This window comes from Bacillus rossius, chromosome 15 (genome assembly GCF_032445375.1).
Source record: "Bacillus rossius redtenbacheri isolate Brsri chromosome 15, Brsri_v3, whole genome shotgun sequence".
Lineage (NCBI taxonomy): Eukaryota > Metazoa > Arthropoda > Insecta > Phasmatodea > Bacillidae > Bacillus > Bacillus rossius.
This window is the reverse complement of record NC_086342.1, coordinates 47,153,634-47,225,722: the sequence shown is the minus strand read 5'-3', so window position 1 is coordinate 47,225,722 and position 72,089 is coordinate 47,153,634. Positions and strand designations below refer to the sequence as shown.

The 72,089-nt window shown below is 37.8% G+C and overlaps 1 protein-coding gene across 1 annotated transcript; it reads left to right on the top strand.

Annotated features, from left to right (window-relative positions):
• Window positions 1–21,933: 21,933 nt before the first annotated feature.
• Window positions 21,934–44,658, top strand: LOC134539586 (uncharacterized). The gene is made up of 5 exons (XM_063381752.1): window positions 21,934–22,074; window positions 35,823–36,767; window positions 37,433–37,714; window positions 40,846–41,090; window positions 44,203–44,658. The coding sequence occupies exons 2-5, from the start codon at window positions 35,823–35,825 to the stop codon at window positions 44,330–44,332; spliced, it is 1,602 nt and encodes a 533-aa protein (XP_063237822.1). The 5' UTR covers window positions 21,934–22,074; the 3' UTR covers window positions 44,333–44,658.
• The last annotated feature ends 27,431 nt before the right edge of the window (window positions 44,659–72,089 follow it).

Genomic DNA, 72,089 nt, shown 5'->3' with positions numbered 1-72,089 from the left:
CTCGGGCATTGGCTACCGACTCGGGACACCTGTTTACTGCGATTCTTATGATTCGATACTTCTTTTGTTGAGTGTTTGCCATTGGCTCAGAGTCCTTCAGGTAAATTGCGGTCCAATCACTGACGCAGCATTCAGCTAAACGAGTTTGGATTCCAGCCTGTCTCGAAAGGAATCCGCGAATTTTTCCGGTCTCTAAGTGATTTGGTAGTCCCCCCTTTCCGATTCGTGTCGATCGCTTCATAACCAATCACAGTAATTCAGTGCGTCCTGAGTGGCTCGGTCAAACACGGCAACGACTTCTCTCGCAGACGGCCGCCAATCGCAAGGAAGAAACCGCTGGCGCGGGTAGCTACACCTTTTTGCAGTCTATCAGGCGTTCGGATTTTTTTCGCGAAAAATGCCTGCTCCTAGACATAATCTACCATTCCCACCGACAAAAGGAGAGCATTTAAAATCAAACAGCTGATAAAGTTGATCTACCACCTCCCCCCTTTTCGGCCCAATTAGATGCTTCGTACGCTCAATAACAATGCATGGTACAAGACGGCATACTTTCAATTTAGTTTCACGATATCAACCTGAACGTCTCAATTTGGTAAACATTACTTTCTTCAATTATTTAATTTTTTTGTGTATATTTTCTTTCTGATCTGTTTTATTTTTCGTTCAAATGTAATATTATTTTTAACTAAAAAAAATACCTCTATTTTTTTTTGTTGATTTGAAACAAAAACCAGGTTTCAAACGCATTTTTCCGTACACAGGCTTCACAAGTTTAACTGGCAGGAATACAGGATAAACCGTGGTTGTCTTGAGCCCAAAATAAAGCTTGGGTGAACTCAGCTCAAGGCTGCCTCTAGAAGGTCTACGCCATAAACACAATTCGTACAGTAAAACTGTTTTAATATTCGTTCTTTGGATGATTCTTGTATTGGGAAAGAGCGATTAGGTAGTATGTTTTATTTTTCAGACATACGGCATTGCAGCAATGGTGTGTGTGTGTGTGTATATATATATATGTGTGTATATATATATATATATATATATATATAATGCTTTAAAAGTAATTATTTCAACACCATATGTACAACACATAAAAAACATGAAAAATTGTCTCGAATGTATTGCTATACGGCCGCGAGAGACCAGACCGCGACGCCTGGTTCGGAGCTGGCTGGTGGCCCCGCATGCCCGCTGACGTCACGTGCCATCCACTGACGCGAGGCATGCCACACGTCCCTGGTCGGATTACAATGGTCCTAGCTAACCCCCTCCCCCTACACTCTCTAAGCAATATCACCTTTAGTAGCCTGGGAATTCCGGGCTTACAGATACCGCCGCGTGGAGTGGCGCGAATAAGCGTCGCCATCCACGATGTTTCGGGCATCTGGTCGGCCCGGGGCGACGCGACACGTCACGGCCGCTCTCGTCGGTTCGAGAAGGGCGCCACAGGTATATAAGCAGCGACGCCGGCCTCCGCGACAGTTCCGAGTGAGTTACGTTGAGTTCGGAGAGTTCCGCGAGCGAAGGGAGGCGCTACATCGGAGAAGCGGGTGGCAAGACCCCCTAGGGGCGAACCACCTGTCGAGCCTAGCTCCAGTGAGGAGTGCGAACTGCGGAACGTGACAGTGATGGGTAATCGGACATTTTTAATTACAAATATTTTATAGTAATGTAAATATTAGTAATTACTAAAACTGTAATAAAACTTAATTAGGCTATCCCTCACGAACCCAGTTCTCCCCACATCGGTCGTAACAATAGAAAGTAGTTAATTTAACATGATCGGGCTCGGAATTCCACTTCACCAGTACATGGATAAAAAAAAGTTATTTTCTACACTGGGATATAGGTATATCTTAGCTCTGTAGACACCTATACTTAGGGGCAGGGATTTTTCGCGAATAAATCAGAACGCCTGTTAGACTTCAACAAAGTATATCCGCACCGACGGTTTCTTCCTTGTGATTGGCGGCCGTCGGCGAGAGAAGTCGTTGCCTCATTTGGCCGAGCCACTCAGGACGTGTTTGCTTACGCCCGGAACAGCTGCGATTGGTAGTTTAACAATCGACATGCACCTGAAAGAAACTCATCCAATCATGACATACAAACGATGATACATTGTTTTAACTTTCAGCTAGTCTCAGAATCTTTTCGCGAAATATGCATGCTCCTACATATACTTTCTAACACGCCAACTAGAGCCAAGATTATTTTTCGGTTTCACGGGAAGCTGAGCAGACTCGAAGCAGAGATGGGAAAATGAGCTTGACGTTGATGGAGCACGGCTATCGACCAATGAGCACTCGCAAAGGCTCCAGTGGCGACGCAGGCCCCAGGGAGGCGACGGGTAGACATCGTCGCTGGCGCCCGTCCAGGCTTGTCTAACTAACGATCTACTCCCGGGACGTGGCATAGAGTGGAGTGGAGGAGGGGTACGTAGAGTCCCCGAGGGAACTACCGAGTCAGGAAGACGCCAATGAGATACCGCTCCTCGCAGACATCTCTGCAGTCGCGCGAGGTCAGTACACACGTCACTGGTTAGCACCGCGCACGGTGTCCCACTCTCAGGGTGACACAGTTCTGTCGCATGGCTCATCTACACTGGACAATTAGTTTTCCAACAACATCGTAAATTATATCAAGTTTTAACTTTTATTATTTTTTAGATCTTTTTTTTTTTAAGACTTTCACTTTATATGATTTTGATGAAGTACACCCATGATAATCATTATTTCCCAAATTCTCATTTAAAATTAATCTTTACAGCATAGGTTTGTTTTCACCAATATTTCATTACTTTTACAAAAATTAATAGTTGTGAAACATTACAAAGTTGTGTGTATAACATCTGTACTCTATGGCCTATATCTGGCAACAGTGCACGCCTAAAAAAGGTCAGCGCTAGAGGCAGAATAAGTGTATTGGCAAGAGGGGGTGAATGTCGTTTAACATGGCACGCTGTAAATTATAATGATACCCGCTATTTTACGACCACAGTGTAGCAAAACAGTATAGACCACAGAATATATTAATTAAATTTAATTTCATTTTTGACGTGATAACGTCTCATAAATCGATGAACGCCGGCTGCACGCAAAAAAAAAAGCATGACTCGTTGTCACGTTCCTCCTGAGCCGAGCGTGCAAGAACCGGCCAACCACCGTGCGAGAAAATCATCTATAATATCAAACAGGTTAAGGCGGGCTTTTTAAAAGCAGCCATTTAAAAAGTTTGATTTTTTTTGTCCAATTTCGTCATTTCAAATTAAAAATTTATTTACATTGATTTGATTTCAGTTTATTATTATAACTAATTGTTCGTGATTATATTAAAACAAATTATTTAAATTAAATTTGCAAAAACTGTAAATATTTGAAACTTAAAAAGTATGCAATTTTTCATCATTGTTTTCTTATGACGTTATCACGTAAAATTATAGTGCGTAAACCGACTTTACAGACAACCCCCTTTTATTTAATTTTTATCCCGTAACCATTTTTTTCTTATAAATTTACTATTTACGTAGGAGGGTTAGGAAGAAGAAACTAAAGACACTACACTGGTTTAACAGTTTTCAGCCATAAAAATTATTTATATCTTTCACTAACACATTATCTCTTGACTCTTCTTATTAGATGAGGTCACTATAAAAATTTAATTCAATACTAAACGGCAGCAAATTTTTATGGTTAAGTTATTAGTATCAAGCAATCATATTTAACTTCAGACATTCCACTATTTTATAGACTTTGCTTAAACAGAATCAGATTTTGTAGAGTGGACGACAGAAAAATTGTATGGGCCAAAAAGCTCAATTATAAAAATTAAAAAAGCATAAAAAAATACCTTCAATAAAACTTTAAACGTCAAATTTTAAAGATAAGTCTTTATGGTTTAGGCATGTGTGGAGCTATAATTCACGTTCGGGACACAGCAACATTATTTTATGATCACGTTTATCCAGTGTCTGTTAGTAACCGCTGTCTGCAAGGCAATTGGCGGCTAGAACACCATGTCTCACCGGCCAATCACGAGCAGGCTCTTCACGGCTACTTCAGGTACAATCAACCCAAACGAAAAATAATAAAATATTAAAAAGGCGCACACAATAAACAGTGAATTATCTCGCCGTTCCCCATTTATTCCCAAACAAAAAAATTGCACCGCTGGGTACAACCATCAACTGCAGAGAGAGAAAGAGAGAGAGAAAAAAATTTTAATTGTGTTATTTGTTTGTATTTTTACCGAATTGACGAACACACAAATAGGGAAGCGAATAAACAGTTCCAAATTTATTTTTATTTTCCCCTTCCTTCTCTCTGTAAATAAAAATCAGATTGTCCGGCGTACTAATTCGTGAATATCCACGAATTGAGAAAGGAAAAAAAAAGTTGGTTCCAATTTTTTTTTGTGCTCCGTTCCGATTGGTCGATCCGATTAGCAACTCTGACGCATCGCTCACCCACACGGCGCTCCGAGAGGATCGCCTACACTGGACGCCGCTACCGCAAGAGCGAGTACGGAAGGGACATAGAGTCGATAGAGTAGGCCAAGGAAGGGCGCAGTTATTGCTAGGGAGCGGAAAAATTCGCGGGTTCCATGACCTCTAGGATGAACTTTATAGTTCTACGTACACTCAGTCAAATGCCACCCTCTCATTGGCTGCTGTATTGTTAAGGTGTCCCAACGTAGCGGCCTGTGATTCGATACAGCTACGGTTGAGTGTTTCTCACTGGCCCAGAGTCAACCAGGTGAGTTGTGAGCCAATAGCAGAGGCAGCACTTAGGTATAACTATTTGAATTTCAGGCTGTCGTGAAATGAATCCGCGAATTTTTCCGGTTTCTACTTATTGCGCATTCTTCGTGGCGAAAAGTTAGTGCGGCTCCCACTAGACTGTGTTTTATTTTTCAAGGAGATAAAAGTTCATTTCATATGTCTGATTGTCACAAACTGAAAGAATTTTTTTTGGCAAATCCAATCAACTGACAATCTTTAAGAACATTTCAATCCTTCAGAGTATGTTTACGGCATTCCTGTTGATAGAGATTACAAAAGAAAAAAAATTGTGCTTAGTTTTTGCATCTCATCAAAGACTATCGTAATTCTGTTGAAGTTAAATAATAACTCGACAGACAAACATCAGCCGACAAACATCAGCTCTCCGGAAAAATTCGCGGATTCAATGACCTCTAGGATAGCCTCCATTATCCTCTGCATTTCTCAAGTAAACACGCGTGTTCATTGGGTACTAAATTGTGAGGCGTCTCCACTGGGTAGCTTGTGATTCGACGCTTCTTTGGTCGATAGTCTCTCATTCGCCCAGAGAGTTCCAGTTAAACTGCGAGTCAATAGCAGAACCAGCAGAATTGTACACATGTTTGAATTTCAGCCTATCACGAAATGAATCCGCGAATTTTTCCTGTCTCTACTTATAAGGCGTAAAAACCGGTCACTAAAGTTTATGTGAAATTAGGGTGTTTCACAGTCGAGCGTGAACAGAGCTAGCAGTAGTCAGTGCACTGTAAAAAAAACCAGTAAAAATACACGTACAAAAGTCAGGTAATTTTACATTTCCTGTGAGTAACTTGTAAATACATGTACATTGTGCGTGTAATTTTACAGAAATGTACCTATTTATAAATATTATAGTTCATTAACAAGATAAAAAAACACAAATATACTGGAAAATTTACTTGAAAAATATGTGAAAATACATATTTATATGTACATGTAAAATCCACCAGGAATTACTATTATTACACGAATTTATGTGATTTTACAGTCACATTGTCATTATATTATAACACGTACATCAGTGTAAAACTACCCATTATTTTTTTCACTAAATTGTAGTACATTCTTTGTGTAAAATAACACAAGAAGTACTACTAAATAGCCATAAAATGTGTGTAAAAATACAATATAGAAAGTACGGGTAAAAAACTATAACAATAAGTATTATTACATGAATGTATGTAATTTTACAACTACAACAGTCACTGTATTAAAACACGTACATCAGTGTAAAACTACCCATTATTCTGTTACACTTAAAAAGTGGTATATTCGTAGTGTAAAATAACACCAGAAGTACTACTAAATAACCATAAAAAGGGTGTAAAAATACAAAATATTAGTACGGGTAAAAATACCCTAACAATGAGTAATATTACACAAATTTATGTAATTTTGCAACCACAACAGTCATTGTGTTAAAACACGTACATCAGTGTAAAACTACCCATTATTCTGTTACACTTAAAAAGTTGTATATTCGTAGTGTAAAATAACACAAGAAGTACTGGTATTTAACCATATAGTGGATGTAAAAATACAAAATCGAAAGTACGGGTAAAAATACCCAACAATAAGTAATATTACACAAATTTATGTAATTTTACAACCACAACAGTCATTGTGTTAAAACACGTACATCAGCGTAAAACTACCCATTATTCTGTTACACTTAAAAAGTGGTACATTCGTAGTGTAAAATAACACAAGAATTGTGGTATTTAGCCATAAAATGGTGTAAAAATACAAAATCGAAAGTACTAGTAAAAATAACCTAACAATAAGTAATATTACACAAATTTATGTAATTTTACAACCACAACAGTATTTGTTAAAACACGTACATCAGTTTAAAACTACCCATAATTCTGTTACACTTAAAAAGTGGTACATTCGTAGTGAAATATAACACAAGAAGTACTGGTATTTAACCATATAGTGGATGTAAAAATACAAAATCGAAAGTACGGGTAAAAATACCCTAACAATAAGTAATATTACACAAATTTATGTAATTTTACAACTACAACAGTCATTGTGTTAAAACACGTACATCAGCGTAAAACTACCTATTATTCTGTTACACTTAAAAATTAGTACATATAGTGTAAAATAACACAATAAGTACTGGTATTTAACCATAAAAAGGGTGGAAAAATTAAATATATAAAGTATGGGTAAAAATTTCCTAACAATAAGTATTTTTACACAAATGTATGTAATTATGTAACCATAACAGTCATTGTATTACAACGCGTACATCGGAAGAGTGTGATACGGTGTCAAGCTAATAGCTTTGTCGAAATAACCAAAATAGGAACAATGCAAGACGCGCTGCAAAGATAATGTCGTGGGGCTTTTTTTGTCACCACAGCTTGTCAAACTACTGCACACACTGTTCCAAAACTAATTATTATTGTGTAGTGCTGCTATGCAGCTAGACCCGTGACTCTTACGAGCTATTAGGCTATATGGCAGAGTTTATTTCCGGCTCACCCCAGCGCATCGGGCATATGCTCGCGTGTGTTTCAGTTATATGGAAATGATGGTGCCGCGGCGGTCGAGGGGTCAGACCTCTCGCCACCGACCAAGGCGATTAAGGTTCGATTCCCGGCGGGGCATTACCCCTGATTTTCGCATGTGGGATTCGTGCCAGACGTGAGTCGCGGTCAAGGACACCCGCGGATGTTGTGTGTCGAGTAGTCGGTGGTGGGTATTTCGATGACAGCGAAGAGGCCTTATCGCGGTGCTACTTGTACGTACGAGGGTCTACCATCTGTGAGTTTAGAGATACACTTTATGAACCTCGTTCCTTAGAAGACAGACTTGTATGATTCTGACTGTAGAACTCGTGTAAATAGTAGTTATTTATTTTATTTTCAGTGAATATCTAACTATAATAAAGATTTTTGTGGAGACAATATATTTAGTTATGACTGATAGTTGTAGTATTCGGACATTTTGGATGTACATAACGGTAGTTAATTTTGCATTTATTTTAAATATTTTTTATTTATTTCATCACAGACCTCAATTCAATTCGTACATTGTCAAACTTGAAACAATCGTCTCTATTTGAACGGTGCTTGTAAATTTGAATCATAACTTGGGTGGCGTTCAAGTTATATTCGCTTCAGAGGAATGAATAATAACTAATAGAATGAACATGTTATAGGATAGTAACTATTACTAACATCAGTTTCAATTGTTTTCTGAATTTGCTATGAAATCAAGTGTTTATTTTTAATTCACTTCGTCTTTCATCTTGGCCAGCATGAGTTTTGTAAATATTACTAAAATAAACTATACACTTGCCAACACCATTAAAGTTTTCAGTTAAACAATTAACATGCAAGAGAATACATTCTGGCGATAGAATACAGCTTAGTTCGTAATAAGAGAATAAGATAACATCATGGTAGCAAACATTAGACACCAAGTTTGTACAACCGGCCCGAAATCGAGAAAGGTGGAGGAGAGCCAAGAGTGCTGGTTGTACGAATGGCAACCCTGTAAGGGCCGGGCCGTCTCGTCTCCGTCGCGCCTGTCTGTCTGCCTTACGGCTCGTGAGTCCGCGCAGCTCGATAATTTTTACTTTTAATTTCTGTGTACATAGTATGCAAGTTACATATACGCCCTCGCGGAATTGTGTAATCAGTGGCGAGGCGTGAGGTTTACATGAGGGGAAGCAACAACTCCGTTCACCCCTAAACATGAATCTGGGGGGGGGGGTCAGGGGGCCCTCCCCCAGGAAAATATGGATTTCAAGGTACAAAAGGGTGCTATTTAAGTAGTTTTCTTAACTGAACATTGTCTATTCCACAGGTAGAAAAAATGACTTTTTTTTTAATTATAAATTATTTTTGAAAAATAATAAATTTTGACTTACATTATTCTGATAATAAAATACCTACTCTGCATTATTTATATACTAAGCGGGAGTGTAGTAGCATCGATATCTGGTACAAAATATATAAACAGACAACACATGGCAAAGTAAGTATGTACTTAAAATAAAGAGAAGAACCTCATAAAAATGTACTAGAATAGTAAAAATTAAATCTTGGTATTTATCGTACCAACACAAAAGAAATTATCTTCATACGTGATCAGAAACTCTGTTAACTGGTATGTGTACCAAGAAACTGGCACGTCAATCATTCCTGAAACGCCACGATTTTTTTTTTTTTTTTCCTAACCTAACTAAAACTAAGTGTATTTTGGAGGGGTCCGGGTTAGGGAGGGACCTAGGTGCGTCTCAGGCCGAAGCCTATACGCCTAGTCATGCTGGGGTCAGCCATGCAGGGAGAGGGTCGCATGCATCATGTGCTAGGAGGGGATTGGCCAGCCATGGCAGCGATTGGCGCCATGACTAACTCCCCTCACTCTTAAATCTAGACTATAACTAGAGATAGGTTGGGCCCAGGTAAAACCTGCATAGACACAGGGAAAACCCTGGGCACATTCATGCGGGATGCAAATTGGCATGCATTACGTGTAGGAATTTACAGGAGACAGAGGACTTAGATGGGTGAAACGCCACCTCGCCACCTGCCGTGCCGAAATGTAGCGGACATAGCCGAAGCAGTCGGCGGAAGAATTCTACCGTCTGCTTCGGTCATCTTCGCTTCAGTTCGGCAAGAAAGCGTTACCTTCGTAGCTTCTACCACGTATTTTTGCAGCCAATCCCCTCCTCGAACCTTTGTACCATGCCACCCCCCTTCCGAAAGGAAACTACTACGGCAGCCTTCCTGCTGAAAGCGGTCCTACCAGCGCTTCTAAACCTAGCAACGCTTCTAAAACAGCATGTTTTGTGTGTCAACAAGTTCTTTTCTAATAGCGCACAGCGCACAGCGCACAGTATTGGGTTCCAAGAAGATAGTGTAAAAAATACATACACCTAACTGCACGAGCCAAAGTAAAATACTATACTGAATAAAATATTTATTTAAAAAATACAATGTCTGGAAACTGCCTGGGCAAGCACTGCTTGCCTTGCTTGCCCTGACGAGACGCCACTGTGTGTAATGCATATTTCCTGCTAAAAACCAATGCTACGTACTTTTAATAACCTCTTAGTTATCAGGTTATTCTGACTTTAAAAAAATCGAGAAAAATGTTAGACTTTGATCCATATACCTGGAATCGAGTTGTAAATCTCTTGAATTTGCCGTTTATTTCACATTTCTATTTTACTAAAGGCGTTCGTCTACCAAGCATGAGAACAGCGATGCAGTGTGTTTGAAATCCAAGCTTTTACAGAAAACTACGTAAAAGTTTCCAAATCTGTTTCCGTATGAAAAGAACACGTACTTCAGGGGATGATGTTAAGAACTTTTTAAAATAAATCTCATGTCAAAAACAATATTTTAGAACCCCTCAACGTAGCCAAAAACGCGGTTTTCAGGCTGCGTTTTCTTACAAACTATTCACGGGATACTTATGGCACTTCCCAAGGGTCATGCGCTGGACCTTGCTGGAAACTTTACACCGAAAAAAAATTATAGGGTCACCGCATTGAATTCCAAGAGGCACTTGTATTTCCACGGCATGTTTTGCACTTGGTGCGTTCTCAGCCGTCGACTCACCCTCGCCTTGTTCACGCAGGGCGAGGCGAAGAAGAGCCAGGTTGGCACGCCTGGCCACCCCCCACTTCCGACACAGAGCGTGCAGTAGCAACCGCTGTTAGGTGTTGTTAAGAGTGAGGAGGGGGGGGGGGTGAATCGCTGCACGTGGACGGATTGTCTTTTTTTCTTTTCTAATCTTACGTCATTATGTTCAGCTATTTTCTTTGTGTATTTAGATGTATGTAGGTGGACATAGGGTATCATCCGAGGACTTGTGAATGATATTTCAGCGTGGATCCGAGGACTTTTGGTAATCCGAGGATCTCGGATTCATGCTGTACTGCCAACCAAGTGTGTAAAAATATAATTATATTAATTTTTTTATATCCTCGGATGGACCGTAGACAATCAAATGTGCAGTTGGTGGCGTGTGTTACCACCACGTCGCGCTAGTGTCGTAGCAACTTACACACCCTTACACGCGGTGTGTAATGCATGTTTCTCTACGCTCCAAACGAAGACATTTCCTCCGAGTTTACACACTTCTAATAAACATCTCCATAGTGTCTTACGCCGGTTGCGAGGACGTCGTTGACTTCTCTCATTTCACACATTGCGAAGCCACAGGCGAATGATTCTAGCAAGCAGTTTGCTATGTCGTACTTACTCCTGAGTAAACAACGCTTGCTTGTCGCCCAGGATCCTAGTAGTCGTCGCGACAGACATTCGCTCCTTTAATCGCAGGAATACATTGTCAATACCTGCAATGACGTGGCCACCACTCACCAAGTGCAAGGTTTCCCTACATAAAGCAAATACGCTTTAAAGAATTGATTGTGTGGAAACTAGCTTTCCATTCGTTAACAAAATGAACCCATGATCGCGGTAGATAGCGAGTACGGCTGCGTTGCATAAACCCTCACCGGCTTGACAATACGCTGCTGCCGTTGACTTGAAGCATTGCTCTTATTTTCATTCACACATCACGAAGCTGATGAGTATGCGCAGAAATGATACACCTATGGTGATCACTATAAATGCCCAGCAAATCGAGTAAGGACTATCACCGGACATAATATATATATGATCGTGTGTCACTGAATAACTCACATATATAATTTGTTGAATGTATTTCAATATTTTCATTAATTTTGGAGTTAGTCGATCTACTGTTGAGATGTACGAAGAAGGAAAACAGCGCGAACGGAAGGTTAACCGACGTACGTATTGACGGTATGTAGCGCGTGCTTACCGAAACAATATCTGCAGACTAGCACCATTTGCAGGTAACCACGCTGGTCTGGCCCAAAGAGTATTTCATATTATTAATAGTGGCCACAGAACATTATTGGAATAGTTCCTAGTCCTTGTTTCTTTGTACGGCACAGTTGGCAGCAACAAACAACTTTTATCTAATTTTATTTATTTATTTACCTCTACAAAAATTTTAAAATGCCTTGTTAATAAAGGCACGATATATAAAACTAATTGACTGCAGATTCAAATGTTTTGAATAATTAATTATATTATGTTATTTGAAGTTATTGCCGAGCAAATATGTACAGCAAGATATTTAATTTCAATTACTGAGAGCTTTTATTTGTTAGGATGGCGTATTTGTAGAGATCAAAAAGTTAAAAGTAATTGTATACTGCATCTGTGACCACACCATGGTCCAGCTATATAACGAGTACGGAAACAATGGCGCCAGGCATGCCAACTACTCCGTTACAGAAATAACTCAATATTTTACAAGGTCAGAGACAGATCAATCGGCGAGGAACCTGAAGATCATGCCAATCAGTTTTTTTTTTTAGTCCGATGATACAGCAGACTGTACTCATCAACATCATCACACTTGAATTCAGTGATGCTGGACTGAAGAAACATCGAGTGCGTAACTGTGGATTACTAATTTAAGAAATGGTCTCATATTAATCATTATATTTACATAATATATAATTGATTTGTATTGTTTTATAATATTAAATTAATTTTTAATTTTTTTTTACAGAAAAGAAGAAAGTTTTAAAAATATGTTACGACTAGGCCTACGCTCTCTTGTATTTATTTAAGACCCCCGCCTACCCGGGCACACATGCGGTGCGCAGAGCTTCAGGAAAAAAAAAACGCGATTTAAAAACTACTCGAGATATCCGAGTAGGGTCTGCTTACGAAAAGCATTTAAGAGTTCGCTGAGGGCCGAAAAGTACTTTTGATTACGGATTAAGTTTTTAAACTGTAATTTTTTTAAGAGTTAAAATTGCTGAAACGCACGTTTTCAGAGTAATTTTTAGGCGTAAAAGCGTAAAACAACCATTACAAATTCTTGAAAGCACTTAAGGCTAAGATCCTGAGTTTCTCGCGAGCGGGCAAAAACACGCGTAGTTATCTACGTCCTCAACAGAGCGCACTAGCAGTACGGCTGAACGATGTAGCGACGCACGGAAAAAAGAAGGGGGGGGGGGGAGGGTGGGAAAGAGGATGCTGTTCTCAGAATTATTCTTATCGCCCAGCGGGGTGTCATGTTTACGACCGGTCAAGATAAGGGGGGTGGGGGAAGGGTGTACGCTGCCTCGGCGAGTATTTTGATTTCCAATCCCTTTGCCTCTCTGTTCCTTTCCCGCACACCCACCCAAGACTACTTGATCCTCAACAAAGCGCAAGAGAATAAATATTACTATTTTTGGTACATTTCAGTTAGAAACCCGTACGTAACCGAGTGCAACCCAAGGTAATTATAATAAATATTAATTTGGTGCATTACACATATACAATAAACAAATTGTATGTTTTACTGCGGTGATTATGTGGCTAACACTATCAGATTTGGTCTCTTTTGCAAGAACGCTCGTTCACAGCTAACCACTACATTCAAATAAGTTGGCCAGTAATGTAGTTTTCCTGCCCCTGTAAAAAAATTTTTTTTAACTGTGTACTACAAAGGTTTTGCGCTTCTACAAATTTTCTTTCATTACACATTTTGTCACAGGTGTGTGCATATGTGTATTACACAAACAGTTGAACGTTGACCATCTAATAGCATGACGTTATGTTGCAAAGCGGTATTATTTGCTATATTTTATATCTGATTAGGACTGTTGTGCAACTATATATATATATACATGCCATATATATATATATATATATATATATATATATATATATGTTAAAACTCAGTGTCTGTTATTGGGTGATACACGAGATGTGCAGCCGGTACTACAACATGCAATTGAACATTATTTGCCCTAATCTTTACAAAGCATGGTTTAAACTTTACAATGGGCCCAAAAATAACGCTTGCTTAGTATTTCGTTGAGTTCAATGCTATTTGCGAGTGTGTTGTTTTGATACGAGCCTTCGTCGTGATGCGCTTTTTTTCGTTACCAGACTGTACCTGTAACAACTGCGCTGCCAGATTCACTTCTTTTTTTTGTTTTGTTATTTTCGAGTGGCCTTGTCGCGTGCGTTAGGGTGGTAGAAGGGGAGAGAAATGGGATACTCTGACTTGTTTTATTTTCCGAATGTAGGTTAGGCTTCTGCGTAAATTCGTTTTTATCTGGATTACATTGTATTGCTGGGCCACGACTCATAAAAAGGGAACGGTGCATGACTGCCTTTAATTTACAATATTTTCTCCTCTACAAGATTAGAAGGCGTATTGACATTTTCTACATTTTATACTGTAAATAATAGCCAACTGCACATTTGTGCATTGTCAAAGAGTTCATTACTCCCTTACTATCAGAAATGTGTTGTAAGAAAGAAAATATTGTATTATGTCTTACCTTCCAGCACGTTTTATGGGAAGCTCTAAATATGGCAGTTTACCATCCCCCTTAAAACAGGTGTCCAATAAATACTTTACACATTCTCATTACAAAAATGCTCTCTAATTCATGTTCTGCTTCACTATTTACATCAATTAAGACGTATCACTTACTGCCGTATCAATTTAAAGTATGACGCGTGCGTTTAACTAGGTGATTTCTAAGGCCATATTTAAATGCATCACGCTACCACTTTACATTGTTAAACGAATAAACACTAAGCAAATAATGTAATTTGTTTTTAGAGCGAAAAACCTTTAATGATGGTACGTACAGACCTTTTTGTATTTTTCTTTGATGCACGTATGTAAAATCAGGGCCCGCGATGAATCTCATAACCTAAAACACGGTTAGTCTGAAAAGTCAAATCGTGAAATCGTGAAATCGTGAAATCCTCAGGAATAGCAATGAATTACAGTATATGCTGAATTTCGCAACCATTCATTATATGTAACAACTTAAAATAAGGGTAGTAGTATAGGATAGCAGGTCCGAGCGCTGGGTTGCGGGTGTGGATTGGGATTGTTTACATTCGTGACGTCACGGCGGTTATTTTTGGTGTCAAATTTCCTCAAAAAAGCCTCAAAATTCCTCAAAATTTCTGAAAATTTCCCATTTTTAAGGAAAATTTCCCGTTTTTAGTCCGCAAAATTGCCTGAGGCTTACTCTTCCCCATTGAGGCGTTCATTCCCCGTGGCAAGCCTCCAGTAAGCCTCTTAGGTCACCTGACCTTGACTTCGACCTCGACCGTTGCACTTTTCGTTACGACCAAAAAACCGAAAATCTGTAGATTTTAACTGAAAAAAATTTAAAATTAATAAAAAATTTCAGTTAGTTAAATTGTGATAAAAAATCTCTCCTCAATCTTGAGGTAGCCATATTGGAATTCCGTAATTTTTAAGCTATAAATTCGGGAATAAATTTAAAATTAATAAAAAAGTTAACTAAATTGAGCCGCCATCTTGGCATCTTCCTAGCGTTGCACATTTCGTTACATTCACCATATTGAACTTGTTTGTCATCAAATTTTAATGGGAAAATTTTTAAAAATTATAAAAGTATTAAGTAAATTTTAATAAAATTTTAATACGGACTCCCAGGTTCGAATCCGACGAGGGCAAAAAAATTAATCCTTCCTTCACGGAAGACACCGGCAGACTGACCTCCCACCACTAGGACCAAGGCATATATTAAAGTATGACGTCACGGCCGCCATCTTGTAGGCTACCATCTTGTTTACAGCAGACATTTGTGTGCGTCTGCTGGTGGGTGCCATCTTGTTTTATTTTATATTTTCTGCTGGAGGCAAACATATTGGTTTTTTATCGGTCACTGGAGGCCGCCATATTGGCTTTTTATATGTTCTGCTGACAGCCGCCACCTTGTTTAGAGCAGTCATTTGTTTCCGTCTGCTGTACTTTAAGTAATATAATTTTTACCCGCAAGAGCGCAGTATTTTTAATTAGTTACATGACATCTGCCATCTTGTTAAACGACCGCCATCTTGTTTTATTGTCACCATCTTCCCTCATTAATTTACCGATTGTCTTGATGCGATCCTTGCTCGTTACTTTAAATTAAAAATGGAAGTTTTGTGAGATAAAAACACTACATTTAAAAAATAAATATTTATTGCATAATTTCTACACTACTAAAGGAAAACATACATTTAGTACCGCAATGGACTGAAGTGGCTGATTCGTAGCTCCAATCAGTTTACTCTAGACAGAGTCCACACTGAGCCTTTGGTGACAAAGTCTTTCTCTTCATCGCAGAGATTGTCGATGCCATGTTTAACAGATTCAACGACATCGTCAGAACTTTAAATCGTTGCAGACACAGTCTTGAACGCACACTTCTTCTCTGTCTCTTTTAACGGATACGGTTTACCATATAATATGCAGTCCAGCCACAAGTTATATTTTAAAGGTCCTTTTGTCGCTACATCATCGGTAAGTTGATTGATGATGTTCTGCATGATATCTTGTAGAAAATTACAAATATATTTCGACTCACCAAGTGTATTCGGATAATAGTAGCCTTTCACCAACCCACGAAATGCAGACTGAGCCAAGTGGAAACCATTTTCATTTACCTGTAACGCACCGAGTAGACTCTTAGGTTTAGTTACATTTTCAGGCTTCATCACAGTCGGTTGCTGCCTATCTGCTTGTGATCTTTTACGCGTACGAGTCGCCAATAAAAACCGAGGAGTCGATATGTCCTCAGGAAATTCAACTGAAGGCACAGGGACTTTGCCTTTACAGTTTTTTGCATGCCGTCTCAAATTGTTAATACGAGTAAACCAAACATGACACTATTCACATCGAAACTTCATACCAGAAGGACTTTTCGTGCATTTACTCCGCTCGTGTCTTCGTGCATCATGAGCAAATACGGAATCGTGTGTCCATAATAATAACATATGAAACACTGCATCAACGCTGGTCCGATGATTCAAGCGAAGTGAGCTCTGGTGAACCAGGTCAAAAGCTATCCTGATTTATCGGTATAGCCTCGTTGTAGTAAATTCTCTGTCGCAGGGCTTTGGTTCAGCTGGAATACTGGTTATAGCGTAAATACTGTTTCTAGCGCACTGTCAAAGGCCTAGGCTTTTTACCGGGGTGTAATAGAAATTCCCGTGTTTGTGGTTAGAGTAGGAATTTTTCCAGTTTTGTTTAGAAGGTGTTTTGTTAGGCCCCATATACTGATATCGTGTGTTGTCATTTGCTAAATTTTTGAGCCCCGTGTACTGGCTCTCCAGAGTGTAATTTATTCCGAAATAATTCGTCGTAGTTCGTTTATGCGAGCTTTTGTTCGGCAATCTCGTTTTCGTGCTAATATATTTCGAAAGTTCATTATTTTTATTAGTTCCCTGGTATACTGCGCAGTGTATCCGGTTTGGGCGTGTGCTTTGAATATATATTCAAAGATGTGTGTGACTTCTCTGGAATACACCCGGCCATGCCAGCCTGAATTGTGGCTGTGAGAGTAGAGATGGCTCCATCCACAGCTTGTAGTGTGCGTAAAGAGTTCTTTTTCTACAATAGGTAAATTATTTGTAATACACACTGTAAAAGTTCGCCAGTCAGCGTTATTATTATATTTATTAATCTTTTGTGGGTTTTGTTCATTCTCGAAATCGTGAAAATCGATAAACATTGGGTAGGGATCCGAGGAAAGCTCATGTTCTACTCGAAGTAAGCAATTCAACACTACCTGCTCATTTATAACTTTATCCAAAACATCTGGATTATGATTAATATTGAGAGAAAAAGTGGTCTCTACTGGAGCAGTAACTTCTTACGTGTCAAGAGCGTACATCACTTTCTAATACAATCATCATCCAGGATTCAGAACAGTACGCCTAAGATTTTGCGCTTTTAGAATATCTGTAGACGCATTAAAATAATTTAAATAATAGCGAAGGTTTAAAATATATGACTTTTAGAAAATAGCAAATGGTAGTTGCTCTAAAAGCATACTGGAAATGCCATTTTTAGCTATTTTCAAACTGTGTTGTATACACGAACTATAATATTTCCATTCTGTTTTAATTGTAACAAACTGTAGCTTCTCGCCAGAAACTTTGTCGCTTTGTCCCCCATTGTCAACGCAACAAATTTCAAGTAATATTCCTAAAACGAAGGCACTGCACGCAGTTATAGCTTATTGCTGGGCACGCGGGACTGCCGTGTCTGTGAGAAGGGATGGAAGCACGAATCGCGCGAACCCTTGGAATGCAATTATATATTTTTTCCCTAACCTAACTAAAACTAAGTGTCTAAGTGCGTCGAAGCCTATACGCTCTACTCACGCAGGGGGTACCATGCAGAAAGGGGAACATGCATTTTGTGCTAAGGAGAGGGGTTGGCCAGCCATGGCAGCGATTGGCGCCATGATTAACTCCCCTCACTTGATAATTCTATATAAGACGCGTCAAAGAGGAGACAAAGTATCGCTACTTGCCTCGGCGTCGCCGCGATATGCGACAGATAACGAGGCAGTATTGCTACCCTCGTAAATAATTTCCATCTTTACTTGCTTAAGATTCCAGTCGGCTCAAGGAATCGTGATTCGCAGATCTATCGGGAGTCAAGCAAGGGAGGATTTTATTTATCTGCACATAGAAAAAAAAGACGGGCACCAGTTCGGCTTTATAACAGCAAATTTTAATTTCTTCTAAACAGTTAACGACATTGCTGTACTTCGTTCCTGAGGTCCTCTATTTACGTTGCTCCGTGCTAAATATAGAAGCCGAGACCCGAGCTGCGGTGATAGCCATGTTTGTTTTTGTTCTAAATACGTTTATAATTGTTTCAAATACAAGAATATCTGGTATTATATTACAACTTTGTCGTTTAAGTTATAATTTATTGAAATTCTACCAGAGCTATGTTTTTGAATCATAATATTTTAAAAAATTAAATTAATATTTCGTAACCTTGAAATGCAATCTCATTGGTTGCCATTCATTACGTTTCCGTGCATTGTGGAAGCAGCAGACTCGGTATTGAATCGTTCCGGGACCTCCGTCTCCGTTTTCGTGACATTGTAGAACGGGCCTTAGGACGAGGGAAGGGGGCAAGGTGCTGTTATGGTTACATGGCCCCTGAGTAAGGTTAGAATACCTATGTTATTACAATATTGAACTAAATGGAATGTGCCAACGAAATTTATTGACCTTTAATTTTAATGTGATAAATATATAACATAGCATAAATTATATAAAAATTCAGAAAATACAAAACATATGTATCGCAAGGACTAACATTTCAAAAAACATTTCTTATAACTACTATGAAAAGTATAATTGGTTACATATTTTAATAAATTTTATTACATAAAAGTATTTTCATACATTTTGTAATATTGGATTTTAATTTTTGTCCACCTTATAAAATAATACCAGCAATCACATTATTTAATTTGTTTACATCAACACAGTAGGTCACCATATTGCGCAGACAGTTACAGAGCGAAATTGTAAATGGAACATGAAAACTGCCTGGAAGCGAGTTATGGTAGTTACAATACGCTGCACTGGACGAGTGTACACCAGTGTAGCAAATGGATGACGGCATAAGTAAACTATGCTAAACTTTGAGGCATTTCCATTGGTGTTTAAATGGGGGATTTTACAACGGAAATTTTTTGTGCTATGACACTTTTTGTTTGATTGTATTATCCGAACATCGTATTTAGCAAGACAAAATGTTTCATAATATCTATTAGTAACTTAATTTATAGTAGACCAATAACATGTCAGGATTTTGAATTTTTATGTATGGCCATATACTATCAGAATTAAGACACGATCGTACCACAATTTACCTGAATATTAGGCGTCTGTACCTGAATATCGCTCAGTGGTTGGTTTCTCATAAAATTTAATTTAAACTTTATTATTGGTGATTGTCAGTTCAAAAATATTTCAAATTTTATTATGTAAACAATAAAAATTTTGTATGTCAGTGTGACATTTTCCAGTTCTGAAGAAAGTAAAGCAGTTTGTTGTTGCAACATTTAGCACCTGAACATTAGAGCTATCAAAGGATTATTTGCCAACATGCAAAAATAGTTGGGATGGAATTATTTATGATCATTTTAGCTCATCCTCTGGGCCTGACTGGACGAACATACCTTCAGTTTCTCAGAAACGAATCGCATTGTTTAGTTTAGTCAAATAGCTGTTAGTGTTTGAATGATCAGTTTCTACCATGGTCATATAGATAGGTCTGGCAACATCCTATCCCTTTGCCTTGGCGTACCTTGTCGGCTTAGTGAGGCTCGCGGCGGCCTGCGAATTAATGGCTCTAGTTGCACTTGCACCTCCACATTGCTTTAAATGGAAGTTTTTAATAAAAAAATATTTTTTTTAAAAAAAACGGTTCCTTTTTAAACGTCGGGTAAATTTTAGCGTTTCCTAATTTATTTGGAAACTATCTAGAGTTTGAATACATTTGTAATTTTACCGAAATTGCCAATTAAACTTTTAATCCAAAGGGATATTCTTTACTTGATATTTTTTTTAAATATGCATATATGTTTGTCGCGTGGCGTAATGGTTAAGGTCGTGGGATGTTCATCATGCGGTCCGCTGTTTGATTCCCATTCGGTTCAATAGGTCATGATTTTTTTTTATTTCTCGCATAATGAATCTTTTAATACAGACATTAAATACGTTAAAACAGTTATATTACATAATCAGGCGAGAGTTCGAATGAAAATAAACATTTACAAAAGTTCAAGGAATTAATGTTTTGCTCTGCTTTTTATTTATTATCAAGAGAAATATAGTGTATGCTATTCCTATCAAATAATACGTGTTTTTACTGTGTAAGTTGTTAATTTCTGCTAACTGTTTGAATGTATTTAGTTTCTGTTAAAAACGTATTATTTCATAATAGCATTATTACCTTTTTTCCATTTTCCAATAAAATAATACGTTTTTAACTATATGAGTATATTTGACTTCTATTAACAAACATTGTAATACATTTTTAATTGTTTGAATTTATTTGAATTCTGTTTTAAAAAAATATTTTTAATTCGTTTGATTTCTGTTAAAAATGTATTATTTTATTCGAGATATAAGTACATTTCCTTTTTTCCCTTTTTCCAATAAAATAATATGTTTTCAATAGAAATTCAATACATTCTCACAATTAACAGTAATTAAATATATTAATTCGGCCATAATAAAGCCAATGTTCATAGGAATTGTTTTATGTCATTAAAATTAAAACTTGTCTCCCAAAAGATCTAACACCCATTTTATAATTACAGCTTGTGTAATATATTTATATTTATATTCGGATGTTGTTATACATTACTTGTATACCTACTTATGTATGAACAATAGGTACATATAGTCCACACACACAAATATACATTTACGCATACATACAGGTACTTAAATTATTTAACATCAATTTAGGTACCTTTGTATGTATATATTTAACTCAGTGTTGCCAACCTTTTGAAACATATTTATGCTAGAACTCAGAAAAAAATATGCTATTTTGAGAAAAGTTATGCTACATTTAACCAATTTTTTTAAAGTTATTTATTAAGGTAGAAAAACATTGCTTTTACGACGCAAAATAATAAAGCTGTAAAAATTTGCTAAAAATTAATATTGCACATAAATTATTATAATATGTATTATTATAAATTAATATCCATTTGCTTTATAGTCCAAGCTGTTTTTCTTTACACTTTACACACACACACATTAATAGCCAAATACAGCTAAGGAAGAGATTCATCCTCTGTACTGCTGTCGTCAGCAGAATTTAGCACATTCGCAGAAGTCTAAGTACTGGTCCTGGGATACAAAGATGTCTTTGTCATGAGGCTAACCATGCTTTTGGTTGGAGTGAAGCCTGTACAGCATCCAGACATCTTCACTGTTTGTCTTGCTTGAAGTGTTCCATTGATCGTGGAAGTAATCATGCGATTCGCTTTGCAGTGGGAAAAAATTCTCTCTGCATCAGCATTGGCATGAGGTATGGACAAAACAGAGAGAGCGAAGTGAGGGAGCGCCTTGAACACATCATTCCCACGGTCATGCTTGAGCAAGAAGTCGCTGAAAGATAGCAGTGTGTGTGGCTGTGTAATCAGAGATCCCAGTCCTTGCATGTAGCACCGAAACTGTGTTATCTACTGCTCTTATTACACCGAGCTCTCTGCGGTAGTTCCGAGTGGTACCGTTCGGAGCGCTAAACGCTGCCGCAATTGTCGCCGTGGAAGAGGAAGATTCTTCATTCCATTGTTGAAGCCCAAGAGTAACCATGCGTCTCGTGTACGCCGGTCACGTGTACGTGTTCTGAATATTTTTTGTAGCACGAGTTATTGTGAAGTGGGGCAGCATAAGGTATGTATCAATTTCCTGTTTGTTTTTGTTTCTTTTTTCTTTTTCTTTTTAATAATTTGGGTACGTAGTATAGTGGTCACTATGTGCTGAAGGTCTGTAACTACATTGTTTGCTAGTTTATTTTGGTTTTTTCGTAATTGATATTGCGACGAAAAGCATTTGGCTTCTTTATAAATAAGCCTTGTATAATAATTATGCCTATAAGCCTATTCGTCATTTTATTTTGGTTCTGGTAATAAAGCTTTGCAAAGCAATTATATTGTTGGTAAATGTGATAAAGGGGCTTTAATTAAACTAATTTTAAGAATGCAAACCGAAAGTTAGGTACGAGGTTTTTAGTCTAATAATGTCCTGGTGTGCAATACTTTGCCCGATAAATAAGTTACAGAGCATATTGTGCAAAAAAATTCTAATGCGGGGATAACTTTTCAAAATACACTTTTAATTTAGGTATATAGCTTTAAATGAGTTCACAACAAATACTTAATATGAAAATTTAAGATAACGAATGAATCCTTAAATATTTAGGCAAAAACTTTTGACCTATTGCATTTGCTATTTACCAGTCTATAGGACTAATGATTTTAGAATATTAAAAATGTTATTATTAAACATACTTAATGTTTTCCAAAATATGTAGACCAATTATTTAATATAGCATTGTATTTTAACTAAACAAGTTTAATTTACTACTGAAACGTTGGTTTTTATATATGTACTAGCTGACCCGGCGAACTTCGTACCGCCTTAGCGTAGCAATGATGCACTACTTTATTTTGTATAGCTGACCTATCTTAGGTATGAGTACCTATTCAATTTGAACTGGAATCTATAATATCCTCCATATAAAAATGAATCCATAATTCCCTGGTATCACTATAACTGAAAAGGACCTTCCTAATTTAATTAAATAAAAAACAAAATATATATTGTCAAAATAGTGTTTATTCCATAGGATTCAATAATTCCACTAATGTTTTTACAAATTGCTATTGAACAACTTGGCATTTTTAAGTAAACAATGAGCTCAATACCACGCGCGCTCTATAAATCAACTAATAGTCTCTGTACCCCTCACTGCTTCTCTCTACTCTAATGCTTTTTGATAAACTATATTTTTAGTTTTATGTTCTGGCGCGTAAATAAATAATGTTGATGGTTTTCCGACACGGGAACAGGCGACATATAATTGGCCATGTGAAAAACATGGATTTTCTAGGTTGATGCCACATACACTTAGCGACTGCCCTTGCGATTTATTTATTGACATTGCAAATGCAAGCCGCACTGGAAACTGTAAACGCTTAAAGCTGAATGTCATAAGGTTACTTTAAAAATATTTATATTGTACAAAGTGTTGGGTTAGTTTGGAAATAATTTTATATATGGTGGTTCAGTATTCTTAAATTTTCTAATTTTCCGTTAAATTTTTTCTTTCATAAGAACCTTCTCGTGACAATAACAAACACAACAAAAAAAGAATTAGTGAAATCGGTTCAGTCATTTACGCGTGATGGCGTAACCAAGGAAAATAGGAATTAATTATTCTTAAATTTTCTAATTTTCCGCACAATTTTCTTAATTTTTTCTTTCATAAGAACCTTCTCGTGACAATAACAAACACAACAAAAAAAGAATTAGTGAAATCGGTTCAGTCATTTACGCGTGATGGCGTGACCAAGGGAAATAGGAATTCATTATTCTTAAATTTTCTAATTTTCCGTACAATTTTCTTAATTTTTTCTTTCATAAGAACCTTCTCCTGACCATAGCAAACACAACAAAAAAAAAATTAGTGAAATCGGTCCAGCCGTTCACGCGTGATGCCGTGACCAAGGAAAACGGGTTTCATTTTTATATATATAGATATGTATGAATATATTTTTATTTATTATTATTTGAGTGCCTACCAACAGTCAAAGCATTTAACAGGTGGGCACTTGACAAATATTACATAAAGAAATAACAATAACGTACACAAAACACAATGATAAACACAACAATAAAAATGGGACAACACAAACATAAACACATGACAAAAGACACATATAAGATTATAATAGCTACATTTGTCAATTTTAAATTAATTCTTATCAATGAAATAACAATAAAACATTTACATCAGAAGTTATCTTAACTGCAAGAAAATTAAGATTTCAAAATGTCTTTCATTGAGTTTTTTTGCCCTTTGGAAAGGGTCTAAATCTTTCAAAATATCATTGCAATTATCAGTACACCGTTTTGATAGTTCATTTTTTATGTGATACGTTCGAAAGGGTCGCATTGTTCTATGATTGAATGACGGAACTCGAAGACCAATTTTGTTTAATATTTCAGTGCTGTGGTAAACATTTATAAAACAATTTATTACAAAAACAGTATCAGTAACTTTCCTTCTAAACTGTAGTGTATGCGTGTTCAAGATTTCAAGGGTTAAGTCGTAGTTAAAATTCTCTGAATTATCATCTATTAAATGTTTGTTATAAATGTATCTCAACAATTTATTTTGTATATTTTCAAGTCTATTTGAGTCAGTGGTAGTTATAGAGTTCCAGATGACAGAGCCATACTAATCTCGATCTTACTAAGGTAAAATAAAGACTAATTACAGAAGCAAGAGAGCTAGCCAAATAAGTTAAATATTTCATAAGCCCAATTATTTTGTTTGCACTTGCAATTAAATTATCCACGTGGTGATAAAAGTAAAATTTTGAATCTAGGAAAATACCTAGATCACGCATAAAATAAGTTCTCTGTATCATGTTGTTGTTTATTACATAATTAAAAGTTTCTGTATATGTTTTCCTAGAATATGATATTATTTTAATCTTCTTAAGATTTAATTTTATTCCGTTAGTTTAACACCACTTAGTTACATTATTTATATCTTCTTGCAACAATATACAATCACTTGGTGTTCTAATGGTACTATATATTTTTAGATGTGTATGTGTATATATATATATATACACACACATGTGTACACACACACACACCTATGTATATACACACACACACACACACACTTATACGTGTCTAGGGCCCCATTCGAGGACCTACTCCCTTTAGGTGAATCAGAGGACTCAGAAGCAACTGACCTGAGACAGTGTTTGCGAGGACAATCGTCTTAACAAGTGAACGAGAGGACCTTTCAATGCGAGGACCTACTGCAGTGTGGCTTCGAATGGTACCACTGTTGGTTTAATCGTTTCACTTGTCAATAAAATGCACTTTTAAAATTTTTTATTTGCGATTTCAGCAAAAATTCAGTTTATCATTACCGAATAAATGCTATATTTTTGCTAAAATAAAGTTTTTATAATCCTTTTTTTAGTACTATGTAATCACGTGTGAATTAAAAGTATTTTAATAAATTATGCAAATTCATGTTCTTTTGCCTATAAAGAAAGAAAATAAATTGCACACTTTTGGCTTGTTTCTTCAATTAATATAATATAAATATTTCGAGAAGTTGTTTAGCCCTAATCCTAGATTGGTAAATTAAAACATCTATATATGTAGATTGTATTTTATAAATGATATATAATGTCGCATAATGGAAATCGGGAAACACTTGTGTATTATCGCATGCACAAGATTGAAAATAAATTCTTTGCTAAGCGGGGAAGCAGTCTCGCAGCTTTGTCTTACAGGTGGTTGTGGCAAACGTCCAAAAGCACGTAAATATGTGTGACAAAGAAATATTTCCTGCGAAAATTGCCAGATATGTAAAAGTAAGATGGATTTTTAAATTCATTAGCTATGACCAGGGGCGTAGGGAAGGGGGGGGGGGTTTATAGGGATCCATTCCCCCCCCCCCCAAATGTGTGGAAATTTTTTTACTCGATTTGCGTTTGTTATTTTAGCATTCAAAAATTAATAATATTTATAGCAGTATAATATTCAATGTTATATCATTAAAACTGATAAAATAGACCCATTTTTAACCTAAAAATCAAAATTTTCCCGGGGGAGTACCGTACTCCCGGACCACCCGCTTTATAAGGACGGGTGAATAGCCAAATGTTTAATTCACCCCCCCCCCCCCCAACCTAAAATCCTGGCTACGCCTTTGGCTAAGACTATTTTAACGTACGTTGTTATAATAATCAAAACACGAAATACATGCTGCATGATTGAATAGAGGCAGATTATTTCCAAACACATTTTAGTGTCGCGAACAATAAATTTGTTTGGTACCGTATTTATTTTTGCTTTATTTTGTGTTAGTAAGCCTTGTGCATTTGAAGAGTTCGTGAGGATCTAATATCACACACTGCGCGCATTACAGTGAGTATAAGGACGTCTTCAATTGTAACAGTCTAAACGAGGACCCTTACACATGTGTGTTAGTAACATTGTGCGTTTAATGCGTTTGCGAGGACATAATATCACACACTGCGCGCATTACAGTGAATATAAGGACGTCTTCAATTTTAACATTCTAAACGAGGACACATTTCTTCGCAGCTTGGTTGCAAAGGATATCACCGGGACGTGTTTATATGACCCTCGCTCAAGTCTCTCCCCCTACCAGCCCTCCTTTTCGCTGAACTCACCCCATTCCCGTTATCTTGTTGCTTGTATATGTCTCCGAGCAAGACAAAGTACAATCCTACAACTTTTAATTCGATAGCTGGGTGTGTGGAGGAGTATTTAGTTTGTCGGGTTCTCGTTTACACAAAGGCATCCCTATCATGGCCTGATAAGCGATATGCGACGCTTGCCTTCTTCGGTTCCAGGGGAAGCGAGTGGCATGGGTAAGTGTGGCGGTGCTGGGCTGCGTGGGCCGAGGTCACTGTGCCGGCAGTGAGGCTGGTTGGGTGCGGGGCTGCGGCCCAAATAGCGATATAAAAAGTAAAAGTTTTGGCGAGTGACTAAATTTACCGGACACAGGCAGCACCCGGGCCTTATAACGCTTTTTTAATAACAAGTAATTTTATTTTCTTTCGGTGCACTTAAATTTCTTTTTTTCTAAATTTTTTTTTTCCGCCCGTGTCCGTAGGCCGTTTGGGTGAGGGAGGCCCAAGCCTCCCACCCCACTTCGTAAAGTTTTTCGCCGTGAGTCTGTGTACCGCGTGCAGTTTCATGTTTTAATTTCCTAGTTTCTCAGTTTGAGGCATCTACTAATTATCTGACGTCTTGTAAACCGAGTTCAGTCGAGGCTACAAAAATAATGTAAACTGACATTTTGTAAATTTTGTAAAATTAATTGAATAATCAATATCTTCAGAAAATCCAAATATTTAATTTCACCACCGAGATAAACTTTCCACCTTCATCTTAAAAGAAAAGGTTTCGTCTGTGTTTTGTCATTCATGGCCGTCATGGCCGACCATTAAGAGGCCTATACAGACAGTCTTCAGGGCGTGATTGTAGGGCCTTTTGTTAAGAAGAATTTGCAGCTTCTCATTACAGATAAAACTGTCATTTTTTTTGTGTATAGGGAAAGGATGAATGGGTCGATCTATAATTTTTATAATGCTTTTTAAATTTCGTAACATAGGTAAAACTATTTCCGAATGTGTGGTTTTACGCAGCTGTTATATGTATCGTGTGTAATGCATACAAAAAAAGTAGACACACACAACGATAGAGTATTAATAGTTGATTAAAATGGTGTAAAAAAAATACATAGGTCACTGCTGAAAATCTCCCAGAATTCTTCTACGACGAAATGCATTTCCGCACATTTATTCTGCCGGGAAGTGTCTCCCTCGCGCGGCGTATTCTTCAGCCGGCGACTGGAGCCGAGGAGTGGGGCGAGCGGCTGCTGTGAAGGCAGCGGAGGGGAAGTTTGTCTGACGGCTGCTCGGTGGCCTTGTCAGCGCGTCGGGGTATCGGATATCGCGATAAGCACATGTGTTTGCAGGAAAAGTGTCTACCGCTGAGGCCGCCTGGTCGGGAAGTAATAAACAAGCGCGGCTCCAGTGGAAGGGCGCAGGGGGCGATAGCCTCTTCCGAGCCCAAATTTTACTTCTTATTTATTTGTAGGGAATACTAATGTTAACTTAAATACTTTCGTAAATGAGCTAAACTCTTCTTTCAATCAAAATTTGTACGAAAAATACTAAATGTCAGTATTTGAGACCATATATTTTGTGAATATCCCAAGGGCAATGTCATGATTATTAACTGCATCCTCCTGTGTGTGAGAGCCCTGCCCAAGAGGTCTTCCTGGAGCCGCCATTGGTAAGAAATTCTAGGATTCAGGCAGTTATTACCAGAGAAAACCTCAACCACGCTTTATATTAGCTTCACCTGTAGGTTTGTATGTTTGTAACCGACTCCTTTGGGTGCGATTGTGACCCACTTTAAACTGTCAGATTTCATTCAAACTTTTTAGATTTATCGAGGACCGATGACAATACGCTAATTTAAAAAGATTATTCCATTATTTAATTTGAAAAATAAGATTTTTGTCAATTTTTATAATTTTCATCTAGTCGATAAGGCAGGAATTTATGTTAAAATTAATTTCCAACCATTATCTTTAGCCGATTTCTCTAATATTAACAAATTTCCGAATACCAAAGAGAATTTTCAATTCAACAAAATAAGCACGAATTTAAATTTACAATTTTTTTTGTAGGAAAAAGCCTTGTTTGCTGTTGTAATGAATGGTGATTGAGTTACCTATTAATTTTGTTCTAATCAAAATAATAGTTAAAAAACTAAAAAGTACGCTTTTATAAATAAACTAAATAGTAGAAAATAATTAATAGTTCAAAAAAATAAAAAACACGCTTTGTATAAAAAACCAAACTAATGAATATAAATTATAACAAAAAAAATTAAAATAAATGTTAATAAGTTTTAATTAAGAATAGTATGAAATTTTTTATTAAATATAAATTAATAATAGTATAAATAAGAAAAAAATACACACAAACTTGACTGTTTCCGCAGTGCATTAAAGATTTAAACATTTATAATAAACACTTGGGTAGGTGGTGCTTGAGGCACCGATAACGAATAATAGCTTTTAATATAGAATTAATTGAATAGCATAATTTTAACGAAGCAGCTTTTAGACGCACGAGTTTATGAGATGAGAAAATATCTAAATTAAGTAATAGGGATAATTACATATGGAGCCTAATGAAAAGCTTCATTAATAAAGCAGAGAAAATACCACCGCTGTAATGATTAAAATTTTTCATAAATACGATGTAACCTGCATCTAGCGAAGTCCTCGTACTCTGCTTTTGAGATATAGTGTGTAAAAAAAATATCACGTCCTCAGAGTCGGCTTCTAAGCACAAGTGTGTCGTGACTGCGTCCTCGGATTCCGCGCTCACTACCTAAGTGTGTGTTTTTGAAAGTGTGTGGATAGCTGTGTAAGGGTCCTTATATAAGATGAGCAACGCCAAACGATACAGAGCGTGTGTAAAGACGGGCGACAGTAGCACAACGTGGTGGTTACACACGCGAACTACATGGTTGACCCTTCACGTTTTATCCGAGGACCCGGCGAAAATCCTTCCAACACCAGTTTGATCGTAGAACGCGAATCCGAGGAATTTTAATCCGAGGACCTGTGTAAGGTCCTCGGATCGCCACAGGTCCTCACATCCACGCTGAAAATTCATGTGCAGGTCCTCGTATAGGGCGCCAAACACAGTCACACACACGCTTATTTAAAATTATGTTACTTAATAACTTAACAAACCTTTCCGACAAATATCATCATACTACATAGGTAAAAACACTGTAGACATGCTTGATGGAACTAATTTTTTTCTTCAGTTTTTTTCCTACTTGCTAATAAGGGTAAAGTTACGTATTGCGTATCCAAGTTAACCCTTTAATCCTGATGGTATGACCCTGATGGCATGTTCCTGTGGTACATGTTTTTTTTTATAGCAGTGGGAAGGTACGTAGCGCCAACGCGTTTCGCGCGTCAGCCCGAAACCTGACGTAATTTATATTTTACATCACGTTTCGCGCGACAGCGCCTTCCCACTGCTAAAAAAATAAGCATCATGTACCACAGGATCAGGTGTACAGGATCATGCCATCAGTATCAAAGGTATATTTGTATACACCTGGATACGGAATACGGAACTTTTACCTTGCATAAAAATGTTTTAAGGCATAATAGGGAAAATGTTTCTGCTCCGGCTTCTTCGTTAGTCTTGGTATGTGAAGTGGTGGGAGGAAAGTTAAGAAAGCCAGTAAGGAGATAATCTAATTTAATGGATATATTTACAATACGATTATTATTTATGGCATATCATCTTAGTTGCAGCATAATAAAAAATGCAAATATATTTTTACAAGTATCAGAACTTTGCTTTAAACTTTTATGGCAGATGTATGCAAAAAAACACATTATTTTAAGATATCATGCATAAGAACCACTTGCATAAGCAAAGGGTAAACAATCTCTCATTTATCTCTTCACCATTCCCCTTTAAAAAATCCAAAAATAAACACTAGAGCTGAACTTCATTTTTAACATTTATGGTGTTCTATCTTAAATGTTTCAATTTTGATTCTTCATAGTTTGAAATTACAACACACATGTACCTACTTATTTCAAAGTAAAAAAAAAATCATCAATACCTAAATGGAAAATAAAACAAAAATTTAACTAAAACTTTCTTTGTTATTGTTTTTTACTGCGTATTTTACATCAGCTATAGTAAATTCAAAATTAAGTAACCATAACTATTCATAATCTGAATATGTTTTCAAAATTATATTCTCTTTAATTTTTTTGACATCTGTATATTTTTTATGAAAATAATAAAATTATTTTTGATCATAATGTTTTGGCGTGGTGCTACATAATAATTTGTTTTATTTTTATTAATAATGCATTATCATGTATAAAATTCTAACATGTTTCTTGGAGTTCAATTAAAAATATCAACTCATTCTCAAAACAGAGGTCCAAGATATGGCAAAAATTTAACTTATTATTTGTTACAATACCTTTTTATAACATAATATTTATAACTGCACATCAATACCTAGTGTGTACTGTGCCCGGCAGTTATCTTCGCGTCTCTCAGCGCGGGGGTGCGGGGACAGCGGGACCGGAGAAAGAAGAGGGGGTAAGCAGGCGACACGTAGCCGAGAGCCGTGTAGTGGCTGTTAGGAAAATATCGCCCTTCAGTGTATACCCGAAAATAGAAGGCGAAGGTGGCAGCTCGCAGAGGCGCGGTAAAGTGATACATAGCGGAGAGCGGGAAATAATAAATGCCGTTTATTCTATGGTCTAAGTTGATATTACTCCAAAAAAGCGCAAAAGTGGCTTAAATGGAAAGTTTAACATTGTAAGTTATATGTTCTGCATTGTTTGTACACTATGAATGCTGACAATCGAATAGTAATAATAGTAATTAATTTTAATTTAATTTTGTTTTTCGTCACCTAATACAATCAATTATCATGGAAAGAGAACTTCACACTTACATTAAACAAATCATATAATATATATGAGGTTTTGAAAGTTATAATATGCATTCTAAAGTGGAAGTACAATGTAAATTGTATTTACATTTATAATAAATAATCGATTAAAGGTGCATTAAAATATAAAGCCACACATACACAAGCATTTTTTAAATGCCATTAACGTTCGTAGTCATGTGTTTCCTAAACGACTGACATGAAGTTAAAGCAGTAAATATAACATAACAAGCTCCATGTTTACTTAAATGTAAATCCAGCGCTAAATGGCAAGTTTTAGGTACGGAAACCGGAGAATGATAAGGGCTAGACTGGCTCCAGCTTCATCAACATTGAGATAGCTTTCGCGCGGAGAGCTACAATTGCGTAATGTTTTGGCCGTTTGCTTTTTCTTGTAAGACTTTTGTTTTAATTAACTTTGAGAACACAATGAATTGAGAAGCATAGTTTTAAATTTATTTTACATACTAAGTGACCTAGTTTTACAAAATAAATCGTGTCTGGTTTTCGCTAGTTACTGAGTTAACATTTCAATTAATTTTGGTTAGCATAATAATTAGCAGACACCGTAAGTATATTTGATGGGATAATGTGTCATTTGCTTTACGTATGAATTTGTTTATTAGCCTGTTTTAGGATAGGGCCTACACAGAGAATATTAACTTTTAAATGAGTTGTTTAATATAAGAAATAAATTTTGCTCGTCCAGTGAATAAAACAAAACATTTTTTTCCCTTACAGATGATTGAAGAGTGGTAAAGAAAATGGAAGTAACTTTTCACTGTAAGGAGAAACAATGTGATTTTGTAACAAAATATCCTGTGCTGTACAGCAGACATTGCTCAGTTTTCCACGTATCTGGGATTAAATCTAGATTTGTGTGTGGCAAAGTATCCTGCCGTCGACAGTTCAGTTGTCATAGCTCATTCCTCACTCACTTATCAAGAGATCATAAGACATGCACTCAAGTTCCTATTGCAGAAACCAGTATCGTTTGTGAAAAATTTACTTGCCAATCATGTTCTGATGAATATAAAAGTGTTGAAGGTATTATTAGCCACCTGAAAAAGCACTTGCAGTCCAGTAGAGATGTTAGAGTGAAGTGTCCACATAATGGCTGTGACAAGTATTATTCACTTTTGTCATCATTCACTGCCCATTTGTCAAGGGCCCATAATTCGTTCAAGACAAATTTACTTAGACCTCATTTCACAGAAAAAGAGGCGGAGAGTAATCAAAATGAGGTGTGTCAGAACAGTATTGCTAATAGAATTTCAGAACAGCCCTCTCAAAGATGTGTTGAAATAGTGCAAACAAACTGTGTTGAAATGGAGCTAACCAATTCATGTGCTTCAATCACCCAGAGTGTTGCCTACTTTTTACTCACTCTCCTTTCCAAGTACCATTTGTCTGAACACACTATTCAGTTAATTCTTCAGAAGTTTACATCTATTTCCAACTATACACTTGAAGCTGTAAGAGCGAACTTAATGAGTAAGCTATCAGGCATTGTTGAAGAATCCACTTTGAGGCAAATAATGCAAGATGTATTTGAAGAAAAACATGGTATTCTTGAAGCACTGTCACTGGAGAAGAAAAGTCCGCTAAGAAGTACATATTCCAGAAGGAAATATTATGAAGAGAATTGTTAATTTGTAAAACCTGTTGCTGTGCGATTAGGCTTAAATAAATGTAATAAAGAATGTCATATGCATTATGTACCCATATTGGATTCACTGCAAGCATTTATGGCTGACGAATCTGTTTTTTTGCAGTATGTGGAGAACATTAAAAATTATAATATTCCAAGTAAGTTCGAGCTGACAGACATTAGAGATGGAAAGGTACTAGTAACACATCCTCTTTTTTCTGTCGATTCAGAAGCGCTGCAAGTCATTCTTTTCCAAGATGAATTTCTGGTTGCAAACCCTCTTGGTTCAAGTAGGAAAGAATTGAAGATGCTTGCTGTGTATTACACATTAGCAAACTTGCATCCATGGAGCAGAGCGAATGTAGATGCAATACAACTTGTTTTGCTATGTAAATCAAAAGATTTTAAGTATTTTGGTCAGAGAGTTATTTTTCAGCGATTGGTCAAATAATTAAAATCTCTTGAAATGAATGGGATTGATGTTAGGGAAAAGAAAGTGAAAGGTTCCGTAGTATTTATTGCTGGAGACAACCTTGGCAGCCATTGCATTGGAGGCTTTGTTGAAAATTTCAGCTCATGTCAGTACTTTTGTCGCTATTGTTGCATTTCGAGAGAAGATTTCCACAATGGAAAACTGTACGATGCTGTAAGAACCAAAGAATCATATGAATTGGCTTTACACACTGCTACAGCAAATAATTTGATCAGTTTTGAGGGCTTAAAGATGAATTCATTATTCAATGATCTTGAATATTTTCATGTTGTTGACCATTTACCCCCTTGTATTGGACACGACGTTTTCGAAGGTATAGCACAGTATGATGTTCCACTGATTTTGCAGTCTTTTGAAACTGAAGGATGGATTTCATGTGAAAATTTGAACAGAAAAATAGAAAAGTTCAAGTATAAGAATCATGATTCAAACAACAAACCATGCCACATTTCATTTTCTGGTAGGTTAGGAGGACATGCTGCTCAGACATGGACATTTATTCGCATGCTGCCACTTCTCATTGGGAAACAAATACTAGACCACTCTAATCCATCATGGAGACTATTCCTACTCCTCCTACATATCTGTCAAATAATATCATCTCCAAGGGTAAATTTTCAGATAATAGGAATTTTGTTGGAGTCTGTTACAGAGTATGTGCATATTCGAAGAAATATTTACCCTGATGTACCTCTGAGGTCTAAACATCATTACATGTTACATTATCCGAGGATGATGGTGATGTACGGTCCACTTTCCAACATTTGCACGATGAGGTTTGAATCCAAGCACAGGTACTTCAAAAGGTGTCAGTCAGCATCCAGCAACACCAAAAACGTGACTAAAACTCTAAGTATCAAACACCAGTTGTTGCAAGCAGCACATGCAGAAGTTGGCTTATTTAATTGTAGCACTGTAATCAGTAATGGGTCTAGTTACAATCCACTCTTTTTTAGTTCTGCTGTGAACCACGTAATTGAGGAATTACAATTAGACAGAAGAAATATTTCTGTTGGCACTTCTTGCATGCACAAGGGAACTCTATATAAATCAAATGATGTTCTTGTTTTAACTTCTTATTTGGATTTGAACACTGTCATTGTGAATATGTTTCTGCAAGTGACTGGATCAGAATCAGAACTGTTAATCATTGGAGAACAAGCTGAAGCAGAAAACCAGGAATCTTTTGGTGTACATAAGCTAAAGAAATCAGGGAACATTATTTGTGTCTCGATCAACAGTCTGCAAGATCATGAGCCATACCCAATTTATGAAAATCTTGGTTATCCTGTTATTGTACTAAAGCACCTGACCAGCTAATTTCCGGTGAGTTAAGCATGAAATATTTTTTTCTGTTAACTCTAAAGTGTGAACTTTTGAATTAAACCAATAACTACTCGTAGCAACTGTATAAATAAATAAATAAATAACACGAGACCACCATCAGCATGACCATATGTTGGCAGCAACATAAAGATAAAATAATTATACAGTATGCATCTGCCTCTGCATGTGCACAAGAGAGTAAACTTAGTACATTTAATACACATCCACTTCAAAACTGCACAATATACTCGCAAGTGCCACTTCCATGACGCACGGTTAAGATAAAATACAGTTTTCTTTGTTGTAATGGGTCACAACTTTGTGTAAGGTTTATTTAACTTAAATGTAGCATTAGGTGAATTCATAAATAAGTTTGTGTGTGTACACAAATACAGTGAAACTCTCTCCAAGAGTTCCTAGTAAAAATTATTTACAAGTAATACGTTCAAAATAACAAATGTACCAGATGTCCTGGTAAAATTTTTAATATGTCTGAAATTTCTTAAAAGGATTTTATTGTATATGCAGGTTAGGGATCTTGCTTGAGTGCTCTTACATCACTAACTTGTTTTGGTATATTAACATAACTGCTGCTTTCTTACCATTTGCATGATTTATGTTTATATATAGGTACATTTAAAGGCCTAGAGGTATTCCTATGTGTACGTGAAGTGTATTGCAGGACATGGTTTGGCAGTGTTATTTTATCTGCTATTAATTGTGCACTTCACATACACCATTGATGTTCTTCCATTGTAGGGAGATCCCCTAAGTTACCTAAATTTTTTATATGCCCAATATATACTATATGCACTGTAGTATATTACTCAGGTGTTACTATGTATTTGTGATTTGCAGATGGAGGAAGTAATTAATTTTATACAAGAGACAGTTCCAGGCGCCTATGATGATGCAATTTCAGAAAAGCTGGAGGAAATTGGAGTCCAGTGCTTGGATGACCTGCAATACATAAGCTTTGAAAAACATCTAGTTCCGCCCTTGAAACTAGTTGCTGCTTTGAAAATTGACCGAGCTATACAGACCAGGGTCTCACACAATTTGACTCCAGAGCTGTCAGTAGTGGCAGTGTGCTCTACTCCAGAGACAGAAACATCTTCTAGTTACAAAAGTACGCCCAAGAACATTTTGTTCCACCCACTTACAAAAAGCTCAGGAAATAAAAAAAATCTACAGAGTTTCATAATTCCTTACAACAAGTTTCCCCCACATGTTACCAGAAGTATGCAACAAAACAGGACATTGTCTAGACCTAATGTCTTGAATGAAGTAGTTAGAATAATCTGTAATGAAGTACATGCACTTGACACACATCCAGGCTCTAGATTTTTTGAGAGCCTTGCCAAAGAGCTGGTAGGGAAATATCCCAGCACATTTGGGCTAAAGCTAGAAGATGGCACTTTACTTGGTGATGGTCACCACTTGTTGCAACGAAAGCTTGAAGAGCGGATGAAAAATATGAACAGAGGAGTGAAAAGATCGCTGCATTATGATGATGGCGAGGACGACGATGGTGACTGTGTGGAAAACAAAAAGAAACTGATAACAAAAAAGGACAGCTATGGGTGTGTCAATTTTCTCCCAAAGGAATTGCCAGAAAACGAGACCCCTGCAACTCAAGACGAAAAAAGAATGTGGCTGGTAGAGGAGTTTCAGAAGGTACCAGAAGATCGCAATAATGAACAAATTAAAAGGTACATGAGTGTGACGTATGCCACACAGCGCCCATCAATCTTGAACAAACAGTTGGACACTGTGCGTGAACACTGGCCATTTCTTTTTGAGGTAGGTATTTTTTCTGTATTTATGAAAAAATGCACGTAAATTGAGCTAACATATTTTGTTTTATCTTTAGTTACACAAATTTGTTCAATAAGGCCAGTAAATAACATAAGGAAGATGTAACATTTCTGGGGTTTCAGTTATGTTTGCCATGCAGAAATAGGTATGAGCAAGTGTTTGCAAGGATTACTGTTGTGATTAAAAACTGCAATGAAATTGAAATCAAGTGTGTGTAATAGGCATTTCTGGTCATTTTGTAATGCAATTTAGTGAGTGAATTGAATAATAACTTATTGTGCAAATATGGATCTACTGGGTTTCAGCTTGTATGTAAAAATAATTCAGTTATACTTTGTTATAATGATTTTTTTTAAATTCTCAATTGTAAGCCTACCGTAGCTCTACCCAGAAATACCCATATTTTATATACCAAAAAATTTAGGAAAATACCTAATGCTTACATGCACCAATTCCCTTCAGCTTTGAATTTAAGTTAGTTTTAATTGAATTCAAAACAATTTTAAATCTTAATTAAACTTTTCTTACTGTAAAAGTATTGGAGCTTTGCACATGTCTAGTGTGAAACTAGGTTTTAATTACTTTAATTTGTAACCAATTTTATTTTGTGTATAAAATTGTTTTCATTATGTTGTATTGTTTTTTTACAGAAAGAATATCTAGTGGATCACTTTAAAAAACTCATGGGAATTTCATTGCTTGAGGTGGCTAATGAAGCTTACCAGACCCTACTGCCATTATTGAAAAAATTTTTAACCTCCAAGGTTAATGTGGAGTCGAAGAAATTGTCTGACGAGAAGACATACATACGCGACAGGCTTGTCTTTATTGACAGAAACAATTTCTCTTCAGACCAAATGCTTATTTTCATTATTGATATCCTCATTCACATGTGGAGGCAGGAACGAGAAGAAATATTTGTGATGTATGAGGTACTCTATTATATTGTATGTAAATGATAGTGTAGCCTAAAATTGTTTATTTTCTTTTTTAAATAATCTGTAGTAAGCCCAGCACATAAATTACTTCATGTTAATAAATTTGCAGTGATGGTTGATTAGGTACCAATTTTAGCATCAAGTTTAGTTAGAGCTGAACATGCAAATTTGTCAGTCTGGTTAACTTTGAGTGGGAACATACTGAGTAAATTTCGGGCTGTGTACTTTGTTAAACTTTTATATACGTGTGTGTATGCCCCGGTGTATGTATGTGTATGTACACACACACACATACAACATACATAATTATAGTGCCTACTACATGGAATAGAAATTCCATAAAGGAAAAATTTTAGCTGTATAATTGAAGTTTCTGTAGAAATAATTGTACTGCATAACCAATAATATTGAAATATCACCTACCATTTCAAATATTTAACAATGCACATACCAATGTAAATTTCTGTGCAATAACTATACAGAACCGAGACTTCTTAAAGGTGAATGCCCTAGTATCCGCATAGTTAAGGACAATTTTTCACATTTTTATAAGAAATTTTTTAAGGCATAACAAATGTTGAACTGAAGAAATAAATATTTACATTCATAACTTTCCTTTTTTGTGTTCTAACATGTCTGAATAATTACACAAAAACCTTCTAATTCATGTTGATTTTTAAAAATTCTGTACACATGGCTCTAGCGTAACTTCGCTGATGTTAATATTAAACTCACGTTTTAAGTAGGTATAACATATGATGTACTGTCATGGACTGCTACAAATTCTTTTGAAAGCATTTTTCCATTTTCCGAGTGAGTAGTAAGGAAATTTGATTATGTTCCAATACACTTAAAGTACAAATACACTTAATTTTGAACATGTTAGTCAATGTAATCAGCCTGAATTAAAAATAAACTGATGTTGCGTGGCACAGATACCTGTTAGTGAAGTTTTTGTTTGTTTGCATCCATAATAATTTCCTATTTCCGCAGGAAAAACGGAGCTGCAGATACAAAACTTTCCCATAAAACAAAAGCATAAATTACTATGCGCTGTATTAGATACAATGTAGTATCTATCAAAAACATTATTTTTTGTTGATTTTAAAATGAAGTTTCCAACAACATGTACATGCCCAAATATAGGGTATTTACATTAATGCCATATTTGATAGAAATAACAAATTTAAAAAGTTTATGGCGATACTTGCACAATAATATGGTTCTAGGTAACAGAAGCAATTTTTGAGTGTTTCAAATGCAACGCCAACCTTCACTGTTTACTATTGAATTTTTTATATTAAAATAGATACTGAATAAATGAGATATGATAGCACCTGTTGAAACCAGTTAGCCTTAGTCTTCTAGTACATACTGACTTGGCCATCTCAGGTCACTTTTGCAAAAAAAAAGTGCTAACCAAGTAAATGCTGATTTTAAGTACTTTAATGTTTTTATTGGATGAAGCTTGAACCCTTACATTTTGTATGCTTGTATGTGAAAATAATTCAGTTATTCTTTTTGTAAGGATTTTTTTTAAATCAGCAAATGTAGGCCTACCGTAGCTCAAACCAGAAATGCACATGTATGGCTGTTTAACCAACATGTTCCACTTATCGAATACATTGATTTTTATTAGTACAAAAAAGTTACTTGATGTGTTTTTTAGTAGATTTTTCATTCATAAACAGCCGTGTTAATCTGTAATTTTACAATTAAAACTTAATAAGATCGGAAAATTGGCTAAAAATGTAAGCTATATTTAAACATTTCTGTTCTTCATATGCACACGTCATTAAAAAAAAAACTTTAACCATTAAATACACCAAAGCGCAATGCCTATTTTTGCATGTTCCAGCTCAAACATCTTACAATATATTTTTAAAATACTAATGTTAAGTTACATTTCATTGCTCTAATGAATCAAACCATTTTCAAAATATGTTATTGCACAACAGCACGAAACATATCCTAATTAGAACATTTTTTTCTCCTTTTGTGTTACTTGTATTGATGTCAATTAAAGTAAACTGAAGTGCAGACTCCGTAGATGAGGTTGCACTATCAATTTAATTGATATCCGAAAGTCAAATTTTATTGCATAAATAGCCAACATTGCATGCCAGTATGTTTACCTTTCTTGTGGGTGTTATATGATGCACTAAAATCTAAACCTAATTGAAAAATTACCTAAAATCTGTACAGTAGAAGGCCATATTTTACAGTTCCATTATGTTGACCTTTAACCCATCCAGACTTCTGGAATAATAAATTTTCTGCTGTCCTGATTACTGACTTTTCCCAGAAGTGAATTTAGAGCAAAATTGCTTTTATTTTTTATCCCGTCTCTATCCCAAGACCTGTTCATATGTTTTTAATTATGTTAAAGCTGCCATGTAGAAAGTGAAGCTCTTGGTTTTAACATTTTGTATTGTACCATGAGTACATAACATACAAATTTGTGGAAGTAAAAAGGTTTAATTTGGGGTGAAAACTGTAAAAGACCAGCATTATAATCTAACTTATATTATTCAAAAATAAATTTTTAAAAACATTCCATGAATAGACTTTTATTACTGCTAAAAGTAAAATGACACATTAAAAAACTAGAAATTTTGAAGTGAAACAATTCATCATAGATGTTCATTGTTAGTAACTTTTAAGTTATATTAAAACCAGAATTAACTTTTTTGAAACATTTGTAAGTAGTGTGCTGTAGCTCCTAATCTGAAGTGTGGTTTTATTTTTGTACATCAGACCATTACATTTGTTGAAAGTAGATTGTGGAAATGATTAGAATAACAACAGCTATGCATCTGGGGCGAGACTTTTCTAAAACTGTACAGGATTGATTTATGAGTGTTCTTTAGGTGTAATGTGCCTAGATTTTTTTAGTACCAGTCCATGTGTTAGTTCGTTGTATGCCATATATTTATACCAATGCTATTGTGAACAGCTAATGAGAAGAAGTCTTATTTGCCAGTATTTTTTCTCTTCATTTAATTGTAAAATGATACATATATGCGGTCACCAAATGTAATTGCTCTGTCTGCTGATATGTTGCAGTTATATTTGTTTTGAATATAAAAGAATTTTGTAGCAATTTCTGTTAATATTTTTTAAAGGATACTGCTTCTGTTGCTGAAGTTGAAGCATCAGCTTCAATGCCTCATCCCCACATTGCAGTTCTGGGTGGTAACGACTGGAACAATTTGCCATTGGGTAATTGTTATTTGCCCACAATGGAAGGGCATTGCATCAGTCCACCAATGCCGGCCAGCGATGCTATAATGGTAACATTTGCAATGTATTTTGTGCATTCGGTGGCATACCCTCCCAAGACAGCTGGTATATGGGAGTTCATCCAAAGGTAATTTGTTTTTATTAGTATTAGTTTTTTTTTTAAATTTGTCTTTTCATCTACTACATTCAAAAAAGTTTTGAAATGGCTGTAGCTGGGAATCCAAAAGAGAACAAAATTAATTTCTCGGACTTCCTTACGGGGATGGGAATGTTTGATTTTTAGACTGCTTTATAGAACTTTATTATGGTACAACAGCAAGGTCTGTGTCTAAATTCGAAACATTGTAACATACAATTGACTTGTCAGTTCTCAGTATTTTAGCAAACAAAAAAATAAGGGTATCATTATTTTTAAAAATTGTATATGTTAATGTAGTAAATTTGCTACTTACCAATATTTTTACAAAACAAAATATATTTAAGTTAACTAGTTTATCTTCATCGTATGAAGTTAGTGTACTGATGCACTATTTTGGGAGAATTTCCTTTAAATTTCATACTGTTGTGTCCATAAATTTAGGCTGTACATTGATAATGGAATGTATAGATGTGTAAGTGGATCAGTCATCAAACTGTAGCTGCATAGAAGTGTTAATTCTTCTTCATCATTATCATCAACATCATCATCAATGTTCCACTCCTGTTCACCATGTTGTTTACAAGCCTCCTTGTCATCCTGCCTTAGTACATTTCCTCCCTCTCCACATCCTCCCAGGTCCATCCTCTTAGCTCCACTTATTCTCTCACTGTCTCTGTCAATCTTTTTCTGGCTCTTATTCATTCACCTTGCAAATAGTACTTATTATATTCTAATCAAAAACTGCGTGTCCATGATTATACACGCCAAAAACTGCCACACACACTGTTCCATCGTTTATATTTTTGCTTGCACACAAGAAATAACATTGAGGTAAAACGAAAATATAATTAAACCTTCAGTTTCACGCAGATACTTACCCAAACAAAAATTTACGTGTTGTATAATTATAAACGGGAATAATTATCACAGCCGATAAATCATTGAAAATGTTTTAACTAGTAAATAATTTTGAAAATATATTTTGACTAAATTATCCAATGTTTTTCCAACAAGATTTAGCTAGTGCTGCACCATAGTTCTTTGTTGACTGCAAATTTTGGGTCAACTGATTGTTCCTTGTGTCTATGTGCGTATTTTCCTTTAATAGTTGTATCTAGAAAGCTCTCGTGTGTTAAAACTATTATAGATAAAGTGTTCTGAGATAAACATAATCAACCAATGTGCATAGCTAGAGAACAACAATGTAAACTGGTTGGAAGATGGTGATATAATGCCATACCAAGTCACAGCGGCCACATGCATACATAGCCATTGCACTGTTGCCATGCTGTTCTGGACACTCAGTTAGCATGTGGTTACCACACATCGGTTCGTTTTTGAACCTTGTCCGGCTTTTTTTTTACACAAAATTTCCCATCTGACACTTTCAACTCTGAATCAGTTACTATTTGGGGTGCTCTTTCCTGATGCTGAATGCTCGAAGTTCAACTTACTATTTATGATAAATTATTTATTTTGTTTTGTTAGGCCTGTTGGTACCTAAATTTCAACAGATCTCTTCTGATAAATGTGTTTTAACAGTCCCATTGTGTTAACCCTTAAGTGCAAAAAATCTAATTTTATATTTGTTTTAAGTTGTTAGTTTTGTGAAATTTTACTTGTGAGAGCAGTTTACACTATGAAAAATATTTTGCTTGCATAGTTTTCCTATGACTGCAAGCCAAAGTAAAAAATTAGCCATTTGTGCAGGCATACACCCTGCAAAAACCATTACTGTATTTCATTTAGGTATAGGTCATTTTATTAGAAAGGCGTATGCCTGCACTGCAAGATAATTTTGACTTTACAATCTAGCTGCCTTGGGAGAAATGGATGCAAAAAAATATTTTTGTAAGGGGAAGCTAATCACCTACGTAACATATACAAAGCTAACACAATTTCAAACAGATAAAAAGTATGCATTATTTTTTGTTGCTATACGCGATTCAGTAATGGGACACATGATTTTAGTTTGTTGACATTTTTGTTGTAACTTTTGGCTTGAAGACAGTTATTTAAAACTCATAAACACAGCAGCAGTACAGTCCAATAACATACTCACTACTGCTGAGGAGTTATGTTCAATTTGTAAACACAAACACTAAATTATTTACTTGGACATGTACCCTTATTTAGGAAACTGTACAATGCATTACAATATGAATACCACACCAGGACACTAAGCTTAACTCAAGACCATATACCTACACATAATATGCTTTCTACAATTCACCTTCCCCTTTTCATTTCTGTGATCCATGTTCTTCCTACTTATCAGCTAAGTTCAAGGGAGAAGAGTGTGACAAATGGTAGTGGCAGTAGTAGTATATTGGAGTTATTGCATATCGATTATAAAAGCCTGTGTCACTGTCATAAAACTTTATACATCATAGGTTTTAATTTTTAGTGGAATATTTTACAGATTTTTGGTATTTACTCAAAAATGTTCTCCCAGTTATAATGCTTGCTCTGATTTCATGCTATTATACTTTAAGCTACTTGCCAAGCAAATCTCATCCGGAAAAAAAAATATTCAGTGTACTTACTCAGTTTTCGGGTGTTGCTTTCAAATTTCAGTTTTCAGTTTAAAGTTTGCCAAATGTTGCATCATACATAATTTATATTTTTTCAGAGATCTAATATATATATTTTTCTTTTTTAATACTCTCATAAATTTCTAAAGAAATCTTGATATTTTAACCACATCGGATACTATTTACTATAAATATGGAATACCAAAATTAGGGTCTGCATACAATAAATACATAAATTGCTTTTGTATTAATACTAATGATATGAATGGTAATATACATTTCTAACAGAGTAAATATCAAGATAGGCTATAAACGTTTGTAACTTATAGAATAATAAATTTAAATGAAGTTAGTAGGTAAGTGTTAAATTGAGATGTGAAGGTGCACTAGGGTTAATCGCCAATGGTAATAAAATTTTAAAAATATGACAAATTGTACTTGTGAGATGATAATTTGCTATTTTATTTGTAGAGTTAAAATATAATATTCAGAGGTAAGTGAAGGCTTGATAAAATGTTTTTATTTACAGTGCACTAAACTAATATTCATTTTTTGATGTTTTACAGACTTGTGTTCCATATAAATGGAGAAGGATCTAAGGTTAAAAGAGTCAAACGACAACCTGCTGCTGTACACACAAGAGTGGCGTCATTAATAGAGGCTCTGACTCATTTCAAAGAAATGTGGAGATTGTAAATAGTAAAATGATTTTATTTTTAAATGTTGATATGTACCTCTATAAATGTTAGTTTTAATGTTGATAATGCACACCTATGAATGTAAACCTGTCACATTTCTTTATTGTTTATAAAAAAGATTTCGTGATTTGTTATTACAGCCATTTTGTATTATTTCAGCTTTGAGATTATAAATTTTAAGCGGTTTTTTTTTAGTTGAGCTATTTTTAATATGTTTGATGGTAACGGAGCATACTATTAGCATACTATGTAAATTGTGCTGTATTCGGACTTGTTTATTGTATTATTGTTAATGTGTTACCAATAAATTCTTATTTGCAATTATTATTTGGGATTTAAAACTTTAAATTTGTAAAGCTACTGTGCTTCTATTGATAGTAGGATAATAATTTCTGCGTGGTGTTAGTTATTTATAATAAGTATTTATTCTCTAGAGATAAACTTTTTTTGAAACCTTTTACAGTCAAGGCCCATACCGACAAGCCATGTCCTCAAGAAACTTGCCTTTGTTGCATTGTTTTTCTTTAAGATTGTGTTTAACTGTAAATAGCGTAAAACAGTCACTTTTTAAACATGAAATATTGTTTCGTGGTATAGGAAAACTTTTCCTGAAGACAATGGTCTAGATACAAGTGTTTCCAATGACAATTTCAGATTTTTTTATTTTCATCTTTGATGGGTTTATTGTAATACAATGAAGTGTTTAACTCATTTACTCAATAATTAATTCATCAACGCACAGCCCAAATCGTTGGATCTAGACCAATGTGTTTTTTTTAGCAAATTTTTCAATTTTGCAAAATTTGATAAGAGGGTGAAAGGCAGTAGAATGTTTTTTTTTCTTTTCTTTCCCTTAAATTACCTAATGTATCGAGGTGTTATTTTCTTAAGAATGAGGATTATGTTAATATCTAAAGTATTTTCAGAATTTTTCTAAATTCTAACTTTTAAGCCGTTAAAAAAACAAAATAGGTTTGGAATTAATTATCTGTATCTGTTAAATTTTTTGAGATGATGTCTTGATAAGAATTAAGGTTGTGAAAATTTCTAAAAATCAGTTTCTGGATTTTAAAAAGTTTGAAACTTAATGATGTGAAAAGCAGAAATGTTAAGACTACTGTAAAATGAGCATGACCATGGAGAAATAAGCAGTTAATTTTTGCCATGTTCAGAGATAAACCTCTTTGGTGTGGGCCTGTACTGAAGAAAAAATTCTAACGATCTCCTTGAAGCATTGTCGAGTATTTAAGTCTGTTACTGGGGGGGGGGGGGGAGGGGTTCGTATTCCACGTAATAGCCTACTTTGCGAAAGTTATTACTGTGATATGTGCACACATATTATCGACAGCCAGAAGATAGCGATGTAACACTCGATTAATTTGAACTGCTCTGATTAACATAGGACTTGAGAGCCGATAAGGGCAACATGGGTTGGATATAGAGCAGTGTATGGAATGAAGGGTGGGGGAAACTGTGCTCTCCAAATGTCATTATTCAAGCACAATTCACACATGGGAAAATACTGATTAATATCAAAAGAATACCTCCAAAGAATTTCCTCAGAAAAGGGCTGTGGGGAGGGCATGCCCAACTGTTTACCTTACATTATTCCACGCGGGCAAAGTCGTAGCTGGGCAGCTATTTTTGGTATAAGATGACAATATGAGATATAAAAGCAACATAATGTAGGTATTAATCCTTGTTTTAATATGTACTGTAGTAAGATTTAAGTGCCTATATGAAGAACTACACAATTTGTAGGGGCGCAAACACTACTTCTCCCTGCAAATCATTCTGTTGCTGAGCAAGCGCTCAACCTCGGATATTTTATTGCGAGTCCTCAACAATCAGTGATATATACACCAGCTGCTACTACCAATTAATTGAAATACAAACACATTGTTATCTATATGTCAAGTCTCAATTTTTGTACGATGCCTATAAACAGTAAATTATATCGTGCTTGTATATATTTGCACAGTTACTTCATGCATTGCGGAAAGCACTTGTCTCTATTCATACCCTTTTTTTTCATTTCTAAACTATATTAAATACAAAGTGAGCAACCAGTAGTATTGTGGAGTGAAATGAGTCGTATTTATTAAACTATGGTATGAAAAAATAATTTTAATGTTATGACCCCATATTTAATATTGTAGGCATTTGAGAACTTGAAAATACATTCTGAGTTACATTTAACATTTTTGTCTAATGGCATAGATGTCACTTTTAGTAAACAAATCCACAGCTCCTGCCTTTTGTGTAGCCTCTGCGGTAAAGTTTTGATAGTTTGTGGTTATATGAACGCAATCACTTAAAATCAATTTTTTTATGAATGTATATATATATAAGTGTGTGAAGACTTGACTTATACATGAGCTGTGCAGTTTTTTTACAAATATTTGATTACTGACATTTCTTCAAATTCAATTGTAAAAACTTAATAGTATCTATTCTCATTGCTATACAAATTTATAGTCTGTGGACAGTTAAGTCAGAATTCCAATGACCTGGTGCATCCGTCCAGTCGTTGCCAATCAATAACATTAGGATGTATATCCATTATAAATCATGCTTTTGTTCTGCAGCCAACTTATGCATATAAAAATACTTTTTAACATAATTCACAAGTTTATATTTCTTTGTCAGACCACCAGTAGAAAATACTCTTTCATGACAACAAACTTGGGCCGAAGTTAAATTCTGTTAGTAATTACTTGGTACTTAATTAATTCACAAAACCCCTAAACGTTCTGGAAATTGTATTTATAGTATGCTGTGTTACTAACATAAACAAAAAATTAAAACCAAACAAACTTCGTGCTCTAATGAAATATTTGTAACCACTGCCATTTGTGATTTTATCCATTCCCCCCTCTGAAAGTTTTAGTGTGGCAAGCTTTCAGTGACAACTGTATGTATTTTACATATTTTATACTTGTGATTGGTGGAACATCTTGTGTTTAATAGATGGGCGTGACAGGTCATTGGCAATCGACCTGAAATTTTTTTTGCTACTTTGCTTATCGTGCTTTGGTGTTGTGCACACAGACTTGCTGTGCATGCGAGACATTTGCAACATACACATTTTAGTAAAATTCAAAATGGTGTATATATTGGAGCAAGGACCAGTATTATGGCCTTAACACCAATATAACAAATGTTAAGTAAAACTACAATTTTGTTTATAGAGAGCATGGGACATAACACTATGCTTAATCAAAATTTCTTACCGATATGGTAATGTTACTCCTACAAAGCACGTGTAATGTTACAATGGTGATCAATCAAAACTACTAACTGATATGGTAACATACTTGCTAAGTGCATGTTATTTAACTTGATCAGTTAACATTACCAACTGGTACGATAGAATTACAATAAACAAATTACGTGTTATTTCACATGGATATCAATGAAAAATGCTCATTGGTATGGTAACATTACACTTGCAAAGTACGTGTTATTTAACTTGATGATCAGTTAATATTACCAACTGGTATGGTAGAATTACACAACGAAGTACGTGTTATTTCACATGGTTATCAATGAAAAATACTCACTGGTATGGTAACATTACACTTGCAAAGTACGTGTTATTTAACTAGATGATCAGTTAATATTACCACCTGGTATGGTAGAATTACACCAACAATGTACGTGTTATTTAACATGGTTATCAATGGAAAATACTTACTGGTATGGTAACATTACACTTGCAAAGTACGTATTATTTAACTTGATGATCAGTTAATATCACCACCTGGTATGGTAGAATTACACCAACAATGTACGTGTTATTTAACATGGTTATCGATGAAAAATACTCACTGGTATGGTAACATTACACTTGCAAAGTACGTGTTATTTAACTTGATGATCAGTTAATATTACCACCTGGTATGGTAGAATTACACCAACAATGTACGTGTTATTTAACATGGTTATCGATGAAATATACTCACTCGTATGGTAACATTACACTTGCAAAGTACGTGTTATTTAACTTGATGATCAGTTAATATTACCACCTGGTATGGTAGAATTACACCAACAATGTACGTGTTATTTAACATGGTTATCGATAAAAAATACTCACTGGTATGGTAACATTACACTTGCAAAGTACGTGTTATTTAACTTAATGATCAGTTAATATTACCAACTGGTATGGTAGAATTACACCAACAAAGTACGTGTTATTAAACATGGTTATCGATAAAAAATACTCACTGGTATGGTAACATTACACTTGCAAAGTACGTGTTATTTAACTTGATTATCAGTTAATATTACCACCTGCTATGGTAGAATTACACCTACGAAGTACGTGTTATTTAACATGGTTATCAATCAAAACTACTAACTGGTATGGTAAAATTACACCCTTATTGTACATGTCTTTTTACATGATGTGTAAATAATTATTAACTACTTAGGTAAAACTACCCTAGCAATGTTTATGTTAATTTACTATAACGTTGTGGAAAAATGTCAGCAATTATAGTAACATTACATGAACTGAGTACATGTATTATGTTATCTTGGTTAGTAAAAGCACTAACAGGTTTGGTAAAATTACACAATCATTGCAGTTGTAAAATTACCTTATATGTACTGTAAAAATACACGTACACATGTACGTGTTAAAATACATGAACATGCGTGGAGATTGTGCTGCCACGTACTTTCGGGTAAAATTACACAAATTTTTTTTTACAGTGTGGAGCGTGAGCAGAGCTAACTGCAAGCCCGCAGTTCGTAGCTGTACACGGTACAGTCCGTTCGCTGGAAACTGGCACATCGCTGCTGGCTCGTAGACAACTGTCGTCATCCCATCGATCTGCAAGCTCTGTTTGCCTTTGAATACTGGCCACAGAATGAAGCAGGTTACTTCAAGTATGCTTATATTTCATTTCGCGAAGTAGTCCACACGAACCAAGCTTCGTACACTTGTGAAGTCGACACTGAATGTGGATAATGAGTCGGTACTGGTATATGGTGACCGTTGGAAAGTGTTATTTGTGGTTTCCCTACTGGGGCAATATCAATACCTAGGCCCTGCTCAGTTTCCATAGTCTATATGTACGTAGTAATTATATTATATCATACTTGTTTTTAGTCCATAGCGTACATAAATATTCTATTAATGTTTGGTTACCATGCACATGTGTTAAAAAAATTCTGAAACTTAGCTTTTTTTAAGGTATGTACCTTCATATTATATTGTTGCATATGTATATTTCAATTGATTAATTATCTTAATTTGATTCTAGTGTGCTTCTGGATATGTAAACTGTAAAGATTACTATTATTCATGAACAAATGATGTATTCCACAGCCGTATGGTACCTACCAATCTACCATAATAACGGAATAAATAACATTCGTGGTCTAGTGTCAGTCCTCCACGTGAAATAGTGATTTTATTCCGGCAGGTAAATACAGAAGCTTGTTAATTAATACCAGACTGCACCGTAAAAAGCTGGGAAATACATATATATATATATATATATATATATATATATATATACATACATATATATATACATATATATATATATAATGTTTGTCCTGCTGCGCTATCAATGATATATAATTCGAAATAGATATGTTGGTAAAGATTTTAAAAACCAGTAAGGTCAGACCAATTACTTCTATAAGGCCTAGATATATTTCACATCATATTATTTCGTCCATTTAAATTCAAAGCGTACTCCACAGAGCAAAACGTTTGCTGTACCAATTAAAAGGAAAGTTTTTTGGAATCAAAAAATTTTTACCGTCAAGTTACAAGAAAAACAACTTGCGATAGTAATCTAAAAGTAATATCTAAATTTATGTTTATAACACCATGTTTATCGTGTCTTGGGAACCTAACAAATACTTGCTCCTTTGGGTAATACATAGTTTTAAATAGTCCAGAGCAGTGGTTCCCGAACTTTTTCAGCTGGCGACCCACCTTTCCTTATAGTAATACCTCCACGGTCCATCGGTCCATGGTGGAGTGAAAAACCTTATTTGTATCGTATCCCTTCCTTATGTATACATCATTTAGTATCAAATATTGCAAATATATAAGTATATATGCTTTTTTTAAGATACCGATTGATAATTGATAAACAATTTGTTTTCTCATTTTAAAATGGTTTGACATAATATAAGCACTTCGTAGCAAAACAGTTATTAATCTAAAACTATATATATGTGTTTTGCACACAATTCGATTTGTTTAGATTTTTCTCATCTTTTCTGATGGTTTTATTCGATGGTTTCTGATAGTTTAGGATCGAGTCGCGACCCACTAGTGGGTCGCGACCCACCGTTTGGGAACCGCTGGTCCAGAGGAATGCAGTGTACATATTTTACATTTGTAGATTTATAGATTTACAAGAACCCATTCAAACTATATATATATATATATTTTTTTTTTTTTTCAAATTTATGAAAAAGAATTACGGCGCCTACGTTAGTAGGAATATATAGAGACCGGAAAAATTCGCAGATTAATTTCGCGGGAGTCTGAAACTCATACACATATACCTTTGAGCTGCTGTTGCTATTGGCTCAGTGTTCATTTGGGCAACTCTGGCCCAATGAGAAACCCTGGCCCGGCCTCTGGAAGACAGTCTCACGAGCAGCAACCAATCAGAGGCGCGACCCTATAGTTCTCAGTGTGCACTTTAGTGTCAATTCTCTCTCTCTCTCTCTCTCTACAATGCACGGTTTCTTTAATTAGCGGGTGCCATTTCGGTGTGCCATGTTGCCATTCACACGCCATTGAGAACACAAGTTTCAGAAACAACACTCAAATGTATGGTTGTAGGCTACGGATTGTTTTTAATTATTTTTTTTTATGTATCTGAAACACTGAATTTTGTAAAAGAAAATTTGGAATGAGAAGTTTGTAGGAAATGTTTTTTCAAAATTCTCATTCCCGATTTCATTAGTCTTTTAAAAGTACATTTTTATAATGTTTCATTGCATTACGTACGTCTGGCAGCGAGCAGAGCGCATTGGAGAGAGAGAGAGAGAGAGAGAGAGAGAGAGAGAGAGAGAGAGAGAGAGAGAGAGAGACAGAGAGACAGAGAGACAGCGAGGAGACAGATACAGATAGAGCAACAGAGAGAGAGAGATAGACAGAAACATGGAGAGAGAGATAGCGAGATATAAAAATAGAAATAAAGGAAGAGAAAGAGAGGAAGAGAAAGAGAGGAAGAGAGAAAGAGAGAAAGAGAGGAAGAGGAAGAGAGGAAGATAGGAAGAGAAAAAGAGAGACGGAGAGAGACAGAGAGAGACAGTGACAGACGGAGAGAGAGACGGAGAGAGAGACGGAGAGAGAGACGTAGAGAGAGACGGAGAGAGAGACTGGGAGACAGACGGAGAGTTAAGAAGAGAGAGGCGGGGAGAGGCGGAGTGACAGACGGAGAGAGAGACGGAGAGAGAGACGGAGAGAGAGACGGAGAGAGAGACGGAGAGAGAGACGGAGAGAGAGACTGGGAGACAGACGGAGAGTTAAGAAGAGAGAGGCGGGGAGAGGCGGAGTGACAGACGGAGAGAGAGACGGAGAGAGAGACTGGGAGACAGACGGAGAGAGAGACGGAGAGAGAGACGGAGAGAGAGACGGAGAGAGAGACGGAGAGAGAGACGGAGAGAGAGACTGGGAGACAGACGGAGAGAGAGACGGAGAGAGAGACGGAGAGAGAGACGGAGAGAGAGACGGAGAGAGAGACGGAGAGAGAGACTGGGAGACAGACGGAGAGTTAAGAAGAGAGAGGCGGGGAGAGGCGGAGTGACAGACGGAGAGAGAGACGGAGAGAGAGACGGAGAGAGAGACGGAGAGAGAGACGGAGAGAGAGACGGAGAGAGAGACGGAGAGAGAGACTGGGAGACAGACGGAGAGAGAGACGGAGAGAGAGACGGAGAGAGAGACGGAGAGAGAGACGGAGAGAGAGACTGGGAGACAGACGGAGAGAGAGACGGAGAGAGAGACGGAGAGAGAGACGGAGAGAGAGACGGAGAGAGAGACGGAGAGAGAGACTGGGAGACAGACGGAGAGAGAGACGGAGAGAGAGACGGAGAGAGAGACGGAGAGAGAGACGGAGAGAGAGACTGGGAGACAGACGGAGAGACAGACGGAGAGAGAGACGGAGAGAGAGACGGAGAGAGAGACGGAGAGAGAGACGGAGAGAGAGACTGGGAGACAGACGGAGAGAGAGACGGAGAGAGAGACGGAGAGAGAGACGGAGAGAGAGACGGAGAGAGAGGCGGGGAGATAGACGGAGAGAGAGACGGAGAGAGAGACGGAGAGAGAGACGGAGAGAGAGGCGGGGAGATAGACGGAGAGACAGAGAGAGACGCCGCGGCAGTGTCGAGCAGAGCGCCGCGCTGCGCGGTGACTCAGGAGGTCGCCGACAGGACGTCCTTGACGCCGCTGGCCTGGAGCCGTTACAGACCGCGACCCGTTAGCCGCAGCGCCGCTACACGCGACCAGCACAACTCCCCGCCGTCCACCACTCGACTCCACACTGTTTTCCTCCCCGGGTTACTGTCATATTTGTACTTGTACTCTACCTTTCAATATTACATTTCGGGTTTTACAAGTGAAACATCTCTGCTCACGTCTACATGCGGGTACTTTCGGGATACACAAGTTCTCAGTTCCGTGTGTCATCCTGGTACCTACACAAAAACAAATTGCCGTTGTCTTTAACCGAAACATCGTTTACATTGTCATGTTAATTCTCATGTTAGCGAGATAACGTAGCATTAGAATGCAATATTGGCTCTACTGGTAAGGACCGTGCGTAGGATTTTAAAATGCGTAGTTAAGGTGGTTGTTACAGGAGATGGGGGGGGGGGGGGTGGTTACATATAATCGTTGAGTACTAAAATTCCAGGCACATGTTAAAAATTAAACGTTGGTGTAAAATTATTAGAAATATTATTTGTAATATACATACACACGGCGACGTCCATTTGTGCTGTGCTTTAATAGCGTAACCGAGACTTTTCAGTGAGAGTTATATCGCCCCCTACTGCTTACCTTGATACTAGCTTTGAATATATATACTGTATAGAAGTCGCCAACCCAGGTTAAAATTTCTAATACGGTTTTGAGGTAGTTGGTTAATTCACCGCTGCAATCGCCACCATCTCTAGGGCATCGACTTGTGGTGGTCCCTAGCGGACAAGTGTCGAACTCTTCAAACACCCCTTCCCCCTCCCGTTGAATGACCTTGAGCTGCAGTGAATGATTGGTGAGGGGTGCGGGGAATGACAGCGGGCGACAGTGCTGCGCTCTAACGTGTAAATAACAACTAAGACGATACAGGGCGTTACGGCAGCGCACTGCAGCGGTGAAGTTCCCAAGCTGCTCATCATACGCTTCTGAAAAACGTAGAGTAAATCCTATCCACTCGCGACTTCTATACAGTATATATATTCAAAGATACTAGCTGCAACTTGATCCTGTGGTTCTCCAGAGATCCTTGAGAATACAACTTAGCCGAAGGTGTTTTTTTTTCATAATGACAGGGGTGTTTAATGTCAATACGTTACGGCCAGGGCAAACACTGTTTGCCACCCTGATTGGTTTTCCATTCAAAGTGAATATTGTTCTTTTTTCATATTTTTCCTAAATTTGGGGTGCATCTGCGTACCCGAGCGGATCTTCTCGGGCAGCGGGTGGACACAGTCACACGGACATGCGGGCATGCGGGCATGAGGACATGCGGGCATGAGGACATGCAGTCAGGGCAGTTATTCTCTCGCCTGCAGTCGTCCTTCATGCAAATAAACAATACCTGCAATCATGTTAGCTTCACTGACCGTCCCTGTGTCGGCCTATTTCGCCCCCCCCCCCCTAAACTATCTAAAACTAAGTGTATGTGGGAGGGGTCCGGGTTAGGGAGAGATTCTAAGTGTGTCTCAGGCCGAAGCCTATATGCTCTAATCATGCAGGGTGTTAGCCATGCAGGAGGGGTAGCATGCATCATGTGCTAGGAGGGGATTGGCCAGCCATGGCAGCGATTGGCACCATGACTAACTCCCCTCACTGACTATCCTAGATTAAAAACTAGATAAGTTGGGCCCAGGTGGAACCTGCACAGACACAGGGAAAACCATGGGCTCTTTCGTGCGGGGTGCAAAATTTCATTCATTAATAGCAGGCTGGTTGGTTACGGTAAAACAGAAGGATGGATCTGGAAGAAGACTTGGACAGAGTAGAAAAGAGTCTCCCATGCGGGGGAGTTTCCGCACTGGTTTGGGCGGCACTGGTTGTTTTGGGGGCAACTTTTTGTCGTTTCCCGCCGGGCTGCCAGCCAGCCCAAAGAGTCGGCCTGCTTGCATGGACAGTCGCCAGATCCCGACACGCAGGTTAGTCACTGACTGGCCAACAACAGCTTCAACCCAGGCTCCCCATGGTTGAAATTTTCTGTCCCCAAACAACTCATCTTCCTGGACCATCCTTCTTGTCCTGTATCGAACCTGCCTGCTTAATAATTTAGTTTTTTTTTTTTAACCCCGCATGAATGAGCCCAGAGTTTTCCTGTGTCTAGTTGCAGTCTAAATATAAGACAGGGGAATTAGTCACAATGGCGGCTCCAAGAAGACCTCTCGGGCAGGGCTCTCACACACAGGAGGATGCAGTTAATAACAATGACATTGCCCTTGGGATATTCACAACATATATGGTCTCAGATACTGACATTTAGTATTTTCGTACAAATTTTGATTGAAAGAAGAGTTTAGCACACTAGCGAAAATATTTAAGTTAACATTAATAATACCAACAAATAAATAAGAAGTAAAATTTGGGCTCGGAAGGGGCTATCGCCCTCTGCGCCCTTCCTCTGGAGCCGCGCTTGGTTAGTCATGGCAATTATTGCTGTAATGACTGACCAATCACCCAACAAAGCACATGACGCATGCTATTCTTTCTGCACGGCTGAAACCCAGGATTATTAGACGTAAAGGCTTCGGGCCTGGGACGCACCCACAGTCTTCCTCAACACAGACCCCTCCCAAACAAATACACTTGGTTTTAGTTAAGTTAGGGGGAAAAATCAGCTTCAAGCAAACCACAACCTTCACCAACCTAGGGTACGTTCGAATTCAGGAGGATCCTGTAGGTAGCTGCTACCACAGGGCTGACGACAACGTTAAATGAAATATTTCACTGCCTACAGCATCAGCGTGGTTGTTGGTAATTTGGAAAAAAATGCAAACAGTTAACTTCAAACCTTAACTTCCGCAAACCCAAGAAAATTTTGGCGTGAAGAATAAGCCTGAATTCCAGCAACTAACATCCACTGCATGTTCACCACAAAACAAACAAAAAAGTTAACAAAATATATGACTAATGGTGCAAAGTGTCTTTCATGGCTGGTACATATCTTTTGAAATGGAGCTTAAACGACTTTTTGAAGTGACAACGTCTAATAAATCGACGAACGCCGGCTGCACGCCCAAAAAATGTCCCGTTACGCACATTACCCGTTACGCTTTGTCCCGTTACGCTCATTGTACGCTTGCACCGCATCTATCTCTCTTCCACTCGATTGGAACAACCATCGATTTGACTTTGTCGAGGCACATTAAAATTGAAACACTCCCATTCGTTTCCTACTTTTCCTATCATCGTCCTATCCTTAACAGAATAACACAGATTGGAAAAAGTTAATTAGCAAACATGTATACAAGTTATAGTTAAAATAATCTCTTCGTTAAAGTAACAAACATTTTTGAATTAATGAGTGCAAATAAAAGTAAAATTATCAATTAAATTGTATATTTCATTTCACTCCTTCTTTGTATCCATACAAAATAGTGATAATTCAATAAAAATGATTCAATTTTATTCATAAAAGTATGCAATCATTTCATCAATGTTTTGTTATGACTTTGGTGTCACGTTAAACTATCGTCCGTAAACCGACTTTACAGACAACCAATTTTTTTTCGAAGTGAAACTTCTCTGCTGTGGGGGCTACAATTTTCAAGCGTTATGAAAAATTCTGATCGCATGAGAGGAATAGTTAGGTACGTGGTGGGGAAACCGGTAGAGGAGGAGACGGTAGAGGAGAGGTGGCAATGACGCAGCACACTTGCACACTCGCATACCCTCATACTTGCGCAATAGCAAAATTTAGCGCTGGCATTATTACATATTAATTTGATATGCGACCTCAACCCACGAAAATTATGTTTCCTACACCTAATGAAATATTAGTAGAGACCTTTAAAATTCGCGGATTCATTTCGCGATAGGATAGAGTCCAAATACTTTTAACATTATTTTGCTACAGTGATTGGGCCACAGTTTATCTGAAGGACTCTGGGCCAATGAAAAATCTTTAACATAAGTATTAGCGAATCCCGATCATTCTAGTCAACAGGAGTTACGAGTCGGTAACCAATCAGCAGATGTAATTTGCACGAGTGCATAGAGGATCATGGAGTCTATCCTTTAGGGATTTGAAATCGTGAATTTTACAGGTCTATTCGAATATGGTTCACTGAGCTTCTGGATATAAATATTTTGCGGTAGGTGTCGTAGAAGGATTTCTTCAAATTTAAAAAAAGGGGGCGTTGTCTGTAAAGTCGGTTAACGGACGATAATTTTACGTGATAACGTCGTAAGAAAACATTGATGAACAAATTGCATACTTTATAATTTTCAATTTTCATTTACAGTTTTTGCAAATTTAATTTAAATAATTTGTTTAAATATAATCACGAACAATTAGTTATAGAAATAAACTGAAATCAAATCAATGCCAATAAATTGTTAATTTTAAATGACGAAATCGGACAAATAAATGCATTTATTTAAATTTCTGCTTTTAAAAAGTCCGCCATAACCTGTTTCATATTATAGAATATTTTCTCGCACGGTGGTAGGCTGGTTCTTGCACGCTCGGCTCAGGCGGAACGTGACAACGAGTCGTGCCTTTTTCTTGCGTGTAGCCGGCGTTCATCGATTTATAAGACGTTATCACGTCAAAAAAAAAAGGAGGTGAAAGCACGTAAGGAACACCACTAAACGGCTCTCAAACAGCGGGTAATCGAACCCAGTAAAACGAGCAGTTGGGCAGGGAACCTCCCAAGCAGTCGGCGCGAGACGCAGAGATGGTTATGGGGTCGTGTTTGCACCGGGCGAGACACGCTCCACCACAGTCAACACTGGCTGCGAGGGCCTCAGGGAGCCGACCCTTCTGTGGAGCATGGCCCGTGTATTCCCAGCTGCTGTCAGCGTGAGGGCACACGCCGCTCGCAGCTGGAGCGCAGTTCCAACACAGAGGCAGCACAAGAGGGGTCGTTACCACAACGCCGAAATACCACAACGCCGAATGCAAATTTGACCGCAAAGCCGACAGCTAGAAAACTGCTTTGTACCACAACGCCGAAATACAGTAACGCCGAAAAATGTTGCTGCGGGGAGGGGGGCCGGCCACAGGAGCAAAATGAAAAACAACTGAATGAATTTGTGTGCTAACCTTACCTAACCTTTGTGGCAGTCCTGCAATGATATTTTTCGGGGTTAATGTATTTAGGCGTTGTGGTACACAGCAGTTTTATAGCTGTCGACGTTGTGGTCAATTTGGCATTTCGGCGTTATGGTTTTCGGCGTTATTGTACGTTCGGCGTTGTGGTATTTCGGCGTTGTGGTGCGTTCCCGCACAAGAGCTCTTTGCGACCATCGCTGGGTTCATCAACTACGCAGGAAACGCAAGGAACAAACAGCGCAAACACGCAAATAAAATTACAGTCGTTTACAAAAAAAAAAAACACGCAAATCGCAAGTTTTCACAAACTCTGCCTACACCTTAAAATCGTAAAACAGTATAAAACCATTTTCTACTCCGGGCTTCTTTAACACAGTAAAAATTCATCATGAAATAAAAAGCAACTATCATTTACTAGGTATAAAAGTTTTTTTTTTCTCTCTCTCTCTCTGTGAATTTTAACAAGTGTAAGCATGATCTATACACGTTCAGACTAAATTCGACCGATAAACTACGGCTGCACGTTCATTACGAAAAAAAAATGTTGAAAACATATATAAGAATTATGGTTCAAAAAGATTTCCAAGTCTGGTACGCGTCTTTGAAGTTGGGGCCGAATTTTTTTTTTATTGTAAAAGAGAATGTATTTAAGATAGAACTCTGGGCGTCGCAATTATGATGTTCATCGGATGATATTTGGCTACCTCCGCGAATTCCCACACCGAATCAAACGGCCGCCTGAACTCATCAACAGGGCGAGCGAGGCGCCTTCGTCGACTTGGGAGCATCGGGCGCTGATGCAAGGCCATCGACCAGTGCAGAGGCTAGGATGGCTGCAATCAACTCGCACTATGAAGACCCCATGCAGACGGACGAAGACGAAGCAAATGAAACACCTCGGGCTGATTCGAGGGGCAGTATGGACCCTCACACTCTCACGGACTCCGACACAAGTCTCCAGCCAAGTGAGCTCATTCCACACGACCGCCCGCGAGCTGCTGATGATCATTTTAGGAGCCAGTTCATCGAGAATAAATCCAGGTACGCGTACAGAAATCTGCGATCGATTATGGTTTCCACCTAAAGTTAATAAATGCGACAGTTTCAGCCTTTGTCGCCCCACACTTTCCGGGCGAAAAATGTTGTCAACTTTTGAGCTCTGCAACAACTGTCTCAAAATCGTGCAAAACGGGCAACATTCCGAAGATGAGCAGAAACAATGGCTACTATGTCTATCCACCCAAGCCCGATCATCCATCCAAGCTCGATCATCCACCCAAGCCCGATCATACACAAAAGCCCGATCCGATAACGGATCTGACCGGATCTGACCGCGCGCGACATGCATTTGATTTGCAAACCATACGTCACATTTTTCTCACTTCAATACCCCGTTTTAAATGTATTAAATGTTAAGTAAATATTAATTTACACTTGATAAATTAAAAATATCATTTTAAGATCAACCGGAAAAAAATATATAAATTAATTCATTCCTCATAAAGCGAGTTTCATTTCTTTCCGCTTCAATAATGTCTGATGGTCCACGAGAGAAACGTTTTCACGCAAAAAAATAATAACCACAGGACTGTAGCGATATTACCCACCACTAGTTACAAGCACCCCTGTGTCTACGCAGGTTCTACCTGGGCCCAACTCGACTAGTCATAATCTAGAGTTAAGCTAGGGGAGTCAGTCACGGCTGGCAGATGCCCAAACACAGCACACATTTCTGCACGGCTGAGACCCAGCTTGCTTCGGCCCTGGGACGCACATAGAGTCTTGTCCAACCCAGAGCCCTCCCAAGAAAATACATTTATTTTTAGTTAGGTTGGACAAATACAGTAGTGAATTCCGTGGCAGGAGTGCTGCTAGAAGTACCAACTTGACTGGAGGCGGCGCAGGTAGCGGCAACACGCCGCATGGGCAATGAGGCATTGTGAGCGCAGGGGTGTCCCACGGAAAGGGACAGCTACGACCAGTCGCCACTTCCACCCCGCGCGCCTATCGTAGCAGGCGCTGTCTGTGTCTGTCTGCACGTATGGAAGCCTTCTTTTCACAGACGAGAGAGCCGAACCCCCGATCGTGCATCTTCAGGTTTTTTTTTTTTTTTTGGTTCATTGTTAATAAATATGGCGGTGTTGATAAAAGGAAAGACCATAAACAAGGCAACGGTATTTATTTGTACGCCGCCATATTTTTCGTTTGCCGTGTGTCCGTGAATGTTTATTTTGGACAACTCATGATAACTAATGGTAAATTAGGTTAGGTTAGCTACATTATAAATACTTTAAAACATTGTGGACGGTTGATTTGGTTAGGATAGCTACATTAAAGATACTGTGAAATCATGTAAACGGTTTCCTAGCCCTGGATAGCTACATATTAAAAAGTTATTTGCTAATAAACCATAAAATGATTTTACAGTATTTTTAATGTAGCTATACTTACCTAATATCACCAACCATCCACAATGTTTTAAATTATTTATAAGGTAGCTAACCTATCCTAATCGACCGCAAAATTTAATGCCACGCCGGTTTATACAATGAGATAGGACGGCGTATGACGTATGAGTAAGCTACATCCCAAATAAATACACCTGTTGTGGTACGGGGAAAAAAAAAAAAGCGAGCATGAACTTCGGGGAACTTCGGGTGTGGCTCTCTCGTCTGTGAAATGAAGGCTTCCTGCACGTACGGGGCCACAGAACAACACCTCCTCACAGAAGCGAAGCGCTGAGAGCCCGCCATCGAGGATTCATCACTCACTCGCCACTACTTGCCATTCAAATACTCCAGCCAAGTTACCGGCACGACAAAAGCGCGAATAAAAAATATTTATAATCTCATTTACGCAATTTTATTAATCCAGGTAAGAAGTTACAGACAGTGTGTGTGAAATCCTTCCCACGTTAATTGTAGTCCAAATGACCTACACACCCCTTCCACTCCCTTTCCAATTTGGATGACTAATTAATTTTTTTTGTTATGATAAAGTTTAACGCTAATTCCTTGTAGTTAACATATTTTTTTTAACAACACTCACTTTATTATGGCATTTTTACGATACTTCTTAGCGCCCACTCCACAAGCACCGCAGAACAACATATCCTCGCAAGAGCGAGACTGCGTCTGTGGTTAAGACTGTTAATGTGTCCGCCATCTTCTGCTGTAACTTCGATTTAGATTGTATGTCTGCATTATTGGCAAAACATGACAACAATACCATATTTGTCATCATATTGACACGTTTTCAGTCTGGCTGTAAATCTCCAGTCTGCACAGGAGGGTGATGTCGCGATACGGTAGGTGTTTGAAAATAATTAATAACATAAATTAAGTAAATCAATCAATTGGAATCTATAAAGAGTTAGTTGTCTTTAAACTAGAATTGGGTCGAGGGGGGGGGGGGGGGGAAACTGTAACTCTAGGTATACTCGTTTGGCATAAAAACATAAATAAAAACTTATTCTTCCGGGATTAAGGTTCTGCATCCCCTACGGAATGTCTGCGGAGAGATTTAACTAAGGGAGATACTTAAAAATAACTAAACACTAATTAAAAACCCACTTGACTTACATTTATTTTCAAAATTCATACGATTAAAATCAGTCTCTAGAAACAGAAAGTCTTTATATATCATAAATAAAACTACAATTATAATTCACAACAGCTATCTTTCAGTAACGACTCACGTAATTAAATACTGATAGACAAGAAAGAGAGAGAGCTTCAACTAACTCTTCCCTAATCCTTTCTAACGCGTTAGCTTAGGAACATCTAAAACCAGAATTAACTATTCTAACTACGAAAAGATAATTTTGTACTCACGATGCTAAAGAAGCTGAACATTTCCCGATGCAACACTTTAAAACTAACATTCGGGCATCTCCTGCCCTTGAAACCAAAACGGACTTCACACTGTCCATCCCGGACGGGCGTTCGTCCGCGCAGAGAGCCAAAAACAATTCTTCTCGAACAAATTCAATATGTCACAAGTCACTGGGTTGGTGACTTCTTGCGACCTGCGCGCTAAATTAACTAAATAATTTTCTTTCTTCGTAATTTAAGCAGGCTGGCTGGCAGCCCGACGGGAAACGACTAAAGTCGCTCCCGAAACAACCAGTGCCACCCAAACCAATGCGGACAGAAATGTCCAAGTGCCCAACCCCCTGCATGGTAGACTCTTTTCTGCTCTGTCCAACTCTTCTTCCGGAACCATCCTTCTGATTCCTGTAACCAACCTGCTTGTCAATAATGCATGAAATTTTGCATCCCGCATGTAAGTGCCCAGGGTTTTCCCTGTGTCTATGCAGGTTTTACCTGGACCCAACTTATCTAGTCTTAGTCTAGTATAGTCAGTGAGGGGAGTAAGTCATGGCGCCAATTGCTGCCATGGCTGGCCAATCCCCTCCTAGCACATGATGCATGCTGCCTCTCCTGCATGGCTAACACCCTGCATGATTAGAGCATATAGGCTTCGGTCTGAACCGCACTTAGAGTCTTTCCCTAACCCAGACCCCTCCCAACACACACAGATGTAATTTAGGTTAGGAAAAAAAATTGCTTTATAAACGACCAACGAACACCAATCTGAAATACTGGAAGACTCGACGTTGTTTGTTCTGCACCCGCATACAATCACCGACTACACAGCCATCCATGAATCCACGAACGAAGTGACATGATCGAAAGTGCGTGACGGTAGATTGCATTGAAAAAAAAATGTTTGCGGGCTTTCACGGCATGGCGACTGCAATGTCGACCGAAACGTCGGTGATTTATTTGCCACGGACACGACTACCACCCAGAAGCCAAGCTACTGCATTGAAAAATGTCGATTGTCAACAATTATTATTTTAAGTTCGAACGTAGGTACAAAATAACCATAGGACTCGAACAGAACAGCTAAAGAATTTTTTTATTGCCAGGATGCTCGATGAAAATGTAAGAATTCTGAACGGGTTAGAACATTATGGACTTACTACATTACACCTGCTGATTTAATTTTCTTCAGTTATTATAGAAGCGATCAAGTGGTTACACACTACTGTAAAAAAAAATTAATAAACAATAATATTTTATCTTGTTTACTATTATTTATTTCATACATTTAATCTCGTTATAAACATTTCAGTTTTTTTAAGTATAAGTGTTAACGCTCTCTATGAATAAGAAAAGAACTAGGTAGCTATATTGGCGCTAACTATTGCGAGGATTTTAAACAATACTCGGGTACACATCGGGTTGTGAGTAACTGTGGCTAGCAGCACAGAACAATGAGGGAGACAGCACAGAACAAGGAGGGAGACAGCACAGAACAAGGAGAGAGATACAAAGTGCGACTCTTACAGTGGAAACTGAAACCAGGTTTTGCGCGACATGTAACGCTATCTGTTGGGCGGGCCCATAACTACCGGCAAAAAAAAACTTGGATAAGAGGTTCAAATCCACAGTTTGAAGTTTCTTATGTTAATTTACCTACTCGACGCTTAGTTTTTTTTTTTTAGTAAAACATATTTAAACTGTGCAAGACCCTACTAATGCCATTTTGTATTAAAAATAATGTGTGTATTAGTAGAAGATTCAAATTTTCTGGTATACCATACCACAAAATATGTGGCAACTAAAACAAAGTGATTTATATTTGTTGTTTTTTTTTTTGCCTGATAATAGCTTTAACATTACCTATATTATTAATATGTTATTATAGCTACCAACTGTTGTGTGGGCCCAAAACTACTTCTAAAAACTAGGGCTCAGTCTTGGCAATTAAGGGGCCCGCCTCGTCAGGGGTGTATATGTATCCGAAATCAAAAGTACTCTTCGGCCCTCAGCGAACTTTTAAATGCTTTTCGTAAGCAGACCCCACTCGGATATCTCGAGTAGTTTTGGAATCGCGTTGTTTTTCCTGAAGCTCTGCGCACCGTGTGTGTGCCATGGTAGGCGGGGACCTTAAAGGGGTGCCTCCTATTTCATGTCAAGATTTTATATTTACAGTAATTACAAATAAACTTGTAGACTTTTTCAATTGTTTAACTTTCACGAAATGAAATATATATACAGCGCATACCTTTTGTATAATTAGCTGCCAAAGATACGTTTTTAACGTTTTTGGGTTGTATAAAAAGTGAGAATTTAATTTAATGCAGAACTGAAACTTTTTAGGTTTAACTGCAATGCCACTGGCTACTTCAAGAAATGGTTTGAATTTCTTTAAGAAAATATTAATTAATTTTACCTGGCATTTCAAAATTCTCACATTTGTTACGATTTTGACAGCCAAGAAACATGAAATGAGTTTTTGTGATAAAAGTGCAAACCATATCATGAAGTAGCCTGTGGCATATCAGTTAAAACTAAAAAGTTTCAGTTCTGAAATAAATTAAATTCTCCTTATTTGTACAACCCAAAATAATTAAAAATGTAACTTTGGCAGCTAATTATGCAAAAAGTATGTGCTGTGTATATTTTTTCATTTCGTGAACGTTAAACAATTGAAAAAGTCTTAAAGTTGATCAGTGATTAATCCCTACTTAATATTATAAATGTGAATGTAAGTTTGTTTGTAATGCTTTCACGCGAAAACTACTAAACCGATCATCATGAAACTTTGTACACATTTTCTTGGTATTAGAAGTAACATAGGATACTTACTATTGAAAAAAAAAATTTTTTTTACGAAAGATAAAAAATGTTTGTCAAAAAATCTCCAAATCTAGCAACTTTAACGCCATCTAGCATTCCAGTTATGAAGTTCCAACCCTGAGTACTGTAATACCGTTGCACTGTATTATCGGCGGTCAAAATTATAAATTATTTTTTTTGTTACAGAGAAATATATTTTATTGATTCATCTCTGATATTTAATGGCTTCAATGCGAGCGAAGCCACGGGTAAAAGCTAGTATCAATGTACAATCACGACCTGAAATTGGAGGCACCCGGCCGGGCTCTGGGCAAGCAGGAAGCAGAGGTGAGTCACCTGACCACTGAGTCATTGCATCGATCAGGCGAAGGTCGACCCCTCGACCCCCCTCGAGAGGGTCGCCGCTCGCCGACCAATCAGGAGCTGCGAACACCTCAGTCCCCCGCCACTTCAACGAGCACACAAGCACGGGGGAGAAACTGTTATTTGAAGTAGTTCCGAGCCCGCCCGCCAGAGTGCAGCTTTCATAATACATTACCTACATGGCTTCACTCATTGTGAGAAGTAATGCATGAGTAGAGACCTGAAAAAATCGCGGATTCATTTCGTATTCAGCTACAACTCAAATAATTATACCTTAGTGCTGCTTCTGCCATTGGTTCATTGTTAATATGGAGGACTGAGGGCCAATTAGTATGGACCGAAAAAATTCGCGGGTTCAATGACCTGTAGGATGAACTCCATAGTTCTACGTACTCACGGTCAAATGCCACCCACTCATTGGCTGCTGTCTTGTGAGACGTTCCAGCGTAGCAGCCTGTGATTCGATAAAGCTTTGGTTGGGTGTTTCTCATTGGCTCACAGTCATCCAGGTGAGTTGTGAGCCAATAGCAGAGGCAGCACTGAGGTATAAATATTTGCATTTTAGCCTATCGCGAAATGAATTCGCGAATTTTTCCGGTCTCTACCAATTAGAGACCCTCACTCATAGAAGTGTCAAATCACAGGCCACCCAGTCGAGACCACTCACAAGTCAGCAGCCAATGAACAGTTGGCATTTGCCCGAGTGTGTAGAGGATAGTGGATTCTATCCTGAAGGTCATTTAACACGCGAATTTTTCCGGTCTCTATGCATGACTGTAGAGTCCTGCAAAATTCGCGGATTCATTCGGTGATAGGCTAGAATTCAAACACATATACCTCTTAGATAATTTTGCTATTGGCTTACTGTTCATCTGGACGAATCTCAACCAGTTATAAACCCTCAACCAAAGAAGGATCGAATCACAGACAAACCAGCTGAGACGACTTACAAGTCGGCAGCTAATGAACTTGCGTTATTTGCCCGAGTGTACAGGGGTATGTGCAGTCCATCTTGAAGGCCATCGCAACCGCGAATTTTGCAGGTCTCCATGCATGAGGTATAATCAGGCAAAAAAAACAGTGGAACTTAATTCACTATATTTTGTTAACCACATATTTTGTGGTGTAGCATACCAGAATTTTTTTTTTATCTCCTACTAATTTATATACAACATGTCAAACTGCAACAACACACGCCATCATGATGGCCGAATCAGTCCGAAACATGGCGGCACTTTGCCAGCTGTCACTGGTCAGGAGCCGGCCTGCCCGGGCATGGAGCGGCCAATCAGGGCGCAGAACGCCCGCGCCGACGCCAAACTCCGAGGAGCGCGGCATACCACAACTCCGGAGGATTGGAGTGCCGCGAGAGCAAATGTAGGAGTACAACAGGGCTGAGTCCTGAGTATTGTTTTTTTTTTTGTTTTGTTTTCATGAATTCGTTTACTAATGAAAGAGATTACGTATGGCTAGAGACCGGAAACATTCGCGAATTCATTTCGCGATAGGCTAAAATACAAATAGTTATACCTCAGTGCTGCCTCTGCTATTGGCTCACAACCCACTTGGATGACTCTGGGCCAGTGAGAAACACCCGACCAAAGCTTTGTTAGAATCACAGGCTGCTACGTTGAGACGTCTCACAAGACAGCAGCCTATGAGTGGGTAGCATTTGACCGACTGTACGTAGAACTATGGAGTTCATCCTGCAGGTCCCTAAGTATGGCGGGGAAGCATAGAAATACAAAAATATATACATATAAAAACTATTTACACACACATGCCGCAATACCAGACGGTTATTGTCTCTTCCTGCAGTCCATGACACGAATGAAATACAAAGGGATAATATAGCATGCATGACAAACAATACACGACCAAAGACATATGGGGGGAAAATTTGTCCAAAAAAACCCTCAACTCGAGTATTGTACCTGCTACGGACTGGCATCTGAGGGTTTTTTCCAGGACTCTCGGGTAAGGTAGCAAGTGAGAACTGCCTTGTTGGGATACACAACTGTAACCCAACTCGCTGGCCGTATTCCAGAACGTGTCCAAACCTTATCCCAGTAAGGACACAAACCGGTAACCGTTTTAATAAACGATGCCTTACGCGAGGCTAGAAACTGGTACCAACGCATTCTAACGGACGTTTCTCAATCATCGAGACAAATTATACGGAAAAAATACTAGAGATAACAGCACCGTCGCACAAAAATAAAACCGCTTTTCTATTTTTCTCAAGTAATTTAAGTTGCGATTTTTTTATGACCATTAAATGTATTCCAGGATAGTTTCGTTACTATAAAGCTACATTTTGCACACCAACACTCTTGGTACGTCTCCCGATGATCACGGAAGTGACTATATACGAGTTAATCGCGCCAGACGCGGGTCCCACATCTGGACGAAATCACCGAAAAAGTGAGCTCTGCGCAAGCGTGGAATTAAGCAACAGATCGTCAACGGATAGGACACCAAAATCAGTGCCAAAAAAAAAAAAAGGAATGGCCGTGTCCTATCGTGCACTAGGAATACGGTTAGGGTACAGGTGTAGCATATTCAACACCTCAACATTTATTTGTGTGTCTAGGAATACCGAATAAAGTAATCGGTTTGTATTACGGCAATTATTGTTATTTTTATATAATAATAAATAATTTGCAATTTAAAATCGTAAACATACAGACAAATTTGAATGCATGTCATAGTTACACGCATATGTTGGGTTGGTAGCCATGCAAACACTAGGTGATTACCTATAAAATTCTCCTTGATAAAACATGCGAGTAAAAACCTGCATGTGTCGTCAAAATCCTTCTGCGTCTTACCTGCAACACAAACAGGACACAAACTATCAGTCAAGGAACACTAGTTCAGGCCAAATATATACATTGCATGCCGAGAAATACCAAAGTCAGTGAGTGTGCGAATGAAACATGGATTGTAGAGTTGATATTTATAACGCTATTAAAATTTTCATTGGCATAGATTTACAAAACCACTCTTTTCATTGTAAAAAAATTAAAACAACTACAAATCTTACTTCTTACACATCCTAAGAAAACAAGACGCCAAAATTAAGTTTTCCATTAGTCATACTTATATTTAGTTGATTAAAATGAACCCGAAAGCTTCTAATTCGTCATATCGCTCCAACAAAATGTACAATCTTCACTTAGAGTTATAATTCAACACTAACAAAGCCAAGATAACGGGTAAGCATAACCCGGTTAGGTCGGGGTTACCAATAGGAAAGGTTTTCGAACATCGCCCTCCCATCTTGGAAGAATTGAAGTTGCAAATTCTGGAGGAAAATCACCGCTATACCCCTCGAAATGTGCAGAAAAGCGGTCGAAGAGGTCCGAAATCAAACACAATAACCCAACGATGATACCTAAAAGACAGGGTGGACAACAGAATGACAACACAGAGACGCACAGGTGAACCCAGCGATGTGAGGACATAAGACGACAGCACAGACGAACACAGTCGGTTTCAAAAAAAAAAAAAAAAGGAGGGGGGGGGGGGGGGGGTTGTCTGTAAAGTCGGTTTACGGACGATAATTTTACGTGATAACGTCATAAGAAAACATTCATGAAAAATTGCTTTCATTTTTTTAATTTTCAAACATGATTTATAGTTATTGCAAATTTAATTTAAATAATTTGTTTAAATGTAATCACGAACAATTAGTTAAAAAGACCGCCTTAACCTGTTTGATATTATAGAAGATTTTCTCGCACGGTGGTTGACCGCTTCTTGTACGCTCTGCTCAGGTGGAACATGACAATTTATCGTGCGTGCAGCCAGCGTTAATCGATTGATAAGACGTTATCACGTCAAAAAAACAGTTGCGACGTTTCGGGAACCCAGATCTGTTCCCTCAGGCACTAACATACTGATAAAGGACACTGATAAAGGACACTAGAAAACGACCCTTCGTTTTTAGCCCACTGGTGTCCGTCAGTGCTTATATTTCAATTTTTTTACATAGCCTGATTTTGGCTTTTTTTCTATTTGCATATTTATCTTTCTCGTCTGTTATTGACGTTTCTTATGACATAACGTGTAATCAGCAATGGCTAGGATGGATGTCTCACATAAATAACATTCTCACTAAAATTCGCTATAATTTTTTTCCCCAGGACAAGGTATATTTTCTCTTGTCTAGGCAATCGTGCACGTAATGAAAGGTTGTGAGCACAGGCAAGGTCAGGGACATGCAAAAGGATTCAAACAGCGAAATCGCACGAGAGAGCGGCCAAATTAGGATAAGTTCTGGGCTTGTATCACGGGGGGAGAAACTGTAACTGCCGAAACTGAGACCTAGTTTTTTCAAGTAGTTTTGGGCCCGTCCGCTAGATGGCTGCTTTCATGATATATTGCTAACATAGCAATACCGATCATGTTGTTATTGGTTTAATGTATTTCGGTATAATCAGAATGCAGTTCAAGTGTATACTGGTATACATTCCAAATAATTCGAATTAAGCAGCCCTCTAGTTATTATATTTTGCAAATAAAAGTTAATGTGAGAATGTAATATTTCGAAATAACGATTAACCCCGTCCTTTGCAAACTGTGTGAGACACGAAGGTTTGTTTCTGATAATTATAACTTGCGTAGTTGTTTCAGTGTCAACTTTGGTATAACTGTTGCCTCCTTTTAGTAACTTTTTCTTTTGTTTCTTTCCAGGTGAGTCCTCAACACACATCAGTGTCTGTTGGCGAAACACGACTAGTGTTTTTCAATCCAAGTTGTTATCAATCTAGCTGTTATCAGGCAACCAAACCAGTGAAAATTAATTCATTTTATTTTGGTAGCTACATATTTTGTGGTGTGGCAAACCAGAAATATTTGCATCTCCTACTTATTTATAAGTAACATGTCCTTTATTTTTACAAAACAGCATGAAGTGTTTTTTGCCCGGATGAAATCACTTTTACTAAGTAATCAGTCGTCAAGTAGATAAGTTAACAATACTAACGTAAAACTTTGTACTAGAACCTCTATCCCGAGTTTTATTTTTTTTCCCGCTGTGTAGTTACGGGCCCACCCGACAGATGGCGACACGTGTCGCGGGAAATACGGTTTCAGTTTCCAGTGCAAGAGTCGCGCTTCTGTATCTCCCTCCTTTTGTTCTGTGGTTCGTGCCAGCAGGCTTGCCCCGTGCAGAAAGATGGTCTCGCGGACCTCTGAGGGGTAGGAGAAAGGGGAGAGGGCAGCTGGTGGCCGGACCACAGCAGCTGCGGCCACCTGCCGGCGGGCAGATGTCCGCATGTTCCCCTCTTCCCCCTATCAACACCACGGCCCGGCTCTAACCAAAGAACACACGCACGTCAAGGCAGCGCTCTGCTGCCGTCTGGCGGGTGATCACCGCACCAGAGGTGGGGTCTCCGGGAAGCCTTCGCTTCACAGACGAGAGAGCCACACCCCAAGTTCCCCCAAGTTCATACTAGCTTTCTTTTTTCCGTTCTACCTCATTGTATAAACCGGCGTGGCATTAAATTTTGCGGTCGATTAGGATAGGTTAGCTACATTATAAATACTTTAAAACATTGCGGATGATTGGTTATATTAGGTAAGTATAGCTACATTAAAAAAATACTGTAAAATAATTTTATGGTTGCTTAGCAAATAACATTATAATTTGTAGCTATCCAGGGCTAGAAAACCGTTTACATGATTTCACAGTATCTTGAAAGTAGCTACCCTAACCAAATCAACCGTCCACAATGTTTTAAAGTATTTATAATGTGGCTAACCTAACGTTTTACAATGGACAAAAAAACCGAAGATGCACGAGCGGGCGTTTGGCTCTCTCGTGTGTGAAAAGAAGGCTTCCCGGGATCTCCTCTGCCCGTCGCTACTAACAACTCTCTTGCAGTTCTTGTTCTGTCAAATAGTTTTTAACGGATATTCACTAAGTGCGTATGCTTAGTGCGGCACCAAAGACAAGGGGGAAGGCAAAGCCCCCTCCCCTAAGCTTGAATTTACTTAATATATTAATTTAAACCTAAATACTTAAATTCATGTTTTAAAATTTTATTTCATCAATAATTTTATGAAACTAATACCTTGATGTAAGCTTTTGGACATACGCCATTGCTAAGCACATGTATGACTGTAGAAGAAAACTACAAAAAAACACAAATGGTAAAAACACAAATTAAGCAAAAAAATTGCTGTTGTCAGGATATAAACACCACACAATACTCCACAACAGGAATATGGTCAACAAACAAAGAAAACAAAGAAAAATGGACTAACAGAACGAAAAAAAACACAAATGATGACAGCACAAAAATACCGAACCCAAAAAATTCAGTACAATAGTTGAAACGAGACAAAAACACAGCAAAACGAAAAGACGAAACTAACATAATAGTTTTCCAAAAACAGAAGAGAACGAAAAACCCCCCACAAATGATGACAGCACAAAAATATTGAACCCAAAAAAATTCAGCACAACAGTCAAAACGAGACAAAAACACGACAAAACGAAAAGACGAAACAAGCACAACAGTTTTCTAAAACAGAAACAAGCGACGTTTCGGGAACTGCTATCTGCTCCCGTCCTCAGGCAGAGACGCACATGGTACGAAAACACAGGTGCACAGGACTCTGCCGCCAACGCGGAGGCCGGCGTCGCTGCTTTACTGTGGCGCCCTTCTCGAACCGACGAGAGCAGCTGGGCCGACCCGACGCCCGAACAATCGAGAACAGGGTCGCTCGCTCACGCCACTTCACGCGGCAGCCCGCGGAATTCCCAAGGCCGCTCAGCGATAGATAGCGGCGCCGGGGCAGGACGACGCGGGGTGAGCGGAGGTGGGAGGAGGGTATCGACGACCCTTGTAATCCGGCCAGGCACGCGTGGCATGCCACGTGACACGGAGCACGACGCCAGTGGCCGTGCGGGCCCGCCAGCCAGCTCCGAACCTGGCGCGTGTCGCGGTCCTGTCTGTGTTCGTAACAAAATATTTTATTTATGTTGCGGACGCCTGGCACAACAGCCAATGGTGCTAGAGTAGGGAGCCGTTTTGGCGGGACTACAGAACTGTTTATATTTATCAATCATTATGTGGCAAGAAACAGTAGATATATTACAACACTCATGTGTAATTTCTGCTTTAAAAATTAATTATTGACATTACTTATAAGTACGGGCATGCATATTTAGCGAAAAGGTTCTGAGACCAGTTGAAAGTTAAAACACTGTATCATCAAC

Coding starts and splice junctions, on each gene's coding strand:
- LOC134539586 (XM_063381752.1), top strand. CDS start 35,823: ATGGAGGAAGTAATTAATTTTATACAAGAGACAGTTCCAGGCGCCTAT. Junction 36,768..37,432: donor ACTGGCCATTTCTTTTTGAG/GTAGGTATTTTT, acceptor GTTTTTTTACAG/AAAGAATATCTAGTGGATCA. Junction 37,715..40,845: donor AAATATTTGTGATGTATGAG/GTACTCTATTAT, acceptor TATTTTTTAAAG/GATACTGCTTCTGTTGCTGA.